General features: G+C 40.9%; 1 protein-coding gene and 1 long non-coding RNA gene across 3 annotated transcripts; one reads left to right on the top strand and one right to left on the bottom strand.

The window, feature by feature from the left end:
* Positions 1 to 28,183: 28,183 nt before the first annotated feature.
* On the bottom strand, positions 28,184 to 33,949 carry LOC123801939 (uncharacterized). Its single transcript, XR_006782376.2, has 3 exons — positions 33,839 to 33,949; positions 31,891 to 32,161; positions 28,184 to 30,186 (listed from the first exon to the last, which is right to left on the bottom strand). It is a non-coding gene; the product is annotated as an uncharacterized LOC123801939 (long non-coding RNA).
* Positions 33,852 to 60,254, top strand: SLC30A4 (solute carrier family 30 member 4). Of its 2 annotated transcripts, none has more exons than XM_087859212.1 (8): positions 33,852 to 33,922; positions 34,451 to 34,964; positions 41,752 to 41,898; positions 54,490 to 54,643; positions 56,303 to 56,501; positions 57,173 to 57,278; positions 58,071 to 58,205; positions 59,003 to 60,254. In XM_087859212.1, exons 2-8 carry the CDS (start codon positions 34,574 to 34,576, stop codon positions 59,155 to 59,157), a joined length of 1,287 nt encoding a protein of 428 aa, XP_087715338.1. In that variant the 5' UTR covers positions 33,852 to 33,922; positions 34,451 to 34,573; the 3' UTR covers positions 59,158 to 60,254. The 2 variants fall into 2 exon arrangements, with proteins under 2 accessions (XP_087715338.1, XP_045668208.1); XM_045812252.2 differs by lacking the exon at positions 33,852 to 33,922 and adding an exon at positions 34,140 to 34,320.
* Positions 60,255 to 72,089: the final 11,835 nt, after the last annotated feature.

Raw genomic sequence — 72,089 nt, 5'->3', positions numbered from 1 at the left:
ACCTGAGACCCTATTAATCTTCTCTGGTAAGGACTTCCACCGGCTTCATCCACTGAGCTCTGATTTGAAAACAGACTCTGATATAGGAACTGGGCAAAGAATCATGACTTTTGGGGGCAGCTGGTCTCAGCCTTCTGATCATCCATTCTTGATTTCTTATTCTACAGATTGAGCAATACTCAAAACTCCTATTGGTTGTCCATTTACCTTGTCCCCTAGACACTGCATCTCTTAAACATCTCCATAACTTACTATGTGTTAGACTCCTCTGAGTGCCACTCCGCCCTTTACTTCATGATAATTGTGCCCACTTTGCTTCTGACGATTTTAGTCCTACCACCTGGCCTCTGTTACTTTCGGATCCCATCATCCCCATGGCTATCAGGTAGTGAAGACTTATAAAGACAAAGCTTACTGCTGAAGCCCTGGCCTGCAAAAGATCGTCACCACGGAGTTTCTCAATGATTCTGGTGCCGCTCTTACGAGCACATTCCTTATCACTTTAGAAAATGGATTCCTCTGCAGAACATAGTCAGCAAGTGGATTTTTCAGACTTATATAATATATCCACTCTAGAATACACAAGTCTCTGAGATTTTTAATCCTTTACTGTCTCCCAAAGCAGTCTGAATTTTCTATTTCACTTTCTCAAAGCTTCCTCAAAAACCATTTCTGCAGCAAATTAACACTATTCCCCAGAATGTTAGATCCTGTTACAGAGAAGGCTCTCATAACCATAAATTCTTCTTTATCCAACGTTTTATCTCACCCTCATTAATTTAACATCCTTAGCATCCTGTCCCATATATATTCTCCCAGCTCCTGCCAATACATGTTGGCTACATTCTGCAGCTCCTTGGCATACAGTCCATTTCCTCCCTGAGCAGCTATGGAAAGTGCTAGGCTATACTGTTACTTGACCCTAGTCATTAGTCTGATGGCCAGAAGGCAAGATGGGGGTTGATTATGGGGAGCAAGTTCATGTTGTCTAATCACGTAAAGGTCTATACATCATCTTCAAGTAGAAGAGGGTAAGCAGCCTTTCACAGGAAGGAAAAATTTCCTTCCTCAGGCCCAGAGGAATCCGAGGATTCCAGAGGTTCAAGTTCATCAACCCAGATGAGATATTCCCATCTCAAGTTTCAGGGTTCCACTCCTTCCCATTCGTGACCCTAACCTTGGTGTAACAGACTTGGCATGGCTGAGAATCCACTCTTCTATGGAGTTTTGCTACTATTTATAAAGTCCTGGAACCAATCTTCAACTTTTGCTTCCATCTGGCTGCGGGATTTGAGAGTCTGCTTATAGGCTGCCAAGAAGGTCCTCTGGCTTTCACATTTCATCTTGAATTGGAAGTTAATTGCCCTCAGAATTTCATTGGGTTTTTTTTTTCCTCCAATCCTTCAGTAGCAGACAGAAGCACCATTTAATCCCATAGTCCTTGTAAGTACTACTTCTCCCAAACAACTCAAAGAACTGAGTTCTTATGCCTTGTGTCCCTTCCACCAGAGCCCTATCCCAGTTCGCTACCAGTGAAAGTTTGAATAACTGCACAGCTGCAGCATGCCAGGCGCTATCCAAAGTTCACCTACTGCCAATGATGGGATCCTCGTTGCTGGCCGGCCAGCGGGCTTCGTTGCTAGGACAGCTTGGGCACCAACTTTCCTAGGTGGGACTGCATAGGAAATAGATTTTGAGGCAGAGATTTGTATGCAGAAGGCTTATTGGAGCGTACCTTCAGGAACAATACCTGTCAGGAAGTGGAAGTATTCACTGCTGGCCATTCCTTCCACCTCACCTCAAATTCAACCTGTCCAAAACAAAATTCCTTTTTTTAAAAGTGTTTATTTATTCATTTATTTAAGTAACGTCTATACCCAACATGGGGGCTTGAACTCGCAAGCCCAATATCAAGAGTCACATGCTCTTCTGACTGAGCCAGCCACGAAGCCCAAAACAAAACTCCTTAATATAACATTCAAGCGCCATCACAATCTGGTCCCTATCTATTTGGGCTATTGCCCCTCTACATTCACTGACATTCTGCCTTTTCCACTGGTTATTTTCTAGATAGACATACTCTTCTTTCTGATGGGGATGCCCTGTTTAGCCTTCTCTGTTCACCAGAATTCAATTCATTGTCCAAATCACAGGTTGCATATCTTTTTATTTAAGAAATCTTCCCTAACACTACCATCAGAATTAATCTCTTCCACCAGGCTTTGTTTATACCTCCAATAAAGCAGTTACCACAGCCTTCCCTGTAAATATGAGGGTTATTGAGTTTGTATCTTTCTTTCTCCCTAAGTTGTGAACTCTCTTGGGATTTGCTCTGTCGAGTGGTTTCACTCATCTTCAGACATTTATTGCCCAGCTCAGTGTCTGGCCTGTGGTAGGGTTTATATTAGCTAGGGTACATATTCGGTTGCTCTTAACAAAGACCAAGGTAATATGGGCTCAAACAAGATAGAAAAAAAGTCTATCTCTCTATCTCTCTCACAGAGGGACACAGTGTTCCCTGTAGCTTATAACTCTGTCACCACTTAAGTGTTGGCCTCAGCTGTACGTCCTAGAGAGCTCCACAAGATAGCTGCTGAGTGGGAAAGAGAACGGAGAGAATGAGAGAGAAGGTAGAGAATCAGGGACTCCTTTTTAGTTGGCATTATCACTAGATTCTCCCAGCTGACTGGGGTCCAGTTCTCTCTCAATAAGATGGCCTTTCTTCCCTCAGTAAGGACTTCTTCAAAGTCACTTGGGCCACATAGTGGGATGCACATGTCCGATTTGTGTCAGAAATAACAAACGATTGGGGCGCCTGGGTGGCACAGCGGTTAAGCGTCTGCCTTCAGCTCAGGGCGTGATCCCGGCGTTCCGGGATCGAGCCCCACATCAGGCTCTTCCGCTATGAGCCTGCTTCTTCCTCTCCCACTCCCCCTGCTTGTGTTTCCTCTCCCGCTGGCTGTCTCTATCTCTGTCAAATAAATAAAATCTTTAAAAAAAAAAAAAAAAAAAGAAATAACAAACGACTCGGGACTGTCACAGCCAATAATTCCAAGTAACCAGACACCTCATCTATTAAGGGTTTTCTCTCTTTCAAATTATTATTTGCCCAAAACTTCTAGAGTAGCTGTGTTTTCCCTTCTATTTAGGGGAAAAAGAAGATGGAGAATGGGAAGAATGACCCACAGAAAAGACTTAAGGGAAAACTGGTGTCCTCTCTGCTTATACTATATTCTCTGTATTAACCAAATTTAAAGACTAGATTTATTAGTGGGACTAGAGGATGTCCAATGTCCCTCCATAATTCATTCATTTCCCCTCCCCTGTCTCTCTTCCTCCTTCCCCCTGTCTTGTGCTAAAAAAAACAAACAAAAACTGGTAGCCCTAATTGTTATAAAAGTTATGCATATTTCTTAAAATAAGGCATACCCCAAAACTGGAACCAACCCAAATATCCACCAGAAAAGAACAAATAAACAAACTGGTCTATTCACACAGTGGAATCCTAGGCAACAGAGAAAGGATCAAATCACTGGTACACACAACAAGGAAAAATCTCGAATTCATTATGCTGAACAAAAGCAGATAGACACAAAAGAGTACATTTTGTATGATTCCATTTGCAATAATCTGTAGAGCTGGCAAAACTAACCCATAGTGATAAAAAGCAGAAAAGTCTTCTCATGGGCCTGAGGGGAAGGGGGCTGACTAATCAGAGGTGCGAGGAAACGTTTCGCTTTTTTTTTATTATTATCACGGCAAAATACATATAACAAAATTTACCATTTAAGCCGTTTTTTTATTTTAAAGATTTTATGTATCTATTTATTTGAGAGAGAGAGCAGGGAGGAGGGTCAGAGGACAAGGGAGAGAGAGAATCTCAAGCACACTCCACGCTGAGCATTGAGCCCGATGTGGGGCTTGATCTCACGACCCTGAGATCACCACCTGAGCCGAAATCAAGAGTCGGACACTTAACAAACTGCGACACCGAGGTGCCCCCCATTTAAACCATTTGTAAGTGTACAGTTCCATGGCATTAAGTACATTCACATTGTTGTACAACCATCACCATCTTCATCTTCCCCAGCTGCAATTCCATACGCATTAAATACTAACTCCTGGGGCACCTGGGTGGCTCAGTCAGTTAGGTATCTGCCTTCTGCTCAGGTCATGATTCCAGGGTCCTGGGATGGAGCCCCACATCGGGCTCTCTGTTCAGCGGGGAGCCTACTTCTCCCTCCCCCTGCCACTCTCCTGCTTGTACTCTCTCTCTCTCTCAAATAAATAAATAAAATCTTAAAAAAAACAAACAAAAAAACTAACTGCCCATCCCCCTCCCAGCCCCTGACAACTACCATTCTACTTTCTATCTCTATGAATTTGACTATCCCTGATACCTCATACAAGTAGAATCATACAATATCTGTCCACTTGCGACTGGCCCATTTCACTTAGCGTCATGTCTTTCAAGTCCGTCAGTGTTGTAGCACATGTCAGAACTTCCTTCGCTTTTAAGGCTAAATAATATTCCGTTGCACGGTGTTCCACATTTTGTTTATCCACTCATCTGTTGATGGGCACTTGGGCTGCTTCCACCTTTTGGCCACAAGAATAATGCTGCTATATCCCTGGGTGTAGAAATATTTGTGGAAGTCCCAGCTTTCACTTCTTTTGGGTATACACTCAGAAGTGGAATAGCTGAAGCATATGGTAATTTTAAGTTTAACATTTTGAGGAATTGCCATAGCATTTTCCACAACAGCTGCGCCATTTTACATTCCCACCACTAATGCACAAGGGTTCCAAGTTCTCTACATCCTTGCCAACACTTATTTTCTGGGTTTTTTGATAATAGCCATCCTAATGTATGTGAAGTAGTATTTCATTGCATTTTTTATTTGAATTTCCCTAATGATTAACAATGTTGAGCATCTTTTCATTTGCTTATTAGCTATTTGTAGATCTTCTGAGAAATGTTTATTCAAGTCCTTTGTCCAATTTTTAATCAGTTTGTTTGTTTTTTATTGTTGTTCTTGAGCTCCAGGAGTTCTTTATATATTCTGGATATCAATCCCTTATCCTATTTCATGGGTTGCTTTTTCACTCTGTTGATAGTGTGCTTTGATGTACAAAAGTTTTAAATTTTGAGAAAGTAGAACTCACGTATTTTCTTTTGTTGCCTATGCTGTTGGTGTCATATCCAAGAAATCCCTGACAAATCCAGTATCATGAAGCTTTCCCCCTACGTTTTTATTTATGAGTTTTATAGTTTTAGCTCTTACAGTTGGGTCTTTTTTTTTTTAAGATTTTATTTATTTGAGAGAGAGAATGAGAGAGAGAGAGAGAGAAAACACAGGCAGGGAGGGGCAGAGGGAGAGGGAGAAGCAGGCTCCCCGCTGAGCAGGGAGCCAGATGCAGGACCAATCCCAGGACCCTGGGATCGTGACCTGAGATGAAGGCAGATGCCCAAGTGACTGAGCCACCCAGGTGCCCTTAAGCGTCCAACTCTTGATTTCAGCTCAGGTCATGAGCTCGGGGTTCTGAGACTGAGCCCTGCATTGGGTTTCCTGCTCACTGGGGAGTCTGCTTCTCTCTCTTTCTCTCTCTAAAATAAATAAATAAATAAATAAATAAATAAATAAATAAATAAATAAATAAATAAATAAATGTTAAAATTAAATAAATAAATAAAATCTTAAAATTATACCTCAATAAGTTGATTAAAAACTTTTAAAAGATACTATAGACTGGGTGGTGGAGAAACCTATGTCAATGGGCACAGAAAAGAAAAAAAGGAAAAGGCCCCAAGAAAAGCTTATTCTCTCTCTAGCCAAAGGTTCTGGAAAGGAGTAGACTAACAGAAGGTTGAACACTGGGTCATAAGCCATTAAGTCCCTCCCTATAGAACCAACATAATCTATATTTTGTATCTTTGATTTTTTGGATATTATATTCTCTGACCTTCTTCTACCTTTTCAATTGCCCCTTCTAAATTTGTCCTTAGCTTTTTCCTAATTATCAGTAGGCCTCACTTAAATAAAAGTAATAACCTTGTGCCCCAAATGTGACTATCCAACCCACAAGCAAGCTCTGAATTATTTCTGGACCTTCAGGCCTCCTTGCATTTGCTCATAGAGCTCACTCAACCTGAAATACACTCCTCCATCCATCAAAACCCTTCTTGACCTTCAAGTCCCAGCAGAAGGGCCCTGTTAAGCTTTCCCAGATCTCCCAATCAGAATAACTGCTCTTTCCTCCATCCTGGGATTGTTCCATTCTGTCCTCTGCACTAAAAGCCAAGGTCCTTTGGCCTCGGAATTGAACCTGTTTATTTTAGATGTGCCACCTGCCAATGCCCTAGATAAATATGATGGATGAATGAATGAATAATTGGGTCTTCAAATTACAGAAGACTCTTATAATTTATAGGACTCTCATAAATTTATAAAGCTCCTATAACTTTATAGGGGACAGACTAAACATGGGAGAAAAGTGTGGTCCATAAATATGTGCACAGAGCTGTGGGGGAGGGGGAAGCCCAAATGTAGATATGTAGATACGTTAGGTATAGATATCAAGATATGTTCATGGAAGGAAACTCAGGGGGTGCTGGGGGGAGGTCTGGGGTAGGAATGTTGGTGAGGTGGTGGAGGAAAATGTGGAGATAAAATAAAAGATTTGAGGGGCGCCTGGGTGGCACAGTGGTTAAGCGTCTGCCTTCGGCTCAGGGCGTGATCCTGGCGTTATGGGATCGAGCCCCACATCAGGCTCCTCTGCTATGAGCCTGCTTCTTCCTCTCCCACTCCCCCTGCTTGTGTTCCCTCTCTCGCTGGCTTTCTCTATCTCTGTCGAATAAATAAATAAAATCTTAAAATAAAATAAAATAAAATAAAATAAATAAAATAAAATAAAAGATTTGAAATGGTTGATACACCGGGAGATGGTAGGGCAGATGTGGGACAATGAGAAGCAGTGACCGTACCTGTGGGCAGTCTTGGCCTTTTAACTAGGTAGTGGCTTTCATTCCCATCCCTGCCCAACCTCGCCTCACACATACTTAGCTATTTATATTTTATTATTGTTTTACTCCTTTGGTTCTTGAAGATTTCTTCACAAAATGAAAATAGCTCTGGGAAGCATTCAGCTCCCATCACTTAAAATTTGAGTTACCAATTAAACCAGTAGGTAAAAGCAATAGGGTGTGGTGGTCAGTTTTATACGTTGGCTTGGTTGGACTATATTTCCCCAGTTACTCAATCGAACACTAATTTAGGTGTTACGGTGAAGGCATTGTGTAGATATGAATTAAATCCATAATCAGTAGATTTTAAGTAAGAGAGATTATTCTAGATCATCTGAGTGGGCTTGATTTAATCAGTTAAAGGGTTTTAAGAGCAGCACTAAGGTTTCTCTGAAGAGGAAGAAACTTCTCTGTAGGTAACAGCTTCAGCCGGTGGCTAGGAGTCTCGGTCTTGCCCTACCAGCGTGCCTTGCCAGCCACCACAGTCCTGTAAACTAATTCTGTGCAATAAATATCTTATTATGTATTGCCTATTGGTTGTTCTTCTGGTTGAACCCTGACTGGGGGTTGGAGGTGAGGCAGGGAGAGGCCTGCACAAGGAATAAAGGAAGAGGAGCAGCAAAGGGAGTGCTGACAGGGTAGTTGATTTGACGATTCTACCCAAGGCAGGGTGTGGTCAGGGGAAATAAAAGGCCAAAAAGACAGGAGCCAGAGGACACTGTGAGTTCAAAGTAAAGAAAGATAAGAAAGGTAGGGACACTGCACCACGAACTCACTCTTCTTTGACAGCTTTAATTATTGGCAGCAGAGGGGGTAGAGAGGGAGTATTCACCTTCTAATGGAACCTAGTATCTGCAGATTGCAAGAAGTTATTCCTCAGTTATTCCTCAGTTTTGCTACTTTGTGCATTTCTATTATTTCCTGTAACCATAGTGCATACCTTTGCCGCTAATGCTTCCAGACTCTGCAAAGTCAAGTGCACCTGAAAGAAAAGAAAAGAAAATAGAAAAAGAAAGGAAAAGAAAGAGCAAGGAGGGAATTGACTGCCTTCTATATCTAGAGTGTTTCCCCAAATACCATGAATAATTCTGGGAAAGTTTCCAGAAACTAGTAGGTATTCTAAACTAAGTACATATTTGAATAACTCAACAGCAAGAATATAACCTCAGATAGGATGTCTGGATAAATACATACTTAAACAAGCAAGTTAGTAAAAAGATAGCAATGAATCAGAGCTTTGAAAGAAAAAAGAAAATAACCCTTAATCAGTACAATCTTCAAGGGACTTTAAAAAGGCAACTACATGGGGATGACAAAAAGCAGAAATAAGCAAAAAATCAGAGATCCAAAACTGCACAGACTTAAAATTGTACCAAATATTAAAGGAATTAGCAAATGGATGAGAAATATTAAAAAATCAACTGGTAGGCTAGAATTTTTCACATAGAAATCACATGAAAAAGAAGTTAAAATAAATTAGAAAATCTTTGTAGTAAAAAAAAGAGTAAAAAAATTTGTTCTAGGGGCGCCCAGGTGCCTCAGTCGTTAAGTGTCTGCCTTCCGCTCAGGGTGTGATCCCGGCGTTCTGGGATCCAGCCCCACATCAGCCTCCTCTCCTGGGAGCCTGCTTCTTCCTCTCCCACTCCCCCTGCTTGTCTCTCTCTCACTGGCTGTCTCTCTCACTGGCTGTCTCTGTGTCAAATAAATAAATAAAAGCTTAAAAAATTTTTGTTCTAAAAGGAACAAACGATAAGCACAATAACATCGATGAATCTCAAAAACATTATGATTTTTTAAAAAGATTTTATTCACTTATTTGAGAGCAAGAGCACACAGGCAAGACAGCACAAGCAAGGGGAGCAGCAGAGGGAGAAGGAGAAGTAGACTCCCCACTGAGCAGGGAGCCGGATATGAGGCTCTATCATATGGGGCTCAATCCCAGGACCCTGAGATCATGACCTGAGACCAAGGCATCTGTTTAACCAACTGAGCCACTCAGGTGCCCCTCAAAAACATCAGGTGCACAAAAGCCTACACTAAACAACGTATACTATGTGATTCCTTTTACATAAAGTTCTAGAACAGGAAGGACTGATCCATGATATAAACTAATCAAAGCAATGGTTAATTCTAGGGGATAAGGAAAGGAATCAACTGGAATGAGCAAGCAGAAACTTTCCAGGGCAATTATTAGTCATCAGGAGGAGATATATATATATATATATTAAGATTTTATTTATTTGACAGAGAGAGAGACAGCCAGCGAAAGAGGGAACACAAGCAGGGGGAGTGGAAGAGGAAGAAGCAGGCTCCCAGAAGAGGAGCCTGATGTGGGGCTTGATCCCAGAACGCCAGGATCATGCCCTAAACCAAAGGCAGATGCTTAACGACTGAGCCACCCAGGCGCCCCAGGACAATATATATTAAATACAAGTTAGAACTACGATGAATTACTCCAATGAAAATTATGCACAAGGGTAGGCACAGAAATCAATGGAATAGAACTGAGAGTCCAGAAATAAACACATACACTTGTGGTCAATTGTTTTTCCACAAAATGACCAAGACAATTCAATGAAAAGAGAATAGCCTTTTCAACAAATGATGCTGGGACATCTGGATATCCACATGCAAAAGAATCAGTTTGGACCCTTCCTTCACACGATACACAAAAATGAATTCAAAGTGGATTATAGATTTATATGTGAAAGCTAAAGGTACAAAACTCCTAGGAGGAAAAACAAGTCTAAATATTTGTAACTTTGGATTAGGCAGTAATTTCTTAGCTATCACACCAAAAACACAAGCAAAAAGAAGAGAAATAGATAAATGAGAATTCATCAAAAGTAAATGAAAAAAACTGACAATACATGTTGGTGAGGATTAGCAGTAATTTCTCATACTTTCCTAATGGAGGAATAAAATGGTACAAGCTCTTGGGAAAACTGGTAGTTTCTTATCAAGTTATACATGTATCTATCCCATAACCCAGAAATTCTAATGTTAGGTATTTACCTAAAAGAAACGATGGGTATCTGTGAATGTTATAAAATTCTTTTTGTGGAGAATGTTGCTGATCAGTAGCCCAAATGCATGGAAAGCCCTCAGGAAGATGACAGCAAGGAAAGCTCTGGTGCTATTTGGGGGCAGAGTTAAACTGAGGGTCCCTTCTTGGAAATCTTTGTCTTTAACTACTCAACTACCAAGACAGGTTAGTAAGGAAGAAAAGAAGAAGGAGGAGGAGGAGGAGGAGGGAGAGGAATAGGAGAAGAGGAGGAGGAGAAGAAGAAGAGGAAGAAGAGGAAGCAGAAGAGGAAGAAGAAGAAGAGGAAGAAGAAGAAGAAGAAGACAACAATGACAAACTGATATTTATTGAGCACTTAGTATCTGACAGGCACTGTGTTACATGGTTAACTCATTTCGGTTCCACTGGAACCCTAGTAGTGAATACAATAGCGATATTGCCTTCATTTTACAAATGGAGTATCCCAAGACAGTTTGCCCATGGTCACCCAGGTAAATTCATAATTATACATATCATCGCTAAAAGAAGTGAATCTGTCTCATTTATCTTTGGTTTACCAATATCTAGACACATTGATTATATAAAGGATTGAATGAATGAACTAATGAACGGTAAAAGCACTTGGCTGACCTCAGAGAATACACACCAGGGTCTCTACTCTACACTAACTCTAACAGCCCTATTTTTTTGTTTTAAAGATTTTATTTATTTATTTGACAGAAAGAGAGACAGCCAGCGAGAGGGGGAACACAAGCAGGGGGAGTGGGAGAGGAAGAAGCAGGCTCATAGCAGAGAAGCCTGATGTGGGGCTCGATCCCAGAACACCGGGATCATGCCCTGAGCCGAAGGCAGACGCCACCCAGGTGCCCCATAACAGTCCTATTTTTAAGACATAGATTTATAATTCATGGTTTTCTTTTGTTTTACATATAGATACTACACAGCTTTAGCTTTGACAAACCAGTGAAATATTTCTTTCAAAATTCTAAATGCTAGCAAGACCCCTGAAATTAACTTACTGAAAATAAACAAAATGTAGTTATTACTTGAAGGAGTTAGTAGTAATTACTGTCCCACTCTAACAGCTGGGTTAATGTACATGATGATAAGAGGCATTTAAAACACCAATATTAGTTAAAGTAAATAGTTCTAGGGCACCTGGGTGGCTCAGTCAGTTAACAGGCTGCCTTCAGCTCAGGTCATGATCCCAGGATCTGGGATAGATTCCCGTATCAGGATCCCTGCTTGGCGGGGAGTCTGCTACTCCCTCTGCCCCACCCCTGCTCCCCGTCTCCTTCTCTCTCTCTCTCCCTCCCTCCCACAAATAAATAAACTCTTAAAAAAAAAAAAATAAATAATACTAGCTGCTATCACAGATGCACCCTAGAATCTCCCAGTATCAACCAAATAAAAGTGTATTTCTCCTTCATCATACAGTCCTGTGGAGATCAGCTGCTTGTGGGGGCTCTGCTCTACATGGTCAATCAGGGACCGAGGCTCCTTCCATTGAATGGCTGTGTCTTTCTCTACGACTTATACTTTTTATGGGGCAGGCCCGGAAGGGCACATATTATATTACTTTGTTTACATTTTATTGGCCAGAACTCAGGGAGAAGGCCTCACCTAACTGCAAGATGTATGCTCCAAGGAAGAAGACGACAAAGATAGTGACACGGATACTAACAAGAATGAGCAGTCTGTGTGGAAATGCACCAACCCAGGAGGGGGAGGGTAAGGGCCTCTCAAAACCCAACAAAAAACGGGTGTTAAGCCTACCATATCTAGAAACACACCAGTAACCACTGACTTGTCTAAAACAGACCAGTAACTATTGACTTAATGAAAATATCCGATGAAATTAAATTATAAAGGAGAAGAAAATAATAAGCATAAAGGGATCACAACTAGGTAAAAATACGTGTATATTTATTGTTAATCAAAAGGATCAGAATTTTTTTTATCTCTAAAGTTCAGTCCAGAGGAATAAAAAAAAAAAAAAGAGGTAAAGGAGATAAATTACTCCATAATTGTGCTTAATCTGCCCAGAAGCTGTGCTAAAATGGGGACGACAGAGACCACTGGTTTCTGTTCGGGCTAGCGATTGCTGTGTAGCAAGCTACTGCAAAACAAACTTACGGGTCGTGAATTTAAGCATGACTCAGCTGGAGAAATCTGTTCCATGAAGTATTGTGGAGAACAATTTGGCATTCACCTGGCAGATGGAGTGGTCTGGGGGGTCCAAGATGGTTTCACACACATGTCTAGTAATTTGGCTAGAAAACCAGGCTATGGGGGGGCTGTTGCTGGAGCATTTACACCTGGCATCTCTAGCACAGTGGCCTTGGGTCATTGGATTTCTTACATAACAGCAGGATTCCCGGGGGGAATGGGAGTGGCTATACTTAGATCAGATGTGACTTTTTAATTTTTTTTTTAAGATTTTATTTCTAATTAATCTCTACACTCAACACGGGGTTTAACCTACAACTCTGAAGTCAAGCGTCCCAGGCACCCCAGACAAAACAGACTTTTTTTTTTTTAAGATTTTATGCGTTTATTTATTTAGAGAGAGAGAGTATGCGCATGGGAAGTGGCAGAGGGAGAAGGAGAGAGAGAATCTCAAGCAGACTCTGTGGTGACTGTGGAGCCCAACAGGGCTTGACCTCATGACCCTGAGATCACAACCCTGAGATCACAACCTGAGCCAAAACCAAGAGTTGGATGCTCAACTGACTGAGCCACCCAGGAACCCCAACAAAACAGACTTTAAATTAAAAATTGCCACAACAGGGGTGTCTGGGTAGCTCAGTCAGTTAGGCGTCTGCCTTTGGCTCAGGTTGTGATCTTTGGGTCCTGGGATCAAGCCCTGCATCTGGCTCCTTGCTTGGTGGGGAGTCTGCTTCTTCCTCTCCCTCTGCACCTTCCCCAAGCTCATGTTCTCTCTCTCCAATAAACAGATAAAATCTTGAAAAAAAAATTCCCACAACAGACAAAGAAGGACATTATATAATGAAGAAAGGGTCAATACACCAGGAAGATAGTATTATAAGTATATATGCACCCAACATCGAAGCACCCAAATATATCAAGCAAACTGACAAAACTGAAGAGAGAAATAGACAGCAATACAATAAAAGTAGGAGACTTCAAGACCCCATTTTCAATAATGAACAGAATATCTGGAAAGAGGATCACTATGAGTGAATAACACTACAGACACCAAGTGGACCCAACAGATACATACAGAACATTCCACCAAACAGCAGAAAAATACACATTCTTCTTGGGGCGCCTGGGTGGCTCAGTTGGTTAAGTGGCTGCCTTCAGCTTGGGTCATGATCTCAGGGTCCTGGGATTGAGCCCCGCTTCAAGCTCCCTGCTCAGTGGGGAGTCTGCTTCTCCCTCTCCCCCCTGCTCATGTTCTCTCTCTCTCTCTCAAATAAATAAAATCTTTGAAAAAAAAATACATACTCTTCCCAAGGGCACATAGATCCTTCTCCAGGTCAGATCAAATGTTAGGTCACAGAACAAGTCTAAACAAATTAAGAAGACTGAAATCCTACCAAGTATCTTTTCTAATGGAATATTTCCACACTGGAGATCAACAGCAAAAGGAAAACTGGAAAATTCATAAATAGGTAGAATTTTTTTTAAGATTTTTATTTATTCATTTGACAGAGAGAGAGAGCCAGCCAGTGAGAGAGGAAACATAAGCAGGGGGAGTGGGAGAGGAAGAAGCAGGCTCCCAGCGGAAGAGCCTGACGTGGGGCTCAATCCAAGAACGCCAGGATCACGCCCTGAGCGGAAGGCAGACGCTTAACAACTAAGCCACCCAGGCGCCCCTAAATAGGTAGAAATTAAACACGCTCTTAACCACTGGGTTAAAGAATAAGTAAAAAAGAAATTAGAAATCAAGACAAACAAAATAAAAACCCAACATACCAAAACTTATGGGATGCAGCAAAAGCAGTACTAGGAGGGAAGTTCGTAGCAATAAATGTCTACATTAAAAAAGAAGAAAGATCTCAAATAAATAATCTAATTATACACCTCAAAGAGCTAGAAAAAGAAAAACTAAGTCCAAAGTTAGCAAAAGTCTGGAAACAACAAAAATTATAGCAGAAATAAATAAAAAATAGAAAGAAATAGAGAAAATCAACAAAATTAAGAGATTTTTTTTTTGAAGATTTTATTTATTTATTTGACAGAGAGACAGCCAGTGAGAGAGGGAACACAAGCAGGGGGAGTGGGAGAGGAAGAAGCAGGCTCCCAGTGGAGGAGCCTGATGTGGGGTTTGATCCCAGAACGCCAGGATCACGCCCTGAGCCAAAGGCAGACGCTTAATGACTAGAGCAAATTTTTTTGAAAAGATAAACAAAATTGACAAACCCTTAGACTAAATAAGTTAAAGAGAGAAGTCTCAAATAAAATCAGAAATGAAAGAGGAGAAATAACAGCTAACACCATAGAAATACAAAAGATTTTAAGAAACTATTATGAAAAACTACATGCCAACAAATTGGACAACTTAGAAGAAATGGATAAATTCCTAGAAACATATAATCTCCCAAAACTGAATAAGAAAGAAATAGAAAATTTGAACAGACCCAATTACCAGCAATGAAACTGAATCACTCAATCAAAAAAACTTTCAACAAACAAAAGTCCAGGATCAGATGGCTTCACAGGTGGATTCTACCGAACATTTAAAGAAGAATTAATATTGGGGCACCTGGGTGGCACAGTCCATTAAGCTTCCAACTCTTGGTTTCAGCTCAGGTCATGATCTCAGGGTTGTGAGATCAAGTCCCATATCAGGCTGCACACTCAGCACGCAGTCTCCTTAAGACTTTCCCTCAGAAGGGGCACCTGGGTGGTACAGTCAGCTGAGCGTCCAACTCTTGATTTCAGCTCAGGTTATGATCTCGGGGTCATGAGGTCGAGCCCCGAGTTGAGCCCCAGTCGGGCTCTGTGCTCAGCATGCAGTCTGCTTATGTTTCTCTCTCCCTCTCCCTCTGCCTCTCCCCCACCCCTTCTCTCTCTCAAATAAATAAATATATCTTTAAAAAAAAGACTCTCCCTCTCTCTATGCCCCTCCCCCCAAATAAATAAAATCTTCAACAACAGCAAAAAGTTAATACCTATTCTTCTCAAAAAATAGAAGACAAAGGAAAGCTTCCTAATTCATTCTTTTTTTTTTTTTTAAAGATTTTATTTATTTATGTGACAGAGAGACAGCCAGCGAGAGAGGGAACACAGCAGGGGGAGTGGGAGAGGAAGAAGCAGGCCCACAGCGGAAGAGCCTGATGTGGGACTCGATCCCAGATGGCCAGGATCACGCCCTGAGCCGAAGGCAGACGCTTTAACGACTGCGCCACCCAGGCGCCCCCCTAATTCATTCTTTGAGGCCAGGATTACCTTGATACCAAAACCAGACAAAGACTACAAAAAAAAAGAGAACTCTATGGGGCGCCTGGGTGGCACAGCGGTTGAGCGTCTGCCTTCGGCTCAGGGCGTGATCCCGGCGTTGCGGGATCGAGCCCCACATCGGGCTCCTCCGCTGGGAGCCTGCTTCTTCCTCTCCCACTCCCCCACTTGTGTTCCCTCTCTCGCTGGCTGTCTCTATCTCTGTTGAATAAATAAATAAATAAAATCTTTAAAAAAAAAAAAAAAAAAAAGAGAACTCTAGGGCAATATCCCTGATGAACATAGATGCAAAAATCCTCAACAAAATAAATACTAGCAAACCAAATCCAACAGTAGATTTAAAAAAATCTCTCACAGGACACCTGCATGGTTCAGTCAGTTAAGTGTCTAACTTTGGCTCAGGTCATGATCTCGGGGTCCTTAAATCAAGCCCCACATCAGGCTTCCTGCTCAGGAGGAAGTCTGCTTATTCCTCCCCATCTCTCCCCCCACTTGTGCTCTCTCTCTCCCTCAAATAAATAAATAAATAAAATCTTTAAAAAAAAAATCATTCACCACAATCGAGTGGGCTTTATTCCTAGGATGTAACAGTATTTCAATACTGGCAAATCAATCGATGTGATACATCATATTAACAAGAGAAAGGATGAAAATCATACGATTATCTCAATAGATGCAGAAAAAGCATTTGTTTAAAAAAAAAAGCAAAGTACAACATCTACTCATGATAAAAACTCTCAACAAAGTAGGGTTAGAGGGAACATACAACAACATAATAAAGGCTAAATATGAAAAACCCACGGCTAACATCATACTCAATGATGAAAAACCAAGAGCTTTTCCTCCAGGATCAGGAACAAGACAAGGATGTGCGCTCTCACCACTTTCATTCAGCAAAGTGCTACAAGTCCTAACCACAGCAATCAGCTGTAATAAAGCCAGGCATCCCTCTTCACACTGCTCACGTCTGCCCAGGACAGCATGTGAATGTCATAGGAAAAACTATCAATAAAAGTTTCAAGGCATCATGAAAAGATGGGGATTTGAAGGCCAGCCTGCTACTCATCATGAAATGAAAACTCACAGGAGACCAGGAGCCATTTCAACCAAGGGGGCTGCCAGTCTGGCCTGGAATGAAAATGCCTAGACAAATGGGAAGCATTAGATGGACAGCATATGAACTGTAAGTGTGGACACAAAGCACAGTATATCCTATGTAAATGATTCTGTACTGGGACATAAAAATTGCTTGGTAACTCTCAGAGATTCTAAACTGTCTGCATCTGAGAATTTCTCTAAAAATCTACCATTCCCTATATATTTTCCTGATGGAGATAAAGAGGAACAACCAGAAGATGTGAATGATGAAAGCAGGCATCAACTCATAGTCTCCTTTCTTAGCCACAATACCACACTTGTCGTCTCTGTGAAGAGCGTAGATGTATCAGTTGTCCTCCAACTGAGTTTTGTTAGAAAAATTACCACTCAAATTAGTTAAATAGATTGGCTATGCCAAATTTAGCATCAGTTTGCTGACAGTTTGCACTTTAGTAAAACCTCTGTAATGTGTGGGATTCGTTATTTTTTACTATCTATTTCCCAAGTTATCTTAGGGTATTTGTAAATTTAACTTCTTTTATTAAGGAAAAAAAGCTGAGTAAGTTCTAGAGAACCACTGTACAACATTGTACCTGTAGTCAACAATAATATATCAATACACAAAAATTTGTTAGGAGGGTAAATCCTATGTTATTGTTCTTTCCACAGTAAAATAAAATACGAAAAGTTGAATCACCAAAGGATTACTTTGTGTGTGTGTGTGTGTGTGTGTGTGTGTGCGCGCGCCAAACTACTGTATTTACAAGAATGGCACAAAAGTGAATTCAACAGTCGATGCACACGCACACTTCATTCACATCTTCAACCAGAGATATTCTAACACTACAGAACGGAACAGAACACTAGCTTCCACGGCAGCTGTAAGCCCTAGAGTCACGTAAGTTACACCAGAATGGGCAAATACTGCCCAAGTAAAATTCTATTCTTAAAGCTGAAACAGGTTTAAGGCCATTCAAGTTCAAGCACAGAGAAACAAATCTTTCAGAGCCCCATCTAGTTTTGTTTGAAGAACGTGACCCTCCTTTCAATTTGCGCTCTTAAACTTCTGTTTTACAAAATCCAAAAGGAAAATACAGAAGAAATCAATACAAGTGAGATTCTATTAAATAAGAGTAGCTATAATCAAAGATAAATTATAAAAAGCTATAATCAAAATAAATTAAAGAAAGCCAAAACATTACCATTGTAAAACTTGCTTGTTACTTGTTGAACAGTCCTACAGGAGGAGTTAGGTATATACAATTATTTTCAACTAGATTACTTTCTGCTGCTCTAACATGCTCTCTTTATCAGTGCACTGTTAAAGTAATCAAAAACTCTACACACGTATATTCCCTTACAACAGCAGCACACACTCCCGCTACCTACAAAGCTGTCATTCTCAAATGACTTAGTGAATGAAAGGAAGTAAAAAGCAGAGAAGAAACATATTAAGGAGAAATAATGAAAATGAGAAGATTCAAGCAGTTTGGCTCTTTTCTGTTGGGGAAGGTCCTGTGGAGTGGGAACGTGGTCACCAGTGACTTCTGTCTTATCTAGAACTGCAGTAGGAAGCTGCTTTTTCTTCATATTTTTGGTTGTTGGTGTGTGTGTGTGTGTGTGTGTGTGTGTGTGTGTGTGTGTGTTTGGCTCCCTGCCCAATGTAGGGCTTGAACTCACAACCTTGATTCATTTTTGCTTTAGCCATGTTATAATCCCCAGAATCAAAATATTTTTGCCCTTTCTGCAATCGTTTCCTTAAGAAATCTGAACCTCCAGGCTTTTGTCCCAGAAGAGGATACCTCATTTTTAATTTTGCTTCTTCAGCTTTCTCTAGACTAGTTACTCTATCTTCTATTTCCTTCTGCTCCTCCCTGGAGGCTGCCTTGGGGACTTCCACAGACATACTGCTCCCTCTTACCCAGCTTCTCTTCACCAAAAGGATTCAATCAAGTATCAGGGATAGTCAAGACTCCAAGTCCAGGACTCCAACGTGTGGGGTGGGTACCTAGTTACAATCACGAGATACTGGATATGGGGATTTAAATCCCACACACCCTTGGTAAAAAAAAAAAAAGCAAAGGAAGGAAATCTGACAATACAAAATGAAACATGAATCAGACTTGATCAGCTCTGCGGTGACATTAAGGCATAAGAGTGGAACAATGCCATTCACAAACTTCCCTTTTCTAACAATATTAAGGAACAGTATTAAGGAACAGTGAATTTCTTCACTACAAGTCAGTGCAAGATCCTGACCCTTATAGGCGACACGCTGCCATCACACCCGGCTCTCCTGTGGCATAAAGGAAAAGGGGGAATGCTCCGAACCACTGTAGCTGTGAAGTTGCAAAATAGTCCAAGCATGTTCATGTTCAATACATGCCCCTTGGAAAAAATCAAACCATACACAGAAGTGAAGAAAGTTAATCATCAAAATCTTTCTCTCCTCCCCACCCCTTATCCCTACACTTTGGTCTCACTTTGATATGTGTCCTCCCAGTTCGGTGCGCTCACATACCCACACACAATATATATATATGGTTAGCTATTACGCCTTTTCTACTTAAAATCTGTATAGGTGGGCCTCATTTTTTTCTATGGGCTGCCTAGTATTACATATGATTACTTAGACAATTACTCATTGAGGGGATACTTTTTATTCTATTTCATTTCTTTTTTTCTATTTTTAAACTGTTTTTTTAATTTATAGAAGTAAAACTTGCCCATATTTTTAAAAATTCAGACGGTATTGGGGCACCTGGGTGGCTGTTGGTTAAGCATCCAATTCCTGACTTTGGCTCAGGTCGTGATCTCAGGGTTGTGACACTGAGCCCCACATTGGGCTCCACACACAGCACAGAGTCTGCTTAAGATCCTCTTCTTCTCCCTCTGCCCTCCCCCACCAACCCACTCACACCTTCTCTCAAAAAAAATAAAAATTCCGACTGTATAGACGTCTAAAACGAGAAACAAAAAACCTCCCTCCTCCCACCCCCACCAACCACATCACTGCCACACCCATTACTCAGGTTCTATCCAGTTTCTGTTTAAGTTCTACTGTTGATTACCATGGAAACTGTATGTAATACATTTACACCCCTTTTTCTTGACTTATCAACTATAGATATTATTTATCAACTCCTGATAATGCAAAATTAAGAATGTCTTGTTTAAATTAATTCGACACACGGATGAAAAAGAAATACGGCATCTGGCTATTGAATAATTCCAGCCTGCTCTAGTAACAACTCATCTTTTGTGGTAACACAACTTGGTTACTACAAATGACAGTTTAATTAGGGAATTATAGTAGTTTAGTAATAACTAGGATTTAGATACAGATAAACTCCTCTGGGGAACAGGAATACCTAAGTTCCCATCAGGGTCCTGCTGCTGATTAACTGTGGCTAAAAACACATTACTTCACCTCACAGCATCCTAGTTTCCTCTCTCTCCAAATAGGAATGGTAACTATCTCACAGATCTGAATGAGGATTGAATTAAATAAATCATGCCTTTGAAAATGATTTGTAAAACACAGAGGTATCCTTCGTGCCTTTCCCTTTAGCCATCTCTGTCATTCCTGGAGCGGGTGCCGGGCAAACAAGGCACAGAGGAGGCAGATATCAGGCTGCAAGGTCAGGACTCCTCAGGGCGCCATGCTTGCTGCTTCTCAGGTTTCAAGCCCCTAAGAGATGGGGGTGTCAGCAGGAGCGGAAGCTGAACCAGCACTTGAGTTAGCAGGGTCTCTCATGTATCCCAAGAATGAGAAGTCCTAAAACAAAACTAGAAGCTGGAAGCAGGAGAAATAGACGCTTATTGCCAGTGGCAGTCGCAACAGAGGCACCAACCCACTCAGCCTGGAACAGGATTTAAGTGTCTGACCCCAGGACAGGGAGTATGAAGGGAAAAGACCATGGATGTAGGAATCAGATGTCTAAGTCTCTGAGACAGACCCCGAACTAGATCCTGGGGTAGAAGAGCAGAAGGGGTCAGAGTGAGCTCCTGGCTGCAGACAGGAATATGTCATCGTCCTGGGTGACCCAGCGGTCTTAAATTGAATCAGCTTTCCACATTGTATTCCTAGTTAAGGTAACTTGAACATCAAGGTAACCTGTCTTTTTACTTTCTTTCTGTAAATTATTGTCATTTTCTTTATAGGTCTAATTTTTATATTAAGAAAAATTTTAAACATGCAGAAGTAGGGATATAGTATAATGAGTATATATTACATACTGTACAAATAGGATAAAATACCCATTATCCAGATTCAATCATTATCAAGGTTTTCCCACACTTGCTTCACTTTCTTGCACTTTGAAAAACTAAAACAGTGTAAAGCAAATGACCATGTCATTGCATCCCCGCTCACTTAAGTATGGGTCTCTAGAACATATGTACACTTTCCCACATACTCTCAAGAGTCCGTTTTGTATTTATTAGTTTCTGTGAGCCACGTTAATGGGAGATGACTATATTCTCAGGGTGCCAACAAAATCAAGTTTCTGACTCTGATGCACCATGAACTCACTGAGGTGAATGCCACTGTGAGACTCTTTGGGTCACCAGATCCCTCCGTCTGAACTGGACTTTAAGGACTGAACTACAACAACACAGGTCCCCTCACTTCTCGTTTGTGTACACACACACACACACACACACACACACACAAAACTAAGGGGAAAATGAAGTAACCCCCTTCTACACAGTAAAACAGTCCGTTGCTGCAGCAATTCTGGTAGGCCATCGAGATAAATGGGGATGCTACTTATACAGAGAACACAAATGCAAAGGCATCATTGCTGCTGGCTTGGGAAAGAGTAAACAAGAACCTCAGAAAGCTAGGAAAGTACTGGCTGTTGGAAAGGGAACCAAAAACCCTAAGGCACACCAACAGAGGCAGTATGTCATGCCAGGGCGAAATTTTGCTGGTTCGGCCTCACTGCTTCTATCTTGGCATAGAAGAATCTCTCTCATTCATCTTCCCTTGCCTTCCTCATCATACCTGTGGGCCCCCAAGGAAGTGACTTCCCTTTCTCATCCTATCTCTCCATCTTTCCTACCTCCACATCCTCCTCCCCAAATGCTTCTTCCATTAACTCCCCAGTGTCTTAATTTTAAACACTAAGGACACCTTTCTTTGGCCTAAGACATGTTCAGCACATAGCACTGTGTCTGGTATACAACCTCAGCTATGATCCGGAAGTTAGTGTCCCCCCCAAAATCCACATGTTGGAATTCTAATGCCCGCTATGATGATGTTAGAAGATGGACCTTTTGGGAGGTGATCAGGTCATGAGAGTGGAGCCCTCATGAATGGGATTCTAGTTCTTACAAGGAGATCCCACAGAGCTCCCTACCCCTTTCCACTGTGAGGACGCAGTGAAAAGGTGCTGGCTATGAACCAGGAAAAGGGTCCTCACCAGAACATGAACCTGCCTGTGCCTTGATCTTAGACATCTAAGCCTCCGGAACTGAAGTAGATTTCTGCTGTTGATATGCCAACCAGCCTATACTATTTTGTTTTGGCAGCCCAAACAGACTAAGATAGCCTGATAAGAAATATTGGTTGGTTGGCTGGTTGGCTGGTTGGTTGGTTGGTTGGTTGGTTGGAGGGAGGGAGGGATGAATGGTTTTAAGTGAAAGGTACTACTTTAAAACCTACATGAGCTCTGAATGACCTCTACTACGACATTGAGGGACCATTTGCCAAAATGGGTACAGCCAGCTGCTCACCCAGGAGGTTAGAAAAGTGGGAATGTGATACACATGCCTTCCCAGCACCACCACCAACCACCAAGCATAAAAAGGGAAGAAAACATCAGAATGGAAAGATGATGGGCACTGGGCTGCAACAAACCTGAATGCAAACCTTGACTCCACCATCTTCTAATCGTGTGACTTTGAACAAAGTATTTAAAAAATTTCATTTATCCCACGTATAAAATAGTATCTACTACATAAGGTTGTTATAAGGATTAAATTGAACAATATTTAATTAAGGGTCCTAGCACAGTGCTTGATACATAGTGGGCTCAAAATACTATAATTTTTTATTATATGATAATATTTATTATCATGAAGAAATCTCTGGAGAGAGCCTAGGAAGTTATGGTTTACTTGTGAAATACGCAGGCTAAACACTTAAAATTAACTTCAGAGTAAGATGACAAAATGATATCTTTTTTTTTTATCTGAGCGAGAGAGATTAAGAGAATGAGTAGGAGGAGGAGCAAAGGGAGAAGCAGACTCCCCGCTGAGTAGGGAGCCCAATCCCAGGACCCCAGACACATGACTTGAGCCGAAGGCAGACAAACAACTGAGCCACCCAGGCACCCCAACAAAATGGCATCTCTAAAGAGAAAACTTAACAAATTAATTTACTTAATTTTTGAGGAAGTAAATCACATGTAGGTAAAAAGAATTGCTTAATATTATCTACCTGAACACCTGAAGAAAACCTTTCAGAGATTTCCAAAGGAGAGGCTGAAATAAAAGTTCCAGAAGATTGGAATGTTTTGTGAGGCAATAAGGAACTAGGTCAGAGACAAAAACAATGGGTGGAGCCTGTTGATTCCAGCCAGGGGAGGGAACCAGAGGGCCTAAGTGACAGATGCTGGAAAGACTGCAGATGTATGAAGGGCGTAGTAGTCACATTTCTAATTCTGGATTTCTCTAAGGAAACAGTCCCCATCAGAAAGGTGGAGTCCTGTGCACAGGGGAATCTGTCGTATAGGCATCAGGCAACCATGGGGTTGACATCCATGAGAGGAAGTGGAGAAGGGGCCTAACATTAACCGTCACTGGGGCACCTGGGTGGCTCAGCAGTTCAGTGTCTGCCTTCAGCTCAGGTCATGATCCCAGGGTCCTGGGATCAAGCCCCACATCAGGCTCCCTGCGCAGTGGGAAGCCTGTTTCTCCCTCTCACACTCCCCTTGCTTGTGTTCCCTCTCTCGCTGTCGCTCTCTGTCAAATAAATAAATAAAATCTTAAAAAAAAAAAAAATCTAACAGTCAGTGAAGCAACACATGTGCCAGTCACATTATCTCATATAAGTCACCACAACCCACTGATAGTAACTATTGTCTCCATTTTACAGAGAAGGAAACTGAAGCTCAAGGAGACCTTGTAATTCAAGTTCTCTCTGCTAGTAAGGGGAGGGGGCTGTTAGTCAGAACAGTGCCCAGCCAATACGCTGAGGTTTGCTGTGGCTCTGGTTCCTCTGTTCAACAAATACTTCTTGAGCACCTACTATGTGCCAGGCACACAGTCAGGTGCAGGAGATACGAGACCTCCAGTCTCATGGAGCAGAGTCTAATAAGAGAGTGAGACATTAGTCAAATAGCGCCACTAATGAAGATAAAATTACGAAGTAGACATGAAGACATGTAATAAATAGATGTGTCTAGACTTGGAGTGGGATGGGTGCCATGAGGAAGAGTGGTTCTAGACTTTATCTAAAACGAATGAGGTAAAGGAGTGGTGAAGAAAAGCATTCCATTTAAAAATGGCAATTGCACTTACAATGGCTGTGGTCAGAGCCCCAAACAATGCAAGTTCAGTGTGGCTACAGCTCAGAGTGGCCGAACTGAGGGTGTGGAAAAGGGTGGGCACACGAGCAGATTCCCATTCTGAAAAGTCCAAGGTATTTAAACAAGAGCCACTGGCATGCTTGGGCAGCCCCAAGTAGAGCACTCTAGTGGGTTCTGGGGCCCCAGCTACATCCTACCTGTATGAAGACAGTTGGGCTGTCCAAACGTTGCTGTCCTAATAGTACACTGGGAAGCAGAGGTTGATGGACCCAAGTAAAGAGACTGAATCCTCAAGCATCTTTGCTAGCAGGGGGCTCTCTAAGATACGGATAAGTGATCAGGAGAAGGGAGCGAGCAGTAAAATCTCTAACAACATTTCTAACTAGTGATGGGTCTGGATCAGGGTCTGCAAGCTACAGCCCACAAGCCAAATTCAGCCTTCGCCTATTTCTGTGCAGCCCTTGAGCTAAGAACGGTTTCTACATTTTTAAACAGTTGAAAAAAAGAAAAAGACAACTAATATTTTGTGACATGTGAAAAGTATATGAAATTCACATTCCAGTGTCCATAGACAAAGTCTTATGGGAATATAGCCATACTCATTCATTTATTATCATCTACGGCTGCTTTCCCCAAGAGCAGGGTTGAGCAAATGCGACCAGCACCAGGATACTGCAGCAAAGCTGAAATTATTTATTATCTGGCCCTTTAAAGAAGAAGTTTGCCAATCCTGGGGCTAGTCAGAAGAGCCTATAAATCTGACCATGTGGTCAGACAACTGACAAATGAGCTTTAGTGGGAACAAGTGCAAAGTAATGCACTTTTGGATAAAAATATCCAAACTATTTATAAAATGAAGACAGGGCTCTGAGCTATGAGGTCACACACAACTCAGAACTAAGCACAGCTGGGAGGACTAAAGACAGCAACAGTTAATATTAAGTGAATTTCATGTCCTAGATGACAATAATCAACACAGTGGATAGAGTTGGTTATCTGAAGACTTTACGAGATGGGGGGCCTCGGGAATGATTTCAGAAAGACTAAACTAGGGGCGCCTGGGTAGCTCAGTCGTTAAGCGTCTGCCTTTGGCTCAGGGCATGATCCCAGAGTCCTGGGATCGAGCCCCGCATCAGGCTCCTCCACTGGGAGCCTGCTTCTTCCTCTCCCACTCCCCCTGCTTGTGTTCCCTCTCTTGCTGGCTGTTTCTCTCTCTCTGTCAAATAAATAAATAAAATCTTAAAAAAAAAAAAAAGACTAAACTAAAATTCAACTGAGAAGAAAGCTGATGTTATTTTTCACTTTCACTTAAAAATTACATATAGATATTGATGAGGGAATAGAAGGCAAGCTGAGGACAAAGCAAAAGTGGACACCCAACAACCCCCCCCCCCAAGGGATATATGTGACATTCCTCAGGCACTCCCAAAAGCTAAGGAGAGGAAAAATAGTTACTTTACAGAGATCACAATCCTGCAAGACAAGAGTCTCCCTCGGTTTACAAATGTCTTAGCAATTTACAAAAACAAAGCATTTCTATCAATAACCTAGCTTCCAGAAGGAAATGTAGATACAATTAAATGTCCTTATAACCTGCAACCCATTGACAGATACTTGAAGCAGGCAGAGTGTAACGTTCCTCCAGAAAGCTCCCAACCGTCTTAATGTTAATGCCTTGCTAGAGGGGAAAAGCAACCTTAACCTGAAAATGGCAAGGCCTCTGGTATCTTGTACGTCCTCTTTATCATATGAAAGTTCTTTTGAAAACCTCCCTTTTCCTTAGCTTCTCCAACCCCCTAGTATATAATCAGCCACCCCTGACAAACCGGGGGTCCTATCTTCCTGCTTTAATAAAACCACCTTTTTACACCAAAGACATGCCAAGAATTCTTTCTTGGCCTTCCACTCCGGACCTCACCCCACCAAACCTTACCTATATTCCAAAACCACATCAGATATCAACAGTCTATATGTAATCTGGGGGAAAATTAGTAATAAAGAATTAGAATTCGTGCTGTGTATGCCAGACTAATCTGGGATGGGTTATCATCTAGACTTTGTCTTACTCAATTCTATGGTTCCAGTACCTACCTTAGTGACTGGCATATGATAAACACTCAAATAATACTTGTAGAAGGCAGGCAGGCAGGAAGGAAAGGAAGAAAGAAGGGAAGAGGAGGAGGGAGGAGGGAAAGAAGGAGGGAAATTGGGCAGAATCTACAGGGCTTGAAAGGTGAACAGCAGCTAGCCAGACACCAAGAATGAGGAAGAATACCCCAGCAGGGAACCAGGAACACAGAAGGCCGGGAGTGGTCATGAGGCCTGTAAACCAGTCACCTTTGTTCTAGCTGTAAGGTAACTTGGTTTCTCGTAGTCATTGGTCTTGCGAAGAGGGCATCCAGGGCAATAACAGAGTTGTAGCCCCAGGAGAATTAAGTAATCAACCTCTCAGTAATTTTGTTGGTCTCTTGGGGCAGTCTGGCATACACTGATTTCCCCAGCCTCACCTTCAGGCATAGTCTCCACACCTGCAAAGCTGCACAATTGATTTGGGACCTCTGTGGCTCTAACAAGTCTTGGTGTCTTGGAGGCCCTACCTGGGTGTGGCTGGCCTCCCTCTAGGACACCTTTGACCTCTTCCATTTCACTTTGACAGGAATCATATCCAGAGAATTTTCAGGAACACCCAGCCCAGTGTGCTGCAGAGCCTAAAAGGAACAAGGTATCTTTCCCAGGGAAGATACTCTCCTTGCCCAGCAGTGTCATGGTTACAGAATCGATTCTTGCTACAAGGTAAACTCATCCCAATACACTGAAAGTCCCAGGTCTTGGGAATCCCCTCCATCCCAAGTAAACCAAGACAGTTGGTCACCTGCCAGGTAGATTCCTTATTTCCAATGGGCTTATTATCCTGCTGCTCCCCAGACTCAACCTGGGCCTGCTCCAAAGTTTCTGCTACCACAAGACCACCGTAAAGGCCACTTTTAGGCAACAGGCTTGAGCAATGAAAACCTGAGTCAGGTCAAAGGGTCCACAGGGACCCCTGGGCTGAATGCAAACAGGTGCATCAGGCGACCCACCTCCAAATAGCCATAAGCCTTAGCTGACCAAGGGGCTGCTTACAATAGGGTGCAGGTACCGAAAAAGGAGAATTCTATATGCTCCCATACCTCCTCACCTTCCCCCCTTAACTACAGCCCCCCTGGCAGACAGTCTCTCCTTTGCTGTTCTGCCCATTTGTATTCACTCAACTTCTATCTCCTGTGTTCTGCCACAGGTGAATTCTTCCACTGCCCACAACTTCAGCCTCCATCCAATTGGGTCGCCCCACACCCACCACTCAGAATATTCAGAGTGGCTTCTTCTGGGTCTGGGGAGGGGACAGCAGGGGCTGGGGAGTCACTGTTAACAGGATTAAGATCAGAGACCAGGAGACAGAGCAGAAGGGGTTCCTAAGGAATCTCGGTGACGTGGGAAACAAAGGCAGAAGGAAATGTAGATAAAATTACATGTCCTTATAACCTGCAGCCCATTGACAAATAGTTGAGGCAGGCAGAGTACAATGTTCCTCCAGGAAGCTCCCAACTGTCTTTTTTTTTTTTAAGATTTTATTTATTTATTTGACAGAGAGAGAGAGAGCCAGCAAGAGAGGGAACACAGGCAGGGGAGCGGGAGAGGAAGAAGCAGGCTCCCATGGGAAGAGCCTGACGTGGGGCCCGATCCCAGAACTCCAGGATCATGCCCTGAGCCGAAGGCAGACGCCCAACGACTGAGCTACCCAGGCGCCCCTCAACTGTCTTGACGATAATGTCTTGCTAGAAGGAAAAACAACCTTAGTTTGACAATAGCAAGGCTTCCAGTATCCTGTGAGTTTTCTTTAGCATATGAAACTCCTTTTGGATACCTCCCCTACCTTTACTTCCCCCAACCTCAAAGTGTATAATCACAATCCCAGGGTACCAGGCAGCTGCCGCGGCTTTTTCTGCCATGGTTCCTGTCCCCGTGTTTCAATGTAATCACTTCTTTTGCACCAAAGACGTCTCAATAATTCTTTCCTTGGGGGGGGGGGGGAGAATTCTTTCTTGACCATTGGCTCCGGACCTTACCTACATTCTCAAACTACATCATCGGTCACTGGAGAGTTGGTCGTTAAGACTCCTGTCTTTCATCTGTGTCTATGTGTTTCTGCGCATACAGGGAAGATTAGGCAGACCCTAGTATCAGGAAAAACTCAAATCATTTCCAATTTGGTACTAAAGTGAAGGCTGTCTTAAACCCTATTTGTAAGTGAGCAGAATATGAGTTAGTAAAATATAAATAACAAAAAGGAGGGTAAAAGTTTGTTCGTCAGTATAAAACAGCTGTAATAATTACAGTAATTTGTATCTAATTATCATGTGGTACCGTGATTATGAGGCATTATTGTGTCATGTAAGTCATACACCAAGATCTTTGTGATTAGGGTACTGAATTCTGCTCATTCATGTGTGCTCCCATAGTTTAAAACCATTAGAGAGGATCATTTAGGTCGGCTTAGTCATGGGTTTTTGCTTCAGGGAACACAGGGAGTTAAATAGCAGGTGGATTCGTTACCTGGCTCTGGGAGGACCCATGTAAGGATACTTGAAAAAAAAATTAATGCCACCTTTATTTATAAAGGAATTCTGGGGAAAACTCAAAATACTTTGCAGATTTTAATCTAATTAATCCTCACAATAACCCCAGGAGGGAGTTCTTACACAATGGCCTTCATTGTTTAAAGCTAGCAGTTGTTAGAGGCCACAGAAGAGTCACTTTTTCTGCAGTTGCTTCTCTGTCTTGGTTTAATTCATAAACATTAGAGTGTTCTTTGACATAAGTCAGGTATAAATATCAACTGAGTATTAGTGAATTAATCATCTCCAGTCAGTAGGAGACAGACTAATCTCACCACTAAGAATTTCTCAGACACTACGCACCAGCTTCAAGAAATACAAATGTTTGAGGGAATTTAAAGTTATGAATGAACTCTCTATGATTAAAAAATATATATATTTTTAAAGATTTTATTTATTTATTCGACAGAGATAGAGACAGCCAGCGAGAGAGGGAACACAAGCAGGGGGAGTGGGAGAGGAAGAAGCAGGCTCCCAGTGGAGAAGCCTGATGTGGGGCTCGATCCCATCACGCCGGGATCACACCCTGAGCCGAAGGCAGACGCTTAACGACTGCACCACCCAGGCGCCCCATGATTAAAATATTTTTGTATATAAATCCATGTGAATTTACAGCATTTCTGCTCTGAGTACATTGTTAGGTGCCCTGGACAAAAACAACTTAGGATAGAAATGAAGTAAGAGTAACAGTAATGTGTGGTTGTGATCTAGAGACCTAACAAAGGCAGAATACAAACCAGGGACTGGGGTTTAACTCTCCTAGGAAGGGACAGATACAAGTGGAGGATTAACAATCAGCATTTGTCAGTAGCCATGTTTTGCATTTTGGTTCAGATGGCACGGTCTTTAATAGTGGTAAAGTAGCGAAGGGAATATTTTCACACGCACAATCTCATTGGAGATAGGTAGGACAAATACTATTCCCCACTTACAGACAGAAAATGAGTTCAGCAACAGTATGCTGCTAGGGATCATAGCGAAAGGATGGCAAAAGTAGAAGCTGAATGAGCTTCTCTTGTCTGTGATGTAGGATTCTTCCCAAAGCACGTCCAGAGTCAGCCTTCCACCCTCACATTTAAGCTCCCCGAGCCCAGCTGCCACCTCAGACTCCAGGGCCTGTGTGCTGATGCCTTAAACCTGTCCCAGCTCCTATGCCCTCTAATTTTAGCCAGACGTGGTTAGAGAAATTCATAGGTACATTTACTTTAAAAAAAGAAGGGAAGATAAAAACGAAGGTGTGAAAACAATGAACTTGTTTAGTGTAGGTTTTGGCAGGATGCATGGACTTGGCCCAGAGACCCTCTCCTTTATCTCCTCCCTGTCCAAGAAGGAAACTTGCCTGTCCTTAGGCAATTCTCTTAACTCTTCTGGGTCCTTCTTCTCCTCCCCTGGAAGAGGGGTTAAACTGAATCCCCAGCTTCCCTGTTACAAGAGAACAATCCACAAAAAGAAATTATTACACTCCCTGTAGTTGTGTATCACATCACCAACCCTTGTCCATATGTAGCTGACAGCTTTCATCCCCTCCCGCAAAGGTAAGGGGTCACATTCCAAAAATATCCTTTGAGAATCCTACAATCACCTATTCTAATAGAGAAAGGAATTCTCAGGATGGGGAATATGCAACATTTGAGCCTGTCAATTAAGTGGCACCTTTTCCCATATTTTCATTAAAAATTTTTTTTTAAGATTTTATTTATTTATTTGAGAGAAAGAGATAGCGAGAGAAAGCAGAACAAGAAAGAGGGGCAGAGAGAAAAGCAGACTCCCTGTTGAGTAGGGAGCACAATGCAGAGACCCCGGGATCATGACCTGAGCCGAAGGCAGACACTTAACCAACTGAGCCACCCAGGCACCACACCCCATATTTCCATTTTTAAAAACTTTTCCACTTTTTCCCCTTTCTTTCCAAGAAGGATTTCACAGGGTGATGCTGAAGTCTCGAGGTGCTGGCGAATCTTTGGCATATGGAATAGGAATTTCTCCTAGCACACTTCAAGGAGTCTAAGTACTTTTCTGTAGATCATTCCATTTGTGTGTGGAAACAGACTGAGAGGATAATGTAGGATAATGGATGAGAGCATGAGCGGGGAGGAGAGGGAGAAGCAGACTCCCTGGGATCATGACCTGAGCCAAAGTGAGACTGAGCCGCCCAGGTGTCCCTCTACCTAAAAAATATTAATAGTTGGCATTGACGGAGCACTTACTATGTGCTAGGAACTATATATGCTCTGTTTTACATGCTTTACATGCATGATCTCATTGAATCCTTACCATAGCCCTGGGAAGAGGGTACTCTCACCAAACCCCTTTTATAGGTAAGAAAATTGAAGCACAAATTGGTTAAATGGTTTGCGAGAGATTATAGGACTAGTGAAACGAGGGCACACACACAGTCAGACTTTAAGACCCATGCTTTGAATCATTAACTTCCTCCCAGTGATGCTATAAGGACTAAATGAGCTGCTGTAAATCAGGTACCCTGCAGAGGCGCCTGGCACATAAAAAAGCCTCAAGTAAATGTTAGCTGTGGTATTATTTTCAGCATTGTCATTTGCGCCCAAAAACGTCTGGGCCAGAAAACAAGTTTTGACATAGGATATTGTGGGGGTATTCTAGCTGACTGCCAGAAGTTATGTGTCTTGCAAATGTCAGACATCTACCATTACCTAAACAATTTGTGTATTATGAATTACCTGGTTAAGAGAGAGGATAAATCGTTAGCAACTTTATCTATTTGCCCATGCCGAAAAGTTCTTCATACTGGAAAGAAGTAGGAAGTCTCTTATAAAAGAACGGCAGGCTGAGCAATAGCTAGAGCTGAATTGCTGGCAGTACCCAGATTATAAATGGATTATGTTTCAAAAGTTCATTTGTCTATTGTTATAAATTCCGAATGCATAGAAATAAGGTTGCAAATGGTGGTTACATGCCAAGACTATTCACAGAAGTCTATTTGGCCCGTTTTCAAGTTCAACGATAGAAATCATGCCACTAGCCCAAGGACGGGCCTGGGAACAAGGGCCCATGTGATAAAATAAAAAGTGTCTTTCCTGGTATAGAGGAAAGTTGAGATTGAGAGTATTCGTTATCTATTGCTCTGTCACAAATTATGCCCAAACTTACCATATGAAAACAATAAACATTATTATCTCACGGTCTCTGTGGGTCATCTGGGAGCAGCTTAGTTGGGTGGTTCTGCTCAGGATCTCTCCCGGGGTTTCAGTCAATATCTCCTGGGCTACAGTCATCTGAAGGCAGAGGCTCTACTTCCAATATGGCTCATTCACATGGCTGTTGGCAGGAGGTCTCCATTTCTCATCACGTGGACTTTTCTTTGGGGCTGCTTGAGTTCCTCGTGACATGATAACTCTGGCTTCCCCCCGCGCAAGTGATCCTAGAGAGAACAAGCAGGCAGCTGCAGTGCCTTTTATGACCTAGCCTTTTAAGTCATACACTGTCACTATTGTCATATTCTACTCATTGTAGGCTATATGGTAGTCATTCAAAGAAGCTTACATTCAGTGGGAGGGAGATTAAGCTCTACCTCTGGATGGGACAAGTATCAGAATTTGTGGACATACATTAAAATCACTATATAGTTTTTTGGTATCTTCCTATTACTCTGTCCAGATATCCAGCGATACAAAATAATAAAAATAAATTGGGATGCAGAACTGCAGCCCTTCCCAACAAAACTTCCTGTAAGTACCCAAAACAATCCATGTTCTGCCTCAACTTTTCTTGAATGTACCTATCCCCTTTCCTTGAATGCAATCTTATTTGAAGAATTTATGTCAAAGAAAGAGCAATCACATTCCTGACATATTTGTTTTATTCATTTGTATTACTCATTAGAATTTCAGGCAGTATAACAAACTGAAATGAAAAACAACAATTAACTTACTCCTGAGTTGGATGGATTAAGATATTTGGGGTTAGGAAAGCAAGGCTCAGTAAGCACTCTCCCTTCAGCTGGTAATGACCTGAGTGCTCTGGTTATTGAATATTTGGGGCAAGTCTGCTCTTCTTGGTCGTGGGAACCATGGGATCTCTGACCCAGGTTTCCTAACTTGACTCCCATGGCTGCAGCTCTGAAGGAATATGGTGGGCATTCAAAAGTGGATTGCTGGGGAGTCCAAAAGCAGTTGGTGCTCTTGCACCTGAGGCATGCGAGACTCTAAAACGCCATCTGAATCTTCAGAGGAAAATGATGCTCCATGTGACTTTTTATTGTATATTTTGTAACTTAGAAATTTGGTAATCCATGTAGACTACTGTCAAAATACAACATCCATTAACACAGGATAACAAGGAGTTTCACTACAATTCAATTCCAAGTGTTAGCTAGGGGCTTGATCTATAAGTTCCCCTGACAGTGTTGCTGTTTTAAATCTCAAAATTTGAGTATGAAACCCTTTTGAGAATATGTTAAAACCTAAGGGTCTTAACTCAAGAAAATACGCGTAAGCCACAATATTTTGCATATGAAGTTAAAGCCTCCAGAAGCCCCTAAAACCCATCCAAGGAATCTGGATTAAGAATCTCCTAAGACTTGAAGGGAGAAGGGGAGTGGGAAGGCTTATTGCCATTCCACTTTACCATTACAACTCAGATCTAAATCAGAAACTACTATTCAGAACTTAATTCTTTTAAATTTGATGTTAACAGAACCAAAGGCCAAAACGGAAACCCCTACTAGATTTTGTGCTTGGGTTTAGTCCATGTTATTAGTGAAGGCAAAAGGAATATGGCAGCGAACACACACACACATATCTGATGAAAAGCGATAGGAAATACAAAACAGGACTTAGAACTGCTGAAGACCATAAACCTTGCCCTCTCGGAGTTGACCTGACGTTGCAGCAAATCTTGCCAACTTGCCAAAGAAGCAGCAACTCGAGGAAAGAAAGCTGCTTGTTTTCTCACTTTGCAAGAAAGCATTAAAATCGTTTTCTGCCGCGGATCCGCAACCGAGATCCTGACCCAAGATTCCTGAGGCCCTCCTTGGGTGGAGCGAGCTCCGGCAGCAACGCCCAGCCCCGGGCGGGCGGGACCGTTCGAATCTACCCACTTGGTCCGCAGGCCCCGGCTCCATCCGCTCCCGCCTCTTCGCCCGGGGAGGTGGCAGGGCTGCGCCGGAGACAGGGGCATCTCTGTGAGTGCCTCTCAGGCAAAGCCAGGCGCGCGGGGCTGCGCAGCCGGGACTGGGGCGCCGGGCCGGGGATGCGGCGCGCGCCCCTGCCCCGCCCCTCGCGGGCGCCGCAGCCCTGCGCAGCGGGCCTGCGTGTGCTCGTGCCGACCCCTCCTTCGCGCTCCTCGCCTGCGGCCGCTCCGGCGCACGCGCGCGGCCTCGCGCAGGGCGGGGAGAGGCGGCGGCCCCCGGCGCCCGGCCCCGAACCTGTCAGACCCGGGGAGCCGGCCTGGAGCTGCGGGCGCGGCTGGCGCCAGGACGGCCCCGCTCCCCGCGCGGCCCCGGCCCGAGCTGTGCGAGTCGGCCCCGCCGAGCCGGCCGCGGGCGGGGAGATGAGCGGCGGCTCCGCGGCAGCGCCCCAGGTAGACGCGCCGCCTCCTCGCGGAGCCCCGGCGCCTCCGGGCCGGCCTGGCGCCCCCGCCGCCCGGGGCTTTGGAACTTGTGGGCAGTGTTGGGGCGCTTTTAATTTATAACGTGTTTCGTTTTTCGCAGGATGGGGAGGGACGCGCGGCAGTGCCATCGGGAACTGGCGCTCCGGTGAAGTAGGAGCTGCCGCGGCCGCCGGCCGGCCGCCTGCACCGAGCCGTTCCGTGCCGCGGCCGCTCAGCCTCTGCCATGGCCGGATCCGGCGCGTGGAAGCGCCTCAAATCTCTGCTGAGGAAGGATGATGCGCCGCTGTTTTTAAATGACACCAGCGCCTTTGACTTCTCGGACGAGGTGGGGGACGAGGGGCTTTCTCGGTTTAACAAACTTCGAGTTGTGGTGGCCGATGATGGTTCTGAAATCCCAGAAAGGCCTATTAACGGGGCGCACCCGGCCCTGCAGGCCGACGACGATTCCTTACTGGACCAGGACTTACCTTTGACCAACAGTCAGCTGAGTTTGAAGGTGGACCCCTGTGACAACTGCAGCAGACAGCGAGAGTTACTGAAGCAGAGAAAGGTGAAAACCAGATTGACCATTGCTGCCGTTCTTTACTTGCTTTTCATGATTGGAGAACTTGTAGGTGAGTTGTGTTGCCAACTCACTTTCCATCTACCTTGTCCCGAGGGTTGTTGTCAAGCTTTAGTTACGCATGATTTGAGGTTTAAACTTTCTTTTCAGGAAGTTTGTTGTTTACCAAGATACTGATCTCCTGTTAGGAAAAGTCCACAGGGTTCCAAAGTGCAGGTCAACCTAAGTACGACATAAACTGTCAGATAACTTTGACTTTTTCTTCTGGCTCTCCAAACACTGTGACATGTACTGTGAAGTTAAGGACAGTAGCTTCATCGTATATCGTGTAACTTCCTCTTAAAATTTTTTTGATAAAACACCGGGTTAATTTTTGCATCGTTTAAAATAGTAAATGATCTAAACGTAGAATCATAAAGTTTTACAGTATGGAATGACCTTACTGAACACCTGCTCCTCTTCTTTTTTCACACATAAGGAATCTGAGGGCCCGGAGAGTGAAACAAGTTGTGAGGACACTTAGCTGGTTAGTGGAAGAGCCACATCTATAGTCCCAGTCACCTTATTTTTTTCCTCTACGTTTGACTTAAGCGGTCTCTTCATTACTATTTCCTTTTGTATTTATATCCAAGAGACTTGGAAAATTAAATACTACTAACTGACCTTTAAAGTTTTTCATCATAGTAAGGATCTGAAAGGAACCAGAGTGCTCCCCCAGGGTTTATGAACTTGGTTTTTTCACTTTTTAATTATTCAAGTAATACATTCTCACTCTAAAATATATTCTTAGAGATTAATTTCACAGTCACAGTAGTGTAACTGCTAAATTCTCTTAGTGACAGTTTACAAAAGTGACATTAAAGGAGGGAGATTATTCTGCCGTGTTGTTTCTTAATGATGAACCATTACTGGAACAGAAGTGGCAGTCCAGATTAAGATGCTGGCCAGAGGTTATATGTAGGAAAATTATATACATTTCCTACCTCATTTTATACCTCTCCTCCCCAGTGCACACTTCAGCCATGCTGGCCTTCTTTCTCCCCATGACTCACAAAGCTTTTTCTTGTCCATAAGACCTCCAAACTGGCTGGTCCCTCTACCTCAGTGACTTTCAAAGTTTCTTGACCTCCTTATAGTAAAAACGACACTTAACATTGTGACCCGGGTACGCATGCATGCATACATAGGTATGTATGTACACACACATACATATATGTGGAAATATATGTATAACTGAAACAAAAGTCTCATTTCTTGTGATGCGTTCTGGTATTTTTTCAATTATGGCCCCAGCCCACGTAATTGATTTCGTGTTCACAAATAGATCAGGGCCTGCAATTGAGAAACACCACCTAACCTGGAGTGCCTTTTCCCAAATCTTCTCTTGGCTGTTTTCTTGACATTCATCTTACCCCAAAAGATACCTCTGAGAGACCTTTTCTGACTGACTAAAGTAAATATTCTATCTCCCCTGTGGTCTCCCTAACTTTAAAAGCCCTCAGCATCTTGAGATTATCTTGTTTGTCTATTCACTTGTTTAATATCTATCTTCTTCCACTGAAATATAAGCCACATTCCCGACATCTACAATAATGACTGGCACAGAATAGACATTCAATAAAATTTTGTTGAATTAATTTTTATTGTGATAGAGAATTATAAATGCTTAAACTGTAAAGAAAGTAAAAGTCAGGAGTGAAGTTGTGGCCAGCTAAGGCATGGCCTCTACAGACTTAAGATTCAATGATTTGCCCAAATTCACACAGCTAGAATATTGGGTCAATCAGACTTGGTGATTCTTTTTTTTTTTTTTTAAGATTTATTTCAGAGGGCGTGCGCGCACGCATATATATATATATATACACACACACACACACATACATACATACATACATACATACATACATGAGGGAGAGGAGCAGAGGGAGAGGAAGAAAAGCAGACTCCCTACTGAGCAGGGAGCCCCTCACAGGGCTGGATCCCAGGACCCTGGGATCATGACCTGAGCTGAAGGCAGATGCTTAACTGACAGAGCCACCCAGGTGCTCCAGACTTAGTGATTCTTGAAGTTAATATTTAGTATTTGAAGTTAAAACCACATTAATCACATTTTCCCCCTTAAAATTAATTTAGAGTTTATTTTACCTAAGTAACAATTACTAAGATAAAAGTATCCTGACATACCATTTTTGAAATCTCTTATTTGGTAAATTTGTTTTGTGAAAGCTACAATAAGTATTTTATTTAAAATACTGACTTTATAATAAAAAATCATTTAAAAAAAAACAAAACAAAACAAAAAAAAATACTGACTTTATTTTCAAAGATACAAATCTTTTGTTAAATAATACCGAAATGCTAATTCTTAGGCTAAGCATTAACAAATATTCAGAATATTACATAGAATTAAATTGTATATAGTAGGGCATTTATTAAAGTGTATCAAAGGCACTCAGAAATAAGGCATCTTATGTAGAAAGTATGGAGTAATTTTAAAAATGAAGTAATTTAAAGATCTGAAAGAGAAGACTTGATTTTGAATCTTGGCTTTGCCACCTGCTCTAAGAGTTTAGACAGGTCCATTCTTTTCTTCCTTTCATTTAGCAAGTATTTTTTGAGTACTTGCTCTATGCCAGGCACTATATTAAGTATTCTGGATATACAATGCAGACAAAACTGTTATAAAACCTACCGTCTGAAGCACTTAGTCTAGTGGAGGGCACAGCTGTTAAACATATACACAGATAAATTTAAAATCCATATGGCCTTAAGTGTTATGAAGAAAAAGAACAAGATACTATAAGACATAGTAACCAGTTCAACATAATTTATGTATGAGCCAGGTACAGTTAAACCAAAAAAAGAAGAAAAAAAAAAAGTAGGAGTTATTCAAGCAAAGGGAGCGGAGGAGTTTTCCAAGTGAAGAGAACAGCATGTACGAAGGTCCTAAAAACCTTCAATTCTTTAAAAGGACCTAAAAAGAAGGCAAGTTTGACTGGAATATAATAAGCAAAAGGGAAAGAGGCCAGAGGACCAGATCAGGCCGGTTCTGATAGACCGTATTATGAGTATAGTTTTTTGGGGGTTTTTTTTTTGTTTTTTTTTAAAGATTTTATTTATTTGACAGAGAGAGATACAGCCAGCGAGAGAGGGAACACAAGCAGGGGGAGTGGGAGAGGAAGAAGCAGGCTCATAGCGGAGGAGCCTGATGTGGGGCTCGATCCCATAACGCTGGGATCACGCCCTGAGCCGAAGGCAGACGCTTAACCGCTGTGCCACCCAGGCGCCCCATGAGTATAGTTTTTAATTTTAAGTACAATGAAAACCCAGTGAAGGCTTATAAGTAGAGAGTGATATAATGGGATTTACTTTCTTGAAAGATTATTCTGGCCCTTATGTGGAGATGGATTGGAGGGTGCAAGAATGGGAAGCACGTAGACTATTGCAGAGAGGTTCAGACAAGAAGCAATTATGGCTTGGACTGGTGTGGATGGAGAAAAACGTACTGATTGAGAAACATCCCAGAAGTAACAACAAAATTGACTAATGGTTTAGATGTGGAGGTTGATTCTGAAGTTTCTCACCTAAGCAACTGAGTATGTCATTTATGAGTCAGGGAGAAAATACAGAGCAGGATTTAGGCATGGGCTCAAGGGTTGTTTTAGACATCTTCATTATCAGATGTACGTAAAATAGCCAGTAAAGATGCATAGTGAGCTGTTAGATGTGAGTCTATAGTTCAGAAGAGAGGTCAAGTTAAGAGATACAGTGTGTAATGGTATCAGAATGGAAAAAACCGCCTAGAGAGTCCGTTTTGAGGAACTCCAACTTTAGAAGTCAGGCAAAAGACAAACTGGTATTCCAGAATCCAAGGAAATAGAGTAATTCTAAGTGGAATTAAATAAGTTAAAGGTGTTGAGAGGTCTAATGAGATGAGAGCTAAACTATCCTTTGGATTTAGTAATAGTTATTAATTAACAACTGCATTTTTATTGGGAGCGAAAAAGCTTGAAGAATATATGCAAACAGACTTCCAGGTAAAGATGGCAAATGAACTCATGTATCTAAATGCACTTTCTCCTGAAGCCTCTCAAACTACAATAAAGGGATTTTTTAATGTATATATATGCATATAGCCATATATCCGTGTGTGTGTGTGTGTGTGTGTGTGTGTGTCCACATAGATGGAGAGAACTGGAAATGAGATAATAACATAACTTTGGGAAACTAGAAAGTAGATAAAAGAAATAACTGACTTAGTAGACCCAAGAAAGCCACCTCCTAAAAAAGCAGTTGGGGAAAGCCAAGAATCAACCCACTTTACAGTAATTCATAGAAATACCTAGAGAATTTACTAAAATACAGATTACTGGGTGAGAGTTTCTAATTAAGTAGGTCTGGGATAGGGCCTAAGAATTTGCATTTCTAACAAGTTCACAGGGGTTGCTAAAACTAGGGGCCATACTGAGAACTGCACTTCAGAATCTGAAGTACGCCCAGGATTGGTGCACCAGGTACCCCTAGAAGTGTGGGTAAAGAGGAAGACTAAAATAAGGAAACTAGTTAAACAGATATAATAATTATATAGTTAGTAGCCACAGAAATAAGAGATATGTATCTGTAAGAATAGGCTGCTTTAAAAAAGAAATTCAAGGTGAAGAGCCTTTGAACAATAAAAACAAAAAAATTTTGAACTCCATAAAAAAGTTAAAAGATGAACTAAGGTAATCTCTCAGAGTGGAGCAAAAAGATAGATAATAGGAGAAAAACATAAGAAAATGAGTGTATCAATCCAAACTCCAAATAATAGGAGTTTGAAGAATAGAGAAAACGGAACAAAAATGGTTAACAATACAGTTTAAGAAATTTCCCCAGGACTGAAGGGTATACCTTTCCAGATGAAAAGCGTCAACAAAAACCCAGCAAAATGGGTGAAAATAAACCCATACCAACTTATATCATTGTGAAATTTCAGAATACAGGGAACACATTGTTACCTATTGCTTCAGGCAGCTGCAGTGTTAAACAATTCCCTCTGTTTTTTAACAGACATTCTTTAGGGTTTGCCTAAGGCAGATCCCCAAGTCAAGTCAAGTCAAAACAGCCTTGCTAATATGGTTTTCCAGGGAATTACCAGGCAGATCAAATAATGATAGTCCTTTGGGAATGGGGCTTGTAAGCAGCTGTAGCCCCATTTCATCCCTTGCAGTGACTGCCAGGCTGGTTTTCACTAGGGTTGCTGCTTGTTGGTTTTCAGGGCTACTAAGGAGCGGGAGAGAAGGAAATGGGCTCAAGGCTACAGAATGTTCGCTCTTACAAAGATTCAGTTGTTTTCCTTGAATGAATACTACCTATATCACCCTTGGTTTAATTTCCAGGGTTCTAAAGAAGCTGATTTGGACCATTTTTGCCCATGTCCTCATTACTTTCGTAGAGGAGATGATTTTCAAAGGTCCTTAGTCTGCTATTTTTTGCTGATGATTATCAATACATGGGTCTTCAAATTTAGGTTAACTAAAATTAAAATGAATCCTTCAGTTGCATTATCCATATTTCAAATGCTTAAAAGCTACATGTGACTAGTGGCTACTCTACTGGACAGCACAGATAGAACATTTCCATCATCTCAGAAAGTTACTGGACAGTACAGCTTTAAGGTATTATCTTTATTTTATAGATAAGGAAACTGAGACTCAAAAGTATTAACTTGCTGAGAGAGTCTCAGAGAGTCCAAAATCCCATATTAGCCACCAGCTTGTATTTTTCTCAGTGATTTCCAGCTCTTTAATGTCAAGGGAATGTATTTTTAAAAAGTGATATTTGTATAGAGCGCACTGGAGTGGATGGATGTGATTACAAGATCACCAGCTCGGTCTCCTGCTGCTCTTGGCTCTGCACACTCATCCCAGAAAGAGGGGAACAATGGCTCAGCACACTCAGGTGTCATAATACCCTGATCATGAAGTTCAATGGAACAGTGATTCTCAAAGGTACCCAGACTAGAAGGGTCAACATCACCTTGGGAACATGTTAAAAATGGAAATTCTCAGGCCTCATACAGCCCTCTGGAATTAGAAATTCTGGGAGTAAGGCAAGCAATCTGTAGTTTATAACAAATATTCCAGGTGATTCCGATACACATAAAGGTTTGAATGTTGTGTATTATAAAAAGCTTATTCAAGGAATGGTGCTAGGACAATTGGTTAACCATAACAGGACAACATATGTATATATACACACACATGTTCATGTATGTGAAATGAATTTTATATATAATATATATATTATATAATGCCTGGAAAATTAACGTTAAAAGTTTTATTCTAAATACCACCTTTAATCCCTCTGAGACATTGCTATCTATACCCAAGGGAATCAGTTAATCTTTATCCTTCATTTTGAACTCATGGACATTTAAAAAATTTCTTCAGTTTAATTTTGTGGCCAAACCCTCACAAACAAGTGAGTATCTACCTTCCGCTTTCTTGTAATATTTAGATATTGTGGTTATTAATTTCACTGATAGGATTAGTCGGTTGAGTGAAAGCTGCAGTGCTAAAACACAAAGTTACTGTGTGTGAGAGCCCAGTTTAGTGGTTCTTAATTTTTTTAAGGTCATTGACTCCTCAGAATCTGTTCATAGAAATGGACATTTTCACCACAAACATACACACATATTTAATGTTTTGCATAAAATTCCAGGATAGCTTGATTTCATTGTAATAGGATAAAGATTTAGTTAAAAGCTGATGTTTTGTAGGCTGTTACATATTTTTGGTTTGCTTATGTTTATTTTTTTAATTAACTTATTCCGTCTTCCTTCTCACCCTTACTCCAAGGTGGATACATTGCAAACAGCCTAGCGATCATGACCGACGCTCTTCACATGTTAACTGACCTAAGTGCTATCATACTGACCCTGCTTGCTTTGTGGCTGTCTTCAAAATCACCAACCAAAAGATTCACCTTTGGATTCCATCGCTTAGGTAGGTAATTAGGAGTTTCTTTTGGTTCATAAAATTTCATAGTAAAACCACAATGAACTATAACTAACCTCTGATTAACTAAAATCTTTCTGGTGATAACCTATTTGAATAATTAGCAAATGAAAATAGATGAACAAGATTTATTTAGATACATCTGTTCCAGGGTACGTTCAGCCTAGTCAGCTAAACAGTTTACACATATAAAATTATATGGTAGTCATTAATCTTTAAATGTTGTTCCCTATTTCCTGAAGACGTTATCAGACAAAAGTTTACCTTCAGTTTATTCAACCAGGCAAAACCACATGGGTTTATGCTAATATGTATTAGCTTCTTTCTCACACTTCAGATATTCCAGCCAAAGCAACTTAGCCCAGATCTTAAGCAATACTATAATATGTTTCACATATACTGTGTGGCTGACCTTCATTGCTGCCATTGTATCATCATAATTCTGTAAATGCTGATAAAGATTCTTTGCTTGACCAAAGTTTAGTCTGTGTCCTGAACCTTCTCCCAAATCCATGTGTGTACTTCCTTATAAAATCCTGTTTTAGTGAGAACCCTGCTAAGCCAGTTTAACAGAACCCCCACTCTCAGTATCTGATGGGTTATCCCCCAGGTGACATCTCATTGCACTGGCCTGTCTCTAACAAAAATTCTCTTAGGTCAATTTAGCCAGAATCCCCATCACCCCTGATGTTTCCTCTTAGTGATTTTCCATCCACTGACTGCCACACTGCTCCTGGGCTGTAAATTCCCACTTGCCCATACAGTATTCAGAGCTGAACCCAGTCTCTCCCCACCACTGCAGAGTTCTATTGTAGTGGTCCTGTACCTTTCTTGGTAGCTTCCCTCCTTGAATAAAGTCTTCTTTACCATGTGTTGACAAGTGTCATTAAATTTTTTTCTTAACAGTGTACACATATTTTTATTTTGAACAAATATTAATATTTAAGAGAGGTTAAAATCATACATTGTTATCCATACATCTCTTTCTATGTTATTGTGTTTTTAGGGGTTTTTTTTACTTATTTTAAAAATATGTATAAAACAATTCCTCGAACCTAGTATGTGAAATGCTATATGTCCAGAATGTCATTTGCTTAGAATCCAGAAATCGACATTTAGGTAGCTTCAGTAAAACCTGTCTTAAAGAACCAGAATTAACAACTTGCAGTTTAATTTTGTGGAGACACTGACCTTCTTGGCTAATAGTCAGTTCCTCCTCTTCTTGGTTACTTTTTAGCCTCATCTTAACTCAGCATCTAGGTCTTCTAAAATTTAGTCACTGGGCCTTCTATGTAAAACTCTATTGTACCTGAAAGGCCATATCCCAAGTAGCTATCCAGATCATCAGACCAGGAAATTCTCCGGCACTCTACCTCCCCTTAGCACTCTCCACTGCTTGCTGTACCAGATAGCTAATGCCCTGACGTGTGTCTGTGATTCGGTACCCACTGCACAGTGCCCCCACGGCTTACCGACACAGTATACAGTCATTTGTTACCCAATCGCCTTGGGCTTTTTAAACAACTTCAAGATTATTTTCAAACTTTAATTTTTTTGCGATTTAAACACCTTCAATTTAAGATCTAACACTCAAACATAGCATCATGTAATGGGGGGGGGGTTTACTTTCCACCACTGTTTGAAAGAGTGCATTTCATTTTATCCTGCGGCTCTTAACCTTTTAGGTTATAGACCCCTTGGAATGCTAATGAAAATAGTGGAATTCTCCCCCCCCGCAACATGCAATAACAGAACACAGAAAGTCCTACATGTAATAAGAACCCATAATCATGAAAATTCTATTAGATATCAAAGAAATACGTTATATAGTCACTTCGTTTTTTCATAGACAACAAGCACTGTGAAAAGGTGAGAGAAAATTGAACTGACTCTTCCTATTTATCTCTGCGAGTTTCTGTAGAACGTCACATATTCCTCTCTCCTTTTAAGTACAAAGTTCACAATTATGGACTAGATACCAGCATTTGACTCATTTCTCCTGAGAGTTCATTCAAATAAAAACAGCAGAGAGAAGCAAGTGATTGGGTCACCAATAAACACCTTTCTGAAAGTTGGAAGATAAACAGGAAGGGGTTGAAGGAAGAAGCAAGCCAGGAAGCTGCAGCCAGAGCACACTGAACCAGGAGCTGCGTCAGCCCAACACTTGTCCAGAGAAGACTCAGGGACTGAGATGAGCAGTAATGAGAATTGGGGCTGAAAACAAGGACAATTAATTGAGTGGCTATAAATGGGAAACTGCTCCCACTTGTCCACACTGTCCCTACCTTCCTTCCTACCCCCACTCAGGTAGCCTGCATTTTCCCCCATGCAAAATACCAGATAGTTCTTGAAAGACCTTGAACAAAATGTCTGGGGACAGCTGAGGCTTGTAGTGTGGAAGCTGATGCTCCAAAATAAGTCTTTTTCACACTAGAATTCAGGGTTCTGCAGCTGTAACGCATGGTTCCCCTCCTACTGACCCCAAAATAATACATTTGTTCTAGTCTGCCCTGCCTTCCACCCTTTATCAGTAACCATTTTAATTAATTTATGGCTTATTCTTCCAGCATTTCCTTTTTGTAAAGGGCACTTTCCCCGTCCTTCTGCCCTAAATGTGAATGGACAACCAATGACCTTTCAACAAATGGGAAAAATAGAAAAATTAGTCTGAGAGGAAAGAGAGGTGACTTCAGAAGCAGAAGCAAATGCTTTAAATTATCTTATTAATATACTCAGAATAAGACAGTAAAATATTTTGAAAAAGAAGCATATAAGAAAAAGGTCTTTGAAATGTTATTACTGAAATTTAAAAAAATTTCAATACACAGACTAGAAGGTAATCAAAGTCTCCGGATATAGAACAAAAAGATAAAAACAAGAGGAAAAAGTTTAAAACTTTCATAAAAGAACAGTTTAGGAGGTCCAAAGTTGTACTATTAAGAACCTCAGAAAAAGGTTAAGAAATAAAAGGGAGTGACTGCGTAATGGGAGAGGGGCTTCCATTGGGCTGATGAGCGTGTGCTGGAATTAGAGGTGATTGTGGCACAACCTTGTGCATACACTAAAAGCCACTGACCAGTGCACTTTAAAATTGTTTAAATGGTGAATTTTATGTTAGGTGAATTTTATCTAAATTTTTAAAAAGTTATCTAAAAAGGGAAGCGAGTTACTAAGGTAAAGGCAGATGAGTATTTCCCAAAGCCAGGGAGGGACTCAAACCTTTACACTGGAAGGGCGTTATGGGATCTTCATTTTCTTCTTTGTATTCCAAAGTTTTATGAGGCTATATCTAGAACTTATTTCACTTATTCTGCCCTTTGGGGAGGATTAGAGAGACAGCAAGGATATGTAGGATTAAATAAAGCTGTACACAGCAGTGGCTGTCTTGTGTTCCACAAAGTAATACTGCTCCATGAGTATTCTCTTCCAGTTCTGTGAGGGAAGGTATGTTTACACTCGACACATTTAAGTAGTGTGTCTCTTGTGACCTCTAATACCAAGACCTGGGGATTCAGGTCCTAAAAAACACTGCAGAAAGAATCCCCCTAAGAAACTTCTGGTGTTTTGCTATTGTTGAATTTTGTTTCGATGTTGTGGTGGGTTGGGGGCTGGCGGGTAGGACAGGAGTTGATTTTTTTTCTTTGTTGATCTGTTTTGTAAATATGTAAAACTTGTTGCAAAAATAAAAAATGAGTTTTTAAAAGAAAGAATTTACTCAGAGAAGCCTTGTTTTCATTCTGTCCCCTCCAACCCGTCCTCTAACCCCATTCCTTATTAGTAACGATTTTGTTTCTGGCCTATCCTTCCAGCATTTCCTTCTGAAAGTATAAGCGAATATTACCATCTTCCCTTATGTGTTTCTCATACATGTTCATATCCCATTCCCTGCCACCCTGTCTTATGCAAGAGACAGCACGCTGTGTGCCCAGTGTGTCTGTGGATGATAGTCAGATATTAGCAGTACCATTCCTTAAATTTATTTCCTTTTTGTTTGCTTCTAACAGTTTATATATGCCTAATAGCATTTATCACATTTTTGTAGCTATTTTTATGAAATTGTATCGTCTTCTAGACCATGAATGAAGTAGGGATGGAAATTCTGTGTGTCTGCAGTAATAAGTGCAGTATATGAGATTATTAACTGAACTGTTGCGTATTCAGGCTGAGTAAATAAGGACATGAAAACTGTGAAACAGATCATTTAATATAGCTCATGAACCTCCAATCACTTGTGTTGGGAAATACTCATCTGCCTTTATCTTAGTAACTCGCTTCCCTTTTTAGATAACTTTTTAAAAATTTAGATAAAATTCACCTAACATAAAATTCACTATTTAAACAATTTTAAAGTGCACTGGTCAGTGGCTTTTAGTGTATGCACAAGGTTGTGCCACAATCACCTCTAATTCCAGCACACGCTCATCAGCCCAATGGAAATTAAACCAGTTTCCAAACTAGGAATAGGGATATTTTTGAAATTTGGGGACTAACATATTTGGGACTTGAAACATTTATCTGTAATTCTGAAACTGTGATCATATTCACAAACTACATATAAAAAGTTATTTGATTCATAACATAATGGGGTGGAACAGCCTGACTTCTTGGTCCCTTCGACTACGTAAGAAATTAGTCAGAAGAGAGTTTCCCCCTGATGTCAGTCAGGAGCAGTCCTATTTGTTTTGGTACTTTCCAGTTCTAGAGTTTTGTGAATAAGTTGTCTTTGCTTCAGATCTTAGATCTGCAATTTTACTAGCTATCTGACCTTTTAGAGATGATTTAATCTAAGTACAAGGGGTTTTTTTGTAAAATATGAACAATAATACTTGGATTGCAGAGTTATAAAGAATACATAAGGTGGTTGAGGTCTAAGTACCTGACCTGGTAGACCTTGCCCAGAGTGAATTCCTAATAAAAGTTAGTTCCAATCTTCTTTTCCTTCCCTCTGCTGCCTGCCAGTATATCATCCTGCCCACACTTTTCATAGCTCTCAAACGCTGCACACCCCAAAATTACCTGTCTTCCCTTCCTGCAAATCAGAATTCTCTGAGCATAACTGTCTCAGCTAGGTAGTAGGAGAAAAATAAGGTGATTCACCCTGATGATTAAGCAGCTGTTTTTAGACCTGCGCTTTTTAACTCAGGTCTTTGGTAATTTTTTTTTTTTTTAAGATTTATCTGTTTGTTCCAGTGAGACAAGGGGGGAGGGGCAGAAGGAGAGCAAATCTCAAGCAGATTCCCCACTGAGTGCGGATCCCCTCATGAGGCTCCATCTCTCCACCCGCCAAAATATGGAGCCAGACGCTTAAACAACTGAGCCAGCCAGGTGCCCCTTTGGTAACATTTTTGGCAATGTAACTAAGTTTATTTTAGCAAAAATCATTTAGTGAAGGTGAGAGAAAGGTGATTTTAGATTTGAGGGGAGGACCAAATAGCTGTCCCAGGAATCTCTTCCATTCTGGGGGTTCATTCCTTTCCTACATGTGAATTCACAGATTGTGTAAGTCATTCAGGTTTTTCTTTTCTTTATTACTTTACAGTGAGCTACAGTGGCAATTCTTTTGTGGGAAAAGGGAGAGCAGGCTAGGAACCATATATGAGCTATTTTTTAAATGCCTGGATTTATTTGACTGTGGGTATGTCCTCTTATCCTGGAAGTTAATAAAACTTAGAACTTAATGAAACACTGTAGCAGAAATCCCACAGTTCCTTAAGAGGAAAGGCACTATGGCCCAGACAAAGGGGAACTGCTATTCTAACAAGAACAGTGCTATCCCCTTGCTTTCTACTTTCATCCTTCTCTGTGGATTATGAGCTTAATTGACTTTTATTTATATGGCTTTTCTTCCAGTTCTTGGGCTGAAGAAGCTGTAAGGATTAGATAAAGAGAGAGATCATGTAAAAGGATTTAGTAAGAGTTGTCTGTATTTGAAATAAAAAAGCAGGATTTACATTTTGGTGATGCAAATCATCAGCCTAGGTTAATGGCAAAGTGACAGTGCAGGAGTCTTTTGTAACAGGGTGTAGTTCCACTAGGCAAAGACCTGGGCAGACGTGGCTGGATGATGGTTCTACTATGGTGGGTGTGTGGTTATAATATTAATTCCGTGTTGTTCGCTATTTCATCCCCTAATGCTAAAGGAGTAGAAAGTATTCAGCTAAAAAGTCTCTTTCCCCATACATGCAGCCAAAAAAACAAAATCTCTTCTCCCTGGTTAGTGATTCATTTTAATAACGTCCTCCCACCCTGACAAGGGTTATGCAGATTAATGATTCACATCTTAGTGAGAATTCATATCACCTGAACATCTGGAAAAGAGTAGGTGCTTCCTAGAAATCGGGGTTTTTGCCGAGGCAGAAGGAAGACATAAGTGGGTGGTCCATGTTGGACAGCTAAGAGTCCGTTTTTTGTGTTTTTTTTGTTTTTTTTTAAGATTTTATTTTTATTTATTCGACAGAGAGAGAGAAAGCCAGCGAGAGAGAGAACACAAGCAGGGGGAGTGGGAGAGGAAGCAGCAGGCTCCCAGCGGAGGAGTCTGATGTGGGGCTTGATCCCATAACGCCGGGATCATGCCCTGAGCCGAAGGCAGACGCTTAACCGCTGTGCCACCCAGGCGCCCCAAGAGTCCGTTTGAGAGTGCTGGGTACCTTGGGTATGGGGTAGTGGGAGTGATGAGAAGACAGGAAATAGAAGATTATTTAGAATAGGAACTGAAAGGATCCAAAGACTGCTTTGCACTTTAGCTTGGTATTCCGGTGGCAACAGTAGGCCACTGAAAAATGCTGTGCGATGTCTTTAGCCTGAGTGCAGTAGGGATGTCTGTGGCCGAGTTGAAATACAAATATGAATTTGGAAATCCTAGGCAAATCCAGTACACCCTACTGATTTTCCTTCCTATCTTTTACTGGAAGACGGTAGAAAGAGAAATAACATAAAAGGGAGTACAGGAGAGAATATGTCTCCTCTCTCCCTCCCTGTTCATTTTTTTAAACCTCTGAAACCTGCCCTTATATGTTTGCTATTGTTTTTTGAGGCAATAGAAGGACAAGCATTATGGAATTTAAAGGAAGTATACTCATTATTGGCATCATAGCATTAGCAAAGTTAAGTTATGATAAGCCACTACCTTTAGGCAGCACTCATGAAAAAAAAATCACTTGGGTTGAGTGTGGTTTACATAATTGAAACAAATTGTTACTCATTCACTGAATAGGTGCTCAATAGTTACCTGTTGATTGAATGAGTAGTAGTACAGGTTGGGGAGATAGGCAGTAAATATATACACAAATACAACATAATTATAAATTATATTAAATGCTAGGAAGCAAAAGAATAAGGTACTATAATGGAGAGTAACAGAAGGATAGAGAAGGACTTGGTGTTTTTCATATGAATCTTGAAAACCTCTAGTTTTGGAAATTTATAGATGTGTTAAAATATGCAATTAACAGGGGCGCCTGGGTGGCACAGCGGTTAAGCATCTGCCTTCGGCTCAGGGAGTGATCCTGGCGTTATGGGATCGAGCCCCACATCAGGCTCCTCTGCTATGAGCCTGCTTCTTCCTCTCCCACTCCCCCTGCTTGTGTTCCCTCTCTCTCTGGCTGTCTCTATCTCTGTCAAATAAATAAATAAAATCTTTAAAAAAAAATGCAATTAACAGGAGCGCCTGGGTGGCTCAGTCCTTAAGCGGCTGCCTTTGGCTCAGGTCATGATCCCAGAGTCCTGGGATCCAGCCCCGCATGGAGCCGCATTGGGCTCCCTGCTGGGTGGGAAGCCTGCTTCTCCCTTTCTCACTCCCCCTGCTGGTGTTCCCTCTCTCGCTGTGTCTCCCTCTGTCAAATAAATAAAATCTTTTTTAAAAAAACCCAATAAACATTTTTCACATTTTATAGTACTGTCAAAACTTGACAATCATCTGTGTTTTCTCCTTTTTTTTTTTTTTTTGCCACTAATTATCCATTCAAACCAAAACTGTTTATTCTTTGTATGTGAAGTTCAGGGTATATTTGGTCTTAATAGATCATTGACTATAAACATGTGTTTATATTTCAGCTGAATGAAAAGACCTAAGTGATGTTATAATAAAAAACACGTATTCACTCATCCTACTCCCTCCTCCAGTGCTACAGTTCAGCCAGATGGAGTGATTTAATTATTTGTGTGTAAAGTAGCAAAATATGTTGGAACTACTATAATAACAGATTTTCTAGAATTTCCATAAAAATCTCTTTCAAGAGTTTTTCATTTATGATAAATTTCCAGTTAGTCAAGTTTACCTATAGTTCCTGGGGTAGTAACTTTCATGGAAATCTAGGGTTTCAACTAAAAGTTCTGGGTCTCCTTTCAAAGATGAAAAATCCATATGTCATGTAGTCCTTTGTGTTGAAAAACTTTATTGTATATTATGTGATGGGAGACCAACCCAGAGCAAGAATGAGAAGACTGGAGCAAGTCATAATTTGGTTGTTGATGGAAAGTTTCCCTCTCTCTTAAATGTTGAGAGGAAAACATCTTGCCTGTGTTTATCTACATTCCATCATGTTAGAAAATACTATGAAAGGGCCACCTCGGTGGCTCAGTTGGTTAAGCATCCGACTCTTCATTTCGGCTCAGGTCACGATCTCAGGGTTGTGAGATCAAGCCAGTATTGGGCTCTGCACTGGGTGTGGATTCTGCTTAAGATTCTCTCTCTCCCCCCTCTTCCTCCCGCTCTTAAAAAAAAAAAAAAAAAAAAACTGAAAAAAATTGTAAATGGTAACCATCCTATTTATGATATTTCACCAGTTTAATTTATTCACAGTGAAAGAGCTTTTATCAAAATAAATGACCGTATTACTACTACTAGGATTTTTAGCTATATAGTATTATCTGTGCCTTATATTTCTCAGTTACAAATCTCAGCCCTAAAAATCTACTCAAAATTTTTTCTCTTTTTGCATTTAGTCTAGAAGACATTTTGACAGGTGATTAGAAGAAAAAATAACAGTTGAATGTCTTTCCCTTTGTTCACCAAGGGAATGAGACATGAGTCAGTCACATTCCTTATTAATTGCTGGAAAAGGAATATCATTGGTATCAGCATCCTAATATGTCGCTGTGGCAATTTCTAGGAATCAGCTGAATTCCATTACTCTTAATTGTGGGCAGACATTGGGATCACTTTTATGCTACTCACATGGGTGAAAACTGGTGTGGAAAACTCAGTGTTCATCTGCAGGCTGCAGGAGCCTAATGGGCCTTCTAAGTGTGAGAATCCTCCCTGCCAAGGATCTCTGTTCATGCTTTAGTTTGACTTTCACTTTACTTTATTTTGAAATAAAGTAAATTTTATTTCATTGGTTTTGCTTTATGTGAAAGTTCAGAAAAAGGTGATTTTAAGTGTTTAGGAAAATTATCACTGGCATATGGAGTTGCCAGATTCAGTATATGGCCTGTGAGTGCACATACACACTCTCACAGGACTCCCAGTGTGTCTGAAATATTGCATGGGACATACTTATACTAAAAAAAATATTTTTTTAAAGATTTTATTTATTTATTTGACAGAGAGACAGCGAGAGAGTGAGGGAACACAAGCAGGGGGAGTGGGAGAGGAAGAAGCAGGCTCCCAGCAGAGGAGCCCGATGCGGGGCTCGATCCCAGAACGCTGGGATCACGCCCTGAGCCGAAGGCAGATGCTCAACGACTGAGCCACCCAGGCACCCCTAAAAAAAATTATGTATCTGAAATGCAAATTTAACTAGACATCCAATATTTTATCTGGCATACCTACTAGTGTAACTTACCATTTACCATCCAAACCAGGACACTTCTGAGAGTGAAGTGGGGCACTTTTAAGAATTATGCCAGGACAACAGACATCTGACTATCCCAGGAAAACTGTAAATATTGTCAACCTAATTATAGGGGGTTTTGAAAGAATTTTTAATTATTGGTTTTAGATTTTCATAAGCAATCACAACTTTATGTCATTAACTTGTATAGCTGTGAATTTTTATAAGTAAAGAGTATTACTTTATAATTTTATATTAACAATTTGATTAAGTCATCTTAAAAACCATGTGGCCTAATTGGTAGCTTCAACCTTGACACATGATTAAAGTTCTCTTTTCTGTGCGGGGGCGGGCGGGGGGAAGAGTTTGAGAAGTACTGGTATTTTTTAAGTAAATTCTACCCCCAACGTAGGGCTCGAACTCACAACCCCCAGATTCAAGAGTTGCATGCTCTTGTCTGAGCCAACCAGGCACCCCAGAATTGGTATTTATTAAATATCAATTTTAAAGAGAAAGTTCTCTTACTTTGTGAGTAAATTGAAGCTACCACTAGTACATGAAATTTACAGTTTAAAAATATTTTAGTTATTTTTTTAAAATATGTGTGTACTTTACGATCAGCAGTTATAACTTAAGACGAGAAATTCCATGCATTTTCTGTTTCGTATTTGGCTTAATTCTTCTCTTCTAACCAATTTACTTACTGTTTTTTGGGATTTAGTAAATAACCTATTATTCACACTTAGCTTACCCTTCTTAATTGTATAGCCTTTTATCATCTCCCCTTGCTCAACCTAACTAACCTCATTCAGCAAATTCATCCATAAATACTTCCTACACGACAGCCACTCTGCCAAATGCCACAGTAAATGTGACGTGGAATGGAACTGCTCCTATCCTCAAGCTGCCGAGAGTCTGCACTTGATGTGGTCCTCTCTCCACAGCTCTGTGTATTTCAGAGTGTCTTTCTCGGTCTTCTTCAGCCGCCATGTTATCTTTTGAAGTGTGATCAGTGTGTCAGAAATAGGCATACCATGGTTTTGAATAGGAACTGTATTTTGTCTTATTCCAACATTTGTTTTGCTAATGCACAGGATTTTATTGGAGTTTTAGCTACGTTAGTGAGATGTGTTCAGGAAATAGCTTATGACTGCTAGATAACTTTTCTGTGCTGTAATTTATGCATCAGAATAAAAATGTATCAAAGTTCAGTATATTTGAACTGCCTGGAACCTTTGAACAATGACTTGACTCAGATAATAGTTTCCCAGATTGTTTTACCTTTAACAAGATTAATGTCTGGTTTCTCTAAAGGAAAAATTTTCTTTAAAAGTATTTTCTTGCTTTTATTATTTTGAGGGTCAATAGTTGTTTTATGTTATAACATTAGTTAATTATTTTAAAATGTAAGTACTTCCCATTGCCCTATTGTGTTATCTTGAAAAGATATAAGATTATCTCTACTGTATACTCACATGGTAAAAGCTTATATGATATAAAAGCCTACACAGTGCAGTCGTCCCTGTCTCCCAGCCACCCATTTTCTTCATAACCATTTTTAACAGTATTTTATATATCCTTTCAGAGATTGCATGTACAGATATTATTTATATATTCTCTCTTTTTTAACAGCTGCGTAGTATTCCATGTTATAGGGCCCCTGCTTATCACTTTTTTTATTGTTTTCAGTTGTTTGCTATTATATACAGTGCTTTATGAATAGCTTCATAACATACCTCATTTTGCACATGTGCAACTCAGCATGATTGTGTATATCATTCCAAGAATAACAATTTCTGGGTCAAAGTGCATTCATGAATACTTGCATGCCTTATTGGTTTTCTTTAGTCTAAAGGTAATATGTGTTTGTGGTAAAACTTAAAACATTTCAAACATTACCAAAAAGAATAAAATGAAAGCTAAGTTTCCCAAGCTCCTCGTGCCACTTCCCAGATGTAATACTTTGTCTTTCTTGTGATTGTCAATTTGCCTGATTTTTTCTTTTTTTTTTTAAACATAAATGGCTTTATGATATTCCACTATATGGATATATCATACTTTATCTATTGAGTGCCTTTCTGGCGGACATTTAAGATGTCTTTAGATATTTTTTTGATACTAGTGAAGTTACAGTGAAAAACCTTGTATGTGTATCTTTGCATATATAGCATGTGTTCTATTGACTAGATTCCTAGAATCAAGGAATACATGCATTTAAATTTTTGATTCATTTTACTAACTGCTCTCCAAAAAGATAGTTCCACTTAATACTTCCAGCAGTATATCCTTGCTAACTGTGACTATTCTCAAACTTTTTAATATTTACCAATTTAGTAAGAGACAAAAAACAATCATTCTTATTTGAATATCTTGTATTATGATTGATTTTGATAAATTTGTTGTTTCTGTTAATTTTCTGTGTATTAGTATTTGTGTCCTTTATCCATTTTTGTTATGGGTTCTTCACTTTGTTACTGATTTGTAAGTGTACTCTTCTTCTGGAAATAAGTCTGTGATCATGTATGTCACAAATAATTTTTTTTTACCTTGTATATGGTCTGTTAAATATACACAGCTTGATCCTAAAGAGATGAGGGGACGGTGGGGAGTGGTGAGAATGAATTAGTGGAGAATCCAGAGCAAACTACCAAACACTTTTTAAATAAGGAAAATAACATGGCAGAAATGATACACTGTTTTTCTCTCTCAGAGGAAAGATATAAATAAAAGATTGTACAATATTTTATTTGTATGAAGTGTAATAACCATGCTACAGTTATATTTGTTGTTTATATTTTTCCCTCAGAGGTGTTATCAGCTATGATTAGTGTGCTGTTGGTGTATATACTTATGGGATTCCTCCTATATGAAGCTGTCCAAAGAACTATCCATATGAAATATGAAATAAATGGAGATATAATGCTCATCACTGCAGCAGTTGGAGTTGCTGTTAATGTAATGTAAGCTCTATTTTTTTAAAAAAATAGCTTTATTTTTTTAGAATAGTTTTAAGTTCACAGCAAAATTGAGTAGAAGGTGCCGAGATTTCCCGCATACCCGCTGCCTTCACACATGCATAGCTTCCTGTTATGAACATCCGCCATCAGAGTGGTACGTTTGTTACAGTTGATGAACCAGCATTAACACAGCACCACACAGCATCCCTAGTTTACATTCGGGCTCATTCTCTTGGTGTATATTCTGTGGGTTTGGACAATTTCATGACGACATGTGTGTACCATTATGGTATCATACACTCTATATTGTTTTCACATTAGTATTTTTAAGTTCTGTGAACGTAGAGACTGTTATACATGCATTCAGTAATGTGCAGTGGTATTTTTATGTATTTTAAAATTATATGGTGTAGTAATTTTTCTTATAAATGTCAATAAAACACTGATGAAATTATAAGTTCCTTATTAGTTTGCTCAATTGTACTGAAGTTTGACAAATAATTTGGAATTTAAGTGGGACAAAGTTTTTTTTTTTTAACTTTTATATTAAGATTTTTTTTAAACTACAGACTTTTTCCCTAAAAGCTATGAAATTTTTAGGTTATATACTTATTTGGACCAGCAGTCAGAAAACTTTTCTGTAAAGGGCCAGATAATAACTATAGGCTTTGAGAGCCATGCAGTTTTTGTCACAACTGCTCAACTCTGCTGTTAGAGAACAAAAGCAGCCACATTTAGTATGTAAACAAATGAGCACAGCTGTGTCCCAATAAAACTTTATTTACAAAAACAGGCAGTGGGCCACATATGGTTTACAGACCATGGTTTGCCAATCCCTGCCCTACTGGCTTCCATTCCTACTTAAAATAAAATCAAAGTCCTTACCATAGCCTTTTAAATATGATCCTGTGTGCCTCTCTAACTCATACCTTAGCATTCTTGCTCACTTTATTTTTAAAGATTTTATTTATTTACTTGTCAGAGAGAGAGAGCACAAGCAGGGAGAACAGCAGGCAAAGGCAGAGCAAAGAGCCCTATGTGGGACTCGATTCCAGGACCCCAGGATCATGACCTGAGCCGAAGGCAGATGCTTAACAGACAGAGCCATCCAGGTGTCCCTTCTTGCTCTTTAGTCTAGCCACAATGGCCGTCCTGCTGTTTTGAAACACATAGAGCACATTTTCATCTAAGGGCCTTTGCCCCGGTGTTCCTTCTGCCTAGAACACCCTTTCACTGCCACATGCTTCCTGACTTGATCCAAGTCGGAAGGAATCTCAGGCCGTCTCTGACAGAGTGCACTCCGCCAGCACTCTCCATCCCCTCGCTGTGCTTTACTTTTCTTCAAAACACTTGCATTGCCTGGCAGGATATTATGTATTTGTTTACTTCTCTGCCTTCTCTACTAGAACAGAAGCTCCACGGGGATAAGGATATGTATGTCGTATTCACTGTTTTGACCCCAATACCTAGAACAGTACCTGATACATAATAGGTGCATATTATATACATTATATATATGTGTGTGTGTGTGTGTATATATATATATATATATATATATTAAATGAATGAGTTCTATGTTGCCTCATTAGTGTCTGATTTGTAACAAATATTTTTATCAATAATTCTAGGAAGAATAATAATGTTTTCTTTTGTTTTTGACAGAATGGGGTTTCTGTTGAACCAGTCTGGTCACCACTCCCATTCCCACTCCCTGCCTTCAAATTCTCCTACCACAGGTTCTGGGTGTAGACACAACCATGGGCAGGACAGCCTGGCAGTGAGAGCTGCGTTTGTACACGCCTTGGGGGATTTGGTACAGAGTGTTGGTGTACTAATAGCTGCATACATCATAAGATTCAAGGTAATAGGATTGCTAATTTTTCTGTTTTGAACTGTATTTAATTTCAGTATTAAAACTAAAGGTAATTGTCTTTTATCAGTATGCTGGATACCAAAGCCAGCCTTACTCATTTTGCATTTAGGTGGGCTTAACTGAGCCGTCAGTGTAGCTCTTTTGCCAGAACTAAACATGATAGTATCACTTCACAGAGTAACTTATCTGTAGCTGGCTTCTGGACTGCCTTCACTGGAGAACTCAATTTGAAGCCATGTCGGTGAACTGCTGGGTACCGGAGTGTATGCTGGACTAGAAATCCAGAGATTTGGGTTCTAGTCTTGGCTCTGCCATTAATGCTTCAAGTCCCTCCTCTTTTATATGAGAGGCTTACACCAGATATTTGGCTGCTAAAACTCCTTCCAGCTCTGCTATTCTATGGTTCTGAGTGGAAGATTTAGAGAAGGCACAGAGGAAGACAACAGAACAAATGATTAAACTTCTGGAAATAGGTCTTACAAGGAAAGGCCAAAAAAGAAATGCAACAACCTAGGAAAGAGTGAAGATGTTTCTCACTTGCAGTATCTAAAATGAAAGGTGTCTTCAGTCCTGGTATAGAAGCTAGAGAACAGGGGACAGTATGGCTTGCTGTTTTACGTTGGTATTTAATCACACAATTTTGATCTGTCACCTTTCAGCCAGAATACAAGATTGCTGATCCCATCTGCACATATGTATTTTCATTACTTGTGGCTTTTACAACATTTCGTATCATATGGGACACAATAGTTATAATACTAGAAGGTAAGATCTCTATAATACTAGAAGATAATATCCCCATTGTGGGTTTATTACCTCCCTCCATCAGGTTGGGTGTGGGGGGGCACTCTAGAGGAAGAGTCACGTCTTTTCCTTTCTCTTTACTGATTTAGGCTATGGTGACATCACTTTATGTGTATATAGAATATAAGAATTGATGTACTCTCCCCTCTGTTACCCATTTGATGCTTACAGTAGCTAAGAGAAGTAGGTAAGGTGGACATTATCTCCATTTACCGACGAGGAAATTGAGCTTCAGAGGGGTAACATAACTTGCTTACGTAAGGTAATGCTGCTAAAAACTGTGGAGCTGGGACAAAAATACAACTCTTTTAATTCTTGATATCATTATGTTCAGTGGTTTACTAATTCCTTAATTCCCATTTAACTTGCTACTTTGTTATATTTTCAACATCCCGACTTACTGATATTATGTCTAAGTATATAAGTTCTCAACAGCAAGTTCATCATCATTGGATGTTCCCTTTCTTTTCTTTTCTCTTTTTGTGTATCCTAGCTTATTTGTTAAATGAAGTATTCAGGTTTGAGATTTCTTTTTAGTGAAAATGAATGTTTTAAAAATTATTAATCTCATGCATATCTTGCTTTATGTGTGCATGGTTTATCTTAAAGTATTAAGATATTTTAAAGTGTCCATTTAAACTGAATTTGGTAAAGCCATTTGGTTTCTTTGGGGGAAAAAAGTTCTATCAGTAATGTATAACTTTCTTCCCCAAAATTAACTTTACTTATAAATGATATATTCTGAACTAATAGGTGTACCAAGCCATTTGAATGTAGACTATATCAAAGAAGCCTTGATGAAAATAGAAGATGTATATTCCGTGGAAGATTTAAATATCTGGTCTCTCACTTCAGGAAAACCTACTGCCATAGTCCACATACAGCTAAGTATGTTGCTGACGGTAAATGCTGGGGTTGATGGACTTTTATCTTTGGAATTAAACATCTGTGCTTATAATTAAGTAGGAAGACTTTTCTGCTGGAAAGATTTGCTTTAAGGGTGGGGTCAGGCTTTTCAAAAGGTGAGTTGCAGACCAGTAACAACAGCAGAGCAAGAATTTTCGATCTCTAAGATGAGACCCTTTTTTTTTTTTTTAAAGATTTTATTTGAGAGAGAGAGAGCACAAACGGGGAGGGGCAGAGAGAAAGGGAGACTCTCCGATGAACAGGAGCCTGACGTGAGGCTCAATTCCAGGACCCCTGGGATCATGACCTGAGCCGAAGGCAGACACTTAACAGACTGAGCCACCCAGGAGCCCCTAAGATGAGACCTTACAAATTGATCTTGCCTTCAGATTAAGGCATGAAGTATATTTACCATGCTTTTTCTACATAAGAAAATCTAGATCTGTTTTTATTTCCTAAGTCATTTCACAGATTGATGCTTTTTTTTTATTTATTGAAATAATATGCATATCGGTTTATTAAAAAAAAAAAAGTACAAAAGGCAAAAAGACTTGTAATCCATGCCTGGCATTCTTTCTGTACCTGCGAGTGGACTGGAGGGATTAGAATAATGAGAAGCCACCCTGGCTTTGGAAACTAGCGTACTTCTCTAATAGTAGCTTCAAGAGGGGAGAAATCAAATGAATAAAAATAGGCTCACTGTATATTAAGTTTGTTACTCCCCTGTGTCAGTGTAATTATGTACAATGAATAGTAATGGTATTTTCTTGACATTGCAGTTCCTGGAAGTTCATCTAAATGGGAGGAAGTACAGTCTAAAGCAAAGCATGTGTTATTGAACACATTTGGCATGTATAAATGTACTGTTCAGCTTCAGAGTTACAGGCAAGAAGTGGACAGAACTTGTGCACATTGTCAGCGTTCCAGTCCTTAACTTTATCCGTTTCGGGGACTCCGGCCTTATTTATCCTGCAGTCACAGACCTGAGAGCAATAAATGCGCACACCTGAACGAGAAAACGGAATCCCTGCCAGCTGTGTCCACGTCAAGCACCGTCCTCTCAGAACAGTCACTCCAGCCAGACAGTGCGAGTTTCTGTTCATGGCAAAATGAGACTTCACCATGATTTTCAGATGAAGATGTTTCCAAAACACCATTTACAGAATAAATTGTGACTCTACAGATACCTCAAAGAAGACAATCCAAGACCACACTTCATTAATTATGACAGAGTACGTGTCTTAAAGGAAGCATCAAGAATTCAGTATTTGCATTTAAAAATCCTTTTTAAAGACCATTTTTTATCAAGCCAGTGCTGGAAAACTGATTTTTTTTTTATTATGTAATCTTGACATCCAGCTTCTGGAATTTGACACCCAGCTCTCTTTTTACAGAAATTATTTCTCAACAGATTTCAGAGAGTATTAGAAATTATCTAGAGAGTGGAATAAGCATGTATTCCTATGTTTCAGAAATGTTTTATTTCACAAATAACTTAATATTATTATAGTTATACTTTATAAACAGTTTTTTCCAGATGTTATGGGGTTTTGCATCTCAAAGTTAACATTTTGGGTTATTTGTAATCTTAATCAGAACGAAATCTTTACATATTGTGGTCACTGTCATTAGGAATATTTAGGAAATAGTTTCAATACTATTCTGAATGGCAGAAGTTCATCTTAAACTCGTTACAATATGATAATATAAAACAAAATATAGGAGTAAGGATGGAGTGTGGAATGTCAGATTTAAGTCTTCCTGAAATCACTTTTATTGTTCATGGAATTTACTTAAGAATAGGAGGAGACTGCAAAATGTAAACAGTGATCCCTCCATCCTTTAAAGAACTAGAAGTTCGCTTGGTACCTTGCTTCCAGAATCCTTACCAGTTAGTCTGTTTGTGCCCTTTCGGGGTAAAACTCTGGAGGACTAAGGGTCAATTTGTAATGTCCATCTTTCATATGTGGATTAACCACACTCCTTCAGAGAGATTTTCTGTTTGATGGTTTGGGTTAGGGATTCTCCAGGGACTCCAAAAACCCCTAAGATATACTTTTGAGGTTTTCCAATAATACCATAGCAGAAATGCCCAAAGAGATAGGGAGAAGACAGTACTCTGGAAAAAAAAGTAAAAAGTCAAGGGTTTTTGACCTAGTGTTTGTGTTTTTTAAAGCACAGGAACAGGGATGAACATTCAGTCTGTGGTGTGGGGAGGCTAAACATGAAACTTCGCAAACCGAATGCAACCTAATTGGTAACAGTTGTGTTAAAGAGGCAGCTGTGACACATGTTCCATTTTGCAACTGTTTTTGAAATTATCTTTATGCACTTTAGGAATCCATTTTCACAGGGACAGTTTCTTAACCAAGAATGGCTATGGTTCCTGGGGTCCTCAGAGACTCAGAGTAGTGAACCAGACAGACAGGTTGTGAATTGAAAGCCTACATAAACATGCAGATGGCTTACAGTATCAAAGAAGGATAGGAGACATATTTCATCTTTCTACCAAGTACCTCACTATAAGTAAACCGAAGGTAAAATCTGAATTTTCCTAAAAGATGATTATGAGGTGATGGTATCCCCCAAAAAAGGGTTGATGAGGGTTAATGGTATCTAACAAAACCAGTAAGAGTTTATTGAATTGAATTGAAAATTAACTTTAGGGGATTCTTACTGTGAATCCATTTAAAATAATGAATTTTTCAAAAATTTGGGTGGTATATAGTTTAAATCAGAATTCTCATAAATATGGAAGGCAAATAAGAATAAATGAAAAGCATTTCAATGGACATCTGGGCATTTATGGATTTTGGGGTGCCTAGCAAGAGAAAGGAAAAGAATATGCATAATATGCTATTGGATTTTTCCATATTTGTAGTTGTTTCCCGTGTCCACTGAGCTTGTTTCTTGTAAACTTTCCTTTATCTGAGATAGGTATATCTTACTTTTCATATCGATCTGTTCCTTGGAAAGTTACTTGATAAAACAGTCTAAAATCCATTTGAGGATTGAAAAGGAGCCTTTTGTAAAATGTGGAAACACCGAAAACGTCTGTAAATCTTAATGACCGTGTTCTATGTAAAGTGAGGTACACATGAAGCTTCCTGGCTTTGTCTTTTGTAGCAAGGATTACAGATTTTGTACTCTGCTGGGTCTGCGAGACTGAGAATTGATAGATTTCGCTTTTTGTAACTTGACGGAACTCAAAAAGGAGGATGTGAATTTAGCAGATATGACCAGGGGACCAGGGACTGGTCGGTCTGCCTCTGATAAGGAGCCTGGGGTCTGTCCCTCACCTGCCGAGCGGCAACCCTGAGTTACACCCCTCAGCCAGCCCTCACAGGAAGAGTTCTCCACCGTCTTGTGACAAGCCGTGGGGAATAGTGGATAAACACCTAGCTTGGTTAATTTTGCCCTGGGGGAACAGATCACAGCATAAAAACTGGGCAGTTCTTCAGTGTGATGTATTTTAATTAACATTTGCAAATAATCAGAGTTACTTGTATACATAAAACCTGTGTTTCACAACTCTGGCCAGAGGCAGCATTTTGATTTTAGGGGAAGATCTATTTTTCATTAACAACCATGCTGCCTTAGAAATCTCAAGTGAGGAATACAGTTGAATGAGGCACTTTCAGAGGACTTCCAAATGCAGAACCACAAGCAAATGGAATTCCCACATACACTTTCCATTAGCTGTGCCTTGTGTAATGTGAGCCCAGATTCTCGCAGCTTGCAGCTCCCATCAGTATTGTTGGCCAAATCACAGGATCTCTTATTTTACTGTTTTCTTTTCAAATTTTGGTACTTTATTTCCATTTTCTAAAACTAAGTTTCCTGCTCTTAAAAGTCTTAGTGTTCTGGTTCTGTCTCTTGAACCCAGGTGTCCTCATTGACTGTCTTTTCGTAGAATTTTCCCTGAATAGACACAGGCGGGATTAGATACGTGAGCTTCCCTTTCATTTTAATGTGAGGAAAACCATCTTTCAGAAACAAAGCAGCACTTATAAATGTATTTCTAGGTGAGGAAGAATGTGTTTTTTTTGAACAGCTGCTTGTTCCTGATCCAGATTTCTCTGCACATTGAACTTTGGAGAATAAGTATGATAGAAATAGACTACACTACAACCATGAGTGAAGATCGTTTCTAGTAAGACTCTTGGTTTTGTTTCTCAAACCACCACTCTCATTACTTTAGAAGAGGTAGTCATTCACTTCTGAAACAAGCACAATTTGCTAAATTTCTTTTATTTTTTTATTTTCGGTAGGCTCCATGCTTAGCGCGGAGCCCAGTGCGGGGCTTAAACTCACGACCCTGAGATCAAGACCTTAAGTGAGATCAAGAGTCAGTTGCTTAACCAACTGAGCCCCCCAGGTGCCCCTAAATTTATTTTTTTATGAATTTATATAAATTGGTTCACTGTAATGAATAGTGTGCTCTTACAGAATTTGAGCCCCTTTGGAATAAGGTTTTAGGCAAATTTGCTGTTGACTCTACCTTACATATAGTAAATTTAAAGTTACAGAATGTGTTAATACATGTAAGATTAGTTCATTTGGCTCAGTTTGTCTTTGAACCAAGCTAAGCTCATGAGCCAGTTGGGTATTAGTCACAAATGAATAGTGACACCTTGCTGTATGCTGTGTTGAGGGGAGGCGAGTCTAATTTCCAAATGATTAAGTTTTATTTCTAACTACACATCTGTCGTGTGAATCTTGCCAGACAGGGCATCCGATTTATTTTACACCTCACCAGTGAGGGATATTTTTTGTGATGTTGGTAGGAACCTGCAAATTAGAAGAAACTGTCGTGGGCGGGGGGGGGGGGAGTTCCTCAGTGTTGAATCATGTATGTGCATTCAGGCCATCCTGTCACTGATTTCTCGCTTACAAAGCATTTACGCTGTTCTTTTAATCATATTGTGAGGACCAACGAACATTTTCTGATTTTTGGTAAGACTGGAAAACATTTATGGAGACTTTCCCAATTAAATCCATGACAGTGTCAATTTATAATAATGTAATTAACTATAGCCTGAAGTAACTGCACCACAAAATTGAAATGGCCAGTAGTACATCCGCTTTGCACCTGGAAGATACTGTATATTTGGAAAGCTTTTGTTTCTCTAAAAAATATATACGTTATTAAGTAAGCCATATCACAGTTTAAGAGATTGTATATACTTTCCATTTACCCTTTCAGAAACCAGGTATTTTGCATATGATTGATTTTAGGAAGATTTTAAAGCTGGGGTTTGCCCATGTAATTTAAGATCAAAGTATAGTAAATGTATATGTACTGTATTTGCAATTTTCAAATTGTAATTTCCTATACATTTATTAAATAAAGTATTGTTTTGCCGTGTGGTTTATTAAAAAATGAAAATATACAATCCCCCTTAAATCTCTGGGTTTTTTTTTATTAAGTAATAGCAGTAGGCCTTAAAACATAATCATAATCTTAAAAAGCATTGGAAAGTGGACTATAACCTAACTAGTTTTATCAACTCAGATGGTAATGCCCTCTGACATGTTTAAGAAATAAACCTGAAGAAAACCTTCCAGATAAGAAAAAAAAAGAGCTATTAAAAGAATCTGTAACTTTTTCCGTCACTTTTAATATCCCTGCAGCTCCAGCCACAATGGCAGAAAGGGAAGAGAGAGGCTCCTGCTAAGGTAAGGTTGGTGAGGGCCTTCGTGAAGTCTGGGCGTAATGACGTGCTGACCCTCCGGAGTGTAGACGAGGGGTCAGTCAGCACACTGTGCCTCACGGGCCAAGTCTGGCCTGCAGCCTCTTTTGTGTGGCCCAAGGAGCCTAAAATGGTGTTTATATTTTTTAATGGTTAAAAAAAATCAGAAGAAGAAGAATATGTGAAAATTAAGTTGAACTTTACATTTCAGTGTAAAGTGTTCCTCAAAACAGCCGTGCTCACTGATCCTGGGTCGTCTGTGGCTACTTCCATGCTGCAGTGGCAGAGCTGAGGGGTAGAGACAAGTATCTTTGCTCTCCGACCGCTGATAGGAAAAGTTCACCTGCCACTCGTGGACACCTTTGTATCCTTTTAAAGCTGTAACAGCATATATGGGTTTAGCAAACTTTTCCAGATTCTGCTTGGAAGTTTCTGAGACTGGCCAATCTGAAGGTCACCTGAGCCACCAAAGGTTCTTTCCCTCCCCTTGTCTTTTTTCTATATCCTTGGAGTTTGGGGCAGAAAGAGGAAAAGAGTAGAAAGATTTCAAACATTATGTGCCATATGCCCTAATGTTTACTAGCAAAGCACTCTTCTACCCCAAACACCAGGGTCATTTAAGAATACTCTTGAAGGGGCGCCTGGGTGGCTCAGTCGGTTAAGCACCCAACTCTTGTTTCAGCTCAGATCATGAGCTCAGGGTTGTGAGACTGTGCCCCGCATCAGGCTCCATGCTCACGGCGAGTCTGTTTGGGATTGTCTCCCTTTCCATCTGCCCCCACCCCCGAATCCATGCATTCTCTCTCTCTCAAAAAAAAAAAAAAAATCAATCTTAAAAAAATACTCGGGGGGGGGGGTCCCCTGCTCAGCAGGGGGTCTGCTTCTCCCTCTTCTCCCTGCTTGTGCTTGCTCTTGCCGTATCTCGCTCTTTCTCAAATAAAATCTTTAGAAAAAAAAGATGAAAATTGATTATTGGGCTTTTAAAATATGTTCTTTGAAGTGTTCCAGTCATCTAGGGAAAGATACATCTATTTTTGAAAATAGTAATGAAATACAGTTTTAGATAAGTTATACTAGTGAGATGTTAGATATTATTCGATTACTTACCTAGCTAGATTTATCTAAAATGTTGTGTCTTTTTTTTTTTTTTGGTTCACATCAGATGCTAAAATAAATTCTAAGTTGGGGTAACAGCCTTATGAACTCTTTTATTTATGCCAAAATTTCAGTTTTATTTAATATAGAACAATTTTTTATTATAATTCAATTCTAACTATGATCTATTGTAATTGCTCTAAGCTATGAAATAGCGTAAGCATAAGCAGGAAGTATGAAACCTTATGACTATATATCATCTCTACATAAATCACCTGTTTAAGATTAATGAGTAGGTTTAAAAATCCAGCCTCAGTGAAATATCACCAAAGATCTCATCATTTTCAAGCAGCATTCTGGTTTAAGGCTTTCATATTACTTTCATAGAACATGAACGATAAAGTCTGGCCTATGGGTATTACCCAATAGATATGATGATACTTTGTAAGGTACAAAATAGCTTCCGTGTCTCCTTTCCTGAACTTTTCAAAAATTCATTCTGGTTTGACTTTCAAATTCCTATTGTCTATGTTTTACTTGCCAGTTTCTGCATGTTGGTTTGTGCGGTTTTGTTGTGTGGGGTGGTTTTTGTTTTTAACACCTCTGTTCACTTTAACAAAATGCCATGGAAAAAGTGTGTGGGGGTTCGTTTTTCTACAAAATGAATTGAGCTATTTCTTGGTAAGAAAGTAGGAATTTATTTTATTTTATTTTATTTTTAGATTTTCTTTATTTGACAGGGCACAAGCAGAGGGAGAAGCAGGCTCCTTGGTGAGCTGGGAGCCTGATGTGAGACTCGTCCCAGGAAACCAGGGTCATGACCTGAGCCAAAGGCAGATACTTAATCGACTGAGCCACCAGGCACCCTGGATTTTTTCTTTAATGGAAATTTTCAGAGACCCAATGAATGCAAGGCCAACCCTAGAGCAAGACAGACCACCTCTGTTCCCTTGACTTTCCTAGGACTGCAGATCTGACTCCACCCTCCTGTTATCTTTCCTCTGCTTCCTTCCCAGAGGAATCCTGGGGACAGCATGAATTATTACAGGGATATTTGCCTCTAGACAATGATTCTAGTCAGGGCATGAAGAAGTGGGGTAAAGATGAGAGTTTCCTGGACTTCCATTCATTAAATCCTAGTCACCTGGGAAGGCTATGGGCAAATCCTTGTTCCAACAGGCTCTTAATCACTTTACAGTTTGGCTGGAGTTTCAGCATTATCTGAACACAAGCCCATTCCATCCTCTCTTTGCTTTTTTGTGTAAGAATATTTTCCAAAGTCTAGCATATTTTTTAAAGCTCTAAGACAAAGTATTATATAATTCACAGTGGTTTAGCCATATATAAAAATATCTGGTTTGAGAAGCATCCTCATCTTTAAGATACCATTATATTGATATTGGGACATCTCAAAAAGTTGGTTCAATTGGTTGAAAATTTTTTTTATAAGATATATTGAAACTACTTCCGGACGCCATTCATTTTATAATCATTCAACCAAGAATTGATCTTCGAAGACCACCTCCCTCCCACTGAGCATGTTATGGACTAGAACACACAATTCCTATGTATTTTTCAAATTAAACAGGAAATGAAACAATATTATGTTTTTGGCGACCATCTTGGGTCATACCCTCACTCCTACAAATCAAAATCCCATTAGGGATGGCTTGAGAAACTGTGGCTGGTAGGATAAAATCCATCCTCTTGGTAAGGACGTACAAAATCACAAAATGATTTGGTGAGTGCTCCCTTCTCCACTGATAGTTCCAGCCTTTCCACAACCACTAGCCTACCCCTCATGCGTCAGCCATACCAAACCACAGTCAATTTTTGGTTAACAGGGGAAATAGATTTGCTAACATTTTTTTTGAGCCTTTACTGCATTTCAGACACTACTGTGCACTTTAGTACATAACCCTCATGATGGTATTTTGATGAATATTATAATCATCATTTTACAAATGAAGAAACTGAGACCAGGAGAAGTTAAGTGTCTTGCCGAAAGTCACGTAGGTAGAGTCATAATGCAGGAATAGAAGGTTACAGACGACTCTTAAATATGGTTATAACTAGTAAACAAGTGATACAAAAGGGATCCAGTGTACTCATGCAGTCAAAATCACAACCAGGTTTTAGATAATAGATGTATAAAAGTAAAAAATGTATAAAAGTATAATAGTTCAGGAACACTCGACATTCTATAATTTATACGGATGCTTGGCAAAAAAAGTAGCCAGAAGTTGACTCTACCTCTTAACTGGGTTCTTGCTTTTTGAGGCACCAGAATGGTACTAAATCAGGTCTCGGCATGCTGTTCTCACTAGCCTTTCCCCTCTTCATTCTTCAGCCCTCACAGCCATGCCTGGGAGGTTGGGACCCAAGCCACGGGGGCCGGGCTCCTTCTGGCCTCCCCTCCACAGCCCACCACTGCTTTGCTCCCTGCACAGCGCACTTGTGTGTCTGCACCTGGTCTTGTTTGTGAGGGGGAGGGGCTGTTTCACGTTGCAGTCAACATACATTGGGACCCACTGGTCACAGCCATCCCCCAGATCTTAAGTCAATGCTTATATTGCTTGGGGAGAGGGAGGAGTGTCTAAATCAAGAAGAAGGGGTTGTGCCCACCACTGGGCCGTCACCAAGACAGGATTGAGATGAAGACACAGCTCAGAGAGTCTACATTGAGAACGTGAACCCATGCGAAACAACAAAAACACAAGGCTCTGGTAATTCACAGAAATGTCCAGGAAGTCAGTGAACTTCCCACAAGCCGTGGAATTATGGGTTAAAGCTGACCTCATCTTGGTTGGGAGTGGGTAAGATCTAGTAGATAGCTGGGTTAGTTACTAGGTAGCTTCAAACCAAACATATGTTTCCACTGTGAGCTCACACAGAAGTATGGACTCGGAGCAGGCTGGTTAGGTTTCCGTCCTCGCCCTCCCTTCCGAACGGTGAGATTTGGGGAAAACTTACTGAACTTCTCTGTGCCTCAGTGTCTCTGTCTGCAAAACAGTGACACTAACTGTCCCTGCCTCCTGTGGCTTTTATGAGGATTAAATGAGCTACCTAGTGAAAGTGCTGAGAACACATCATTATTACTACAAGTTAATTTCTTCGCAAATGCACTGCCTGTTACTTATCTATTTTTAACTTGGCTAACTGACCAGTGCCGGTCTTGCAGCTCCTAGAACAAACCAAACCTCTTAGCCTCTGCTCCTTTGCCCCTTCTTTACCTGGAAGATCATTTCCCCAACTTCTTTACCTCACAAAACCCAACTCATCCTTAAAGACTCTTCTCGGGCATCATCTCCTCCAGAAAGCCCTCCTTGCCCTCCCTACGTGAATTAGGAGCCCTTTCTCTGTGCCCGCCTCCTCCATATGGTCACTGTGGGGGCCACCACTGTCTGATCCCCCACAAGCCCCTTGGGGGAGGGAGCTAGGTTTTCTCTGTGAATATCCAGTGTTGGAGACGCAGGAGGCCTGTGCGAATGTTCCCGCAGTTGGAAATTATACCTCCACTAAATATCTATTTCTGCATGGAAGTTTTTAAGGAGCCCTAAGAACCCTCACTGTCAATGCTGTAATCTCTTTCCCATAATGTAACTGAAACCCTAGCATAAAACTGCTCCTCTGAAGAAAATGCTCCAGACTGGCCATCTCCCAATAACAAAGATCGGTTTCTTTATACTTAGGGTATGTATAATTACAGGACAGCTTTCCAAGAATTTCTGGTTATTTTCTGTATCTCTTTAAGATTACAACAGAAATGCGACACCCTTCTGAAACACCCCAATTACACGATTAACTGCAACTTAATTGCTGTTACCAGCGAGCTGTTATCATCACTTACAGCACCTGAGCTTCTCCTGAGCCCTGGTAGCGCCGAGCCAGCTCCTGTCGGTTCCAGCCTTGCTGGTGACAGCTTGGTCTTTTAACAAAGACGCTTTATGTTTAGAAGATGAACGGGAACTATGTTTAGCTTGAAATCGGGGAACAGCTCACGCTACTTTGAAAGTATTGGTGGAGTTTAAATCAGTCTTTATTCTCATTGTTAAAATGTATAACAAAGTATACACAAGTTCACTGGAGTAAGAGGCAGAAGGGATTCTGGTCTCAGCTTTGCTAGGCTTGTCTCATTGTACAAGTGACTCTGTTTGGCTGGGCCTCAGTCTGACTGTCTGAATAATAATAATATTAATAATAATAATAAAACACTGCTCTAGAAGCTTTTCGGGTATTCGGGAATCCTACCAACAACCCTATGAGTATTGCCCCAGTTTTACAGATAAGAAAACTGAGACAAGGAGAGGTTAAGAAACTTGCCCAAGGTCAGCCAATAAGTGGCAGAGCTGGGACCCAAATCCAGGCAGCTTGGCTCCAGCATCCATGCTCTTCGCCCTTCTGGCGAGAAGGGAGCTGGGACTGACCTTCCGAATTAGCTACTACAGAATTTCGTGAGCTCTCGGAGCGTCCGCAGTGGCCACTCGACCGCAGCAGGAGCCTGCCCGCGCTCAGCGGTGTGGGTGGGATGACAGTGAAGAGGACCACAGCCGGGATGTGCCTGCTTCATCAGTAATTGTGCGGCTGGATGGACAGGTTACCTTAACTCCGACCTCACCTCCCTCAGAACTGCCTGAGGCTTACTAACATTTTTTGCAAATGAAGACCCCTAGGGGCTATGCCCTTACTGCCTCTTCTCTCCTGTACGTCATAGGCGAGGAGTTAAGGAGAGGCGGCACAGTGCGATGGCAAGAAGGTTTGGGGGCAGCCTGTGGCCGTTCAGATTCAGCTCTGTGAACTTAATTACTGAGTGATCTTAGCAAGCGTCTAGACCTCCCAGCTGTACCAGGTAACACCCTGGATGTCACAGGCTTGCTAACTTAGGGGTGAACTGTTCTGATGTCCATAAAATGTCTAGCATGATGCTTGCTGTTCAACAGATTGTCATCTCCTTCCCCCGCTCCCTGCTCCATGAGAACTTGCAAGTGTCCCTACTGGACACAGCTCTTTAGTATAATTCAGGTAGACTCACACCAGGGATTCATCTAAGGATGGAAAGCAACTAACTGTTATCTGAGATTTTATGTCAGTTCATTTCATACCCATCAGCCTCTTCTCACTGGGGTGGAAGTGACCCCGAGTTTACATTCAGGTTCCGTCAGAATGAACTTGGGTAAATCACTTGACCTCTTTGGGCTCCGTTTTTTCATCGTTAAATTGGGGGGGGGGGGGTCCTACCGTTAGCTGGTCTCAGGACTGCTGCAGGAACTACAAGAGGTAATGTACATGCTGGGTGCTCACTGAACCGTGACTGCAGCTGCCGTTCTTTCTATTTTGGTTTCCTGAGCTTGCCTGGCCTCCCTAGAAGCTTTCCTGACACCCTACAAACAACTTCCAAGTCATCACTTCATTACACAATTGAGACGCAGCACCCGCTTCCCAAGTGAGTCGGTCATAGCCACCCCAGTGCAGATCATGCCCTCAGTTCAAGGACGTCTTACTGTGCCACGCTTCCTTCCACCAGAATCCTGGGCCCGGGGCTGCTTCTCGGCAAAGCCTCCACAGGCAGAAACTGTGAGTCATGAGCAGAAGGACCTAAAAATTCTTAGGAAGATTCTTGGTTCAGTACACCCACACCCACTAAATCAGGACCTAAAAATAGTTTTTCTCTAGCGGGAAACATCAGCAGAGATGTGTCTATATGGTGTCGCGGTGCCAGAGTGAAGGCTCAGATTCTGGGGAGTTCCCATGAGCTGATCGCTCCATGTAGGGCCCCCACCATGTCCCTAGGACAGGCACAATTAGTCCTAGCACAGCACGGGCCTCCCTCTCCCTTCCCAATGCAGCCAATGTCCCCCACTACCTGAAACACCAAATTCACCAACTGGCCCCCTATTTGCCAAACACACCATCATCCCTGTACTTGCTTCTGATTTTCACAGGCTACATCAGCAGGAGAGGGAGAGGCTTCATCCTTCACCCTAACCCTACACCCCTCGTGGGGCCATCCCAACAGCCTCAACAGACTTGAACTACTCTACTCTACAATCACACTGGGTTCTTCCTCTCACTCCTCAATGGACTCCATACACCCATAACCCAGCCAAACGGAGCCCACTAGACTGTAAGCACCTCAAGGGCAGGGTCCACTCCACCCCACCCCGTCCCATCTGTGTGTCCAGCACAATGAGTGACTCAAAGGGGTTCTCAGTAGATCTTCACTGACCGAATGATGAATGAATAAATTCTGATATTAGAGAAGGAGTGAAAGTCTCTCCTGGTACAGAATCACGGGAATAATAGATACCTTCTAGAACTGTGCTGCCCAATGTGGTAGCCACTAGCTACATTTGGCCATTTAAATTTTAATTATTATTAATTAAAATTAAATAACACTGTCAAGTTACACCTGCTACAGCCATTGCTTTCCTAGATATATACCTAAGAAAAATGAAAGCATGTGTCCACACACAGACTTGTATAATGATGTACATAGTAACTTTATTTGCATTGGCTCAAAACTGGAGGAAAGAAGCAAATGTTCATCTACAGATGAATGGGTAAAAAAATTGTAGTCTATCCATACAAGAGAATCCCACTGAGTGATAAAGAGGAATGAACTCTTGATACACACGACATGGATGACTCGTTGAATAATTATGCTGAGCAAGTAAAGTAGACAGAAAAGAAATATTGTATAATTCCACTTATATAAAATTCAAATGAATCTATACTGACTGAAAGCAGGTCAGCGGTTGCCTGGCGACGGAGAGAACAGGGCAGGGCAGGGCAGGGGCACCTGGGTGGCTCAGTTGTTAAGTACCTGCTTCCGTTCAGGTCATGATCCCAGGGTCCTGAGATCGAGTCCTGCATTGGGCTCCCTGCTCAGTGGGGAGTCTGCTTCTCCCTCTGCCCCTCCCCCGACTTGTGCTCTCTCTCTCTCTCTCTCTCTCTCTCTGGCAAATAAATAAATAAACATAACTTTTTAAAAAAAGAACAGTGAAGGGCAAGAGGGAAGGATTTCAGAGGCACGTGAGGAGACCCCGGGCTCAGAGATATGCTCACTATCTCGGCTGTG

This window comes from Ursus americanus, chromosome 36 (assembly GCF_024610735.1).
Source record: "Ursus americanus isolate L20-20 chromosome 36, mUrsAme1.1.p, whole genome shotgun sequence".
Classification (NCBI taxonomy): domain Eukaryota; kingdom Metazoa; phylum Chordata; class Mammalia; order Carnivora; family Ursidae; genus Ursus; species Ursus americanus.
This window is presented reverse-complemented; position numbering and strand designations above follow the sequence as displayed.

Bases quoted from the DNA above. Each gene is read 5' to 3' on its own strand.
- SLC30A4 (XM_087859212.1), top strand. From the start codon at position 34,574: ATGGCCGGATCCGGCGCGTGGAAGCGCCTCAAATCTCTGCTGAGGAAG. The intron at 56,502-57,172 runs GTAATAGGATTG...GTCACCTTTCAG, and splicing joins CATACATCATAAGATTCAAG to CCAGAATACAAGATTGCTGA. The intron at 58,206-59,002 runs GTATGTTGCTGA...TTGACATTGCAG, and splicing joins CATAGTCCACATACAGCTAA to TTCCTGGAAGTTCATCTAAA.